This window comes from Gouania willdenowi, chromosome 16 (assembly GCF_900634775.1).
Source record: "Gouania willdenowi chromosome 16, fGouWil2.1, whole genome shotgun sequence".
Taxonomy (NCBI): domain Eukaryota; kingdom Metazoa; phylum Chordata; class Actinopteri; order Blenniiformes; family Gobiesocidae; genus Gouania; species Gouania willdenowi.
In genome coordinates this window covers 23600-92500 of record NC_041059.1, presented here as the reverse complement: position 1 = coordinate 92500, position 68901 = coordinate 23600, and the positions used below count along the sequence as shown (strand labels likewise).

The 68901-nt window shown below is 37.7% G+C and overlaps 4 protein-coding genes across 5 annotated transcripts in view; all 4 read left to right on the top strand.

Annotated features, from left to right (window-relative positions):
* The first annotated feature begins 8634 nt into the window (after nucleotides 1-8634).
* LOC114478310 (B-cell lymphoma 3 protein-like) lies at nucleotides 8635-23688 on the top strand. 2 transcript variants are annotated; one of them, XM_028471299.1, is made up of 9 exons: nucleotides 8635-9002; nucleotides 12280-12391; nucleotides 17309-17417; nucleotides 21042-21237; nucleotides 21593-21681; nucleotides 21752-21829; nucleotides 21926-22093; nucleotides 23042-23105; nucleotides 23169-23688. In XM_028471299.1, the coding sequence occupies exons 1-9, from the start codon at nucleotides 8702-8704 to the stop codon at nucleotides 23291-23293; spliced, it is 1242 nt and encodes a 413-aa protein (XP_028327100.1). In that variant the 5' UTR covers nucleotides 8635-8701; the 3' UTR covers nucleotides 23294-23688. The 2 variants fall into 2 exon arrangements, with proteins under 2 accessions (XP_028327100.1, XP_028327099.1); XM_028471298.1 differs by having other exon boundaries at nucleotides 23042-23688.
* A 774-nt stretch (nucleotides 23689-24462) lies between these two features.
* On the top strand, nucleotides 24463-46467 carry LOC114478525 (probable ATP-dependent RNA helicase ddx6). The gene is made up of 12 exons (XM_028471638.1): nucleotides 24463-24597; nucleotides 33341-33987; nucleotides 35076-35139; nucleotides 35286-35390; nucleotides 41595-41724; nucleotides 41853-41999; nucleotides 44049-44143; nucleotides 44230-44352; nucleotides 44423-44551; nucleotides 45703-45883; nucleotides 46028-46129; nucleotides 46228-46467. Exons 2-12 carry the CDS (start codon nucleotides 33830-33832, stop codon nucleotides 46452-46454), a joined length of 1461 nt encoding a protein of 486 aa, XP_028327439.1. The 5' UTR covers nucleotides 24463-24597; nucleotides 33341-33829; the 3' UTR covers nucleotides 46455-46467.
* Nucleotides 46468-52941: 6474 nt separating this feature from the next.
* Nucleotides 52942-68901, top strand: part of tomm40 (translocase of outer mitochondrial membrane 40 homolog (yeast)) — a 19244-nt gene continuing 3284 nt past the window's right edge. Inside the window, exons 1-7 of the mRNA XM_028470820.1 lie at nucleotides 52942-53052; nucleotides 60308-60512; nucleotides 60582-60742; nucleotides 64919-65020; nucleotides 65404-65509; nucleotides 65598-65720; nucleotides 65783-65859. Of these exons, the coding sequence (XP_028326621.1) occupies nucleotides 60311-60512; nucleotides 60582-60742; nucleotides 64919-65020; nucleotides 65404-65509; nucleotides 65598-65720; nucleotides 65783-65859 (771 nt within the window). The 5' untranslated portion in view covers nucleotides 52942-53052; nucleotides 60308-60310. The remainder of the gene's footprint in view (nucleotides 53053-60307; nucleotides 60513-60581; nucleotides 60743-64918; nucleotides 65021-65403; nucleotides 65510-65597; nucleotides 65721-65782; nucleotides 65860-68901) is intronic.
* Nucleotides 54460-56598, top strand: LOC114478039 (zinc finger BED domain-containing protein 1-like). The gene is made up of 2 exons (XM_028470819.1): nucleotides 54460-55568; nucleotides 55679-56598. Exons 1-2 carry the CDS (start codon nucleotides 54550-54552, stop codon nucleotides 56280-56282), a joined length of 1623 nt encoding a protein of 540 aa, XP_028326620.1. The 5' UTR covers nucleotides 54460-54549; the 3' UTR covers nucleotides 56283-56598.

Below are 68901 nucleotides of genomic sequence, written 5' to 3'. Positions count from 1 at the left end.
AAAGGTGGGGGTCACATTTAACCCTGAGGTTTGTGACAGAGGGGAAGGTGTGTCCAGAAAATAAAACAGAGGTGATGAGAGGTTCCAGTTTGAACTCATCCCCCCCCCACATCTCCTCCAGGGAGGAGCTGGACACTGACAGAGCTTCATATTCAGTTCTGTCAGTGAAACCATTGAAGGGCGGAGCCAGAGAGACCTGTGTAGTGCTGGAGTCGGTGCAGGAGGATATGGTGGTCTACGTGTCAAATGCAGCAGAGAGGTCGAGAAGAATGAGGAGGAATGTGGAACCGGAACCAGAAGCCATGATGAGAGCTGTTTCTGTGCTGTGGGAGGGGCCAAAACCAGATTGGAATTTCTCATAAAGTCTGTTAGATTTTAGATGATTATGGAGCTGGGTGGAAACAACTTTTTCAAGGAGTTTGGAAATGAATGGGAGATTTGAGATTGGTCTGAAGTTTGACAGTGGTTTAGGGTCCGAGGTGGGTTTAATGAGAGCGGTTTTAAGGGAGGTTGGAACATGGCCGGTTTCCAAGGATAGGTTTATTATTTTGTTTAAATTTGTTGTGAGTTTTAAGCAGAGGAGATGGGAGGGGATCAAGGATGGGTTAGATTTACGGATGATGTTCTCGACCTCCTGCTGCTGCGTTGTGATGGAGAATTGTGGTAGGTTTTTGGGCCGGTCCAATGATGTGCTATTGACAAATGGGAATGAGGAACGGATATTGTCAATGTGAAGAAATCAAGAAAGCCATTTGCAATTTGTGTCTGTGTCGGTGTAGAATGAGGAGATCTGTGGTTTGAGAATGTGATTAATTGTGGAAAACAGTTTTTTGGAATTATCTGAGCTGTTGTTTATGAGTGTTGAATAGTGTTCTGACCTAGCCTTGGAGAGTTCTTTGGCATAAGCCCTACGATGTTCCCGGTAGGCCAACTTATGCACCGTCAGGTCAGATGTTTTGCAGGCACGCTCCAGGACACGACCAGACCTCTTCATCCCTCTCAGCTCGTCTGTAAACCAGGGGGCAGAGCGGGTAAATGTGACAGTTTGGGTTTTCAATGGAGCAAGAGAGTTAAGAATGGAGGTGAGGCTGGTGTTATAATAGTCCATTAAGTCGTCAGCTGATGATTGAGGAGAGGGGGAGAGAAGCTGGAGATGTTGACTGAGGGAGGTGGAATCCAAGTTTTTGATATTTCTGTATTTCAGTATATGGCGTTTTGGTTTGGTGAGAGGGACCAATAATGGAACTTTAACTATAACCATAGCCAGGTGATCGGAGACACCAACGTCATGTACTTGAAGGCCTGTGATTGGGAGGGAGTCTGTAATGACAAGGTCCAGTGTGGGGCCGTCCACAATCTGCTGGAGGTTGAGACCAGGATATGTTTGAAATTGGAGGCCAGTTGACAGTTATTGGAATCCATGTGTACGTTAAAATCACCAATAACCAGAATATTTGAGTGTGCTGTGCAGAGTGTGAGAAGGAAATTGTGTATGTCAGAGATGAAGGTTGGTTGTGGTTTGGGAGGTGATAGATGAGGACTATTGTTGATGAAAAAGGTTTTTTGCAGCTAAAAACCAGACTTTCAAAGGAGCCGTTACTGGGCACAGACACGGGTGAAATACTGTATCAATGTTGTTGTGATGTTAAACACCAAGGCACCCACCCAGGCCAGTTGTTGGAGCCTTATTGAGGTAGTGGTATCTGGGTGGGCGGGCCTCATTAGTATGTCCCAGGTTGCTGCCATGTCTCTGTAACACAGAAAAACTTTCTACCTTCCTTCCTTCCTCAGTTCTGTACCATATTTTCATTTCACTCCTCATGTTACTTTATTTTCTCCAATCACAAACCATCCTTCCACACACACTCTTCATTTTCATTGACTTATCTTTCTTTTTTTTTAAATAACTAGCAAACTACCATCCCTTACAAACCTCACCATCTCCATCTCTCCCACTTTACCCATTAACTCTGTCAGTAAAAAAGGACTCTGTCCAAACTCCTGCGCATCTCTCGACTCTAACTTTAATATTATTTTGATTTGGTTCAGTTTTCCTTCTTACCACCACCTCCTCTCTCTCTCTCTATCCTCACCATGTTTGTTCTTTATTCCTGCTGTGTCATCATTTCCTCCATGGTTTCTACTTCTTCCCTTGCCTTTCCTACTGGAGACCAGTCCGTTATTGCTCCCTCGTCCACTGACTTCTCCTCCTGGGATTCAGGCTTCATTCTGTTCAAGCGGCTCTTCCATCGTGCACCTCCCTGTCCATGTCTCCTACCTTTTTCTTGGCTGCAGCGAGTTTAATTATTATAACCAACCAACCTGGTTAAGCCTGGTCCCAAACACGGCTCGTACATAAAAACCAAAGACTCCCCATGGGATCATGGAGGTATAAACCCATCTATAGCCTTACCTAAAAAAAATCTTTTCCATTTTACCATTTTTATGCTGCCTTACTTAAACACGTACCTCAGCGTGGAATTTACATCTTCATTTCACGTGAATGTGAGTTTTCATTGAAGATGTGACATAAAAAAGGATTTTAATACAGAAGTTAGTTGAATTTCTGCTTGATCTGAAAAAAAATAGTTATTATATTTTTGTGGGTTATTGATTATGGTAATGTAACCTACATACACACAAATCCATACTGAACATTTGAAATGTAAAAGATAGAGTAATAACGTCCTTTAATTGATCAGACAACAACAGGTTTTGACTGGTGCTACATTACTCAGTGATAGCATCATGCTAGCAGGAACACAGAGAGTAAAGGATGTATACTCATTCTAACCTGTTATCACCATTTCATCAACTATCAGAACAGTGGCCACTAGAGGGCGATAACCACACAGTCCATTGATTCTTTGTTTAAAACAAACATGCACTATCTACTATATACTATAGTATATACTGTCTACTATATACTATAGTATATACTGTCTACTATAGACTATAGTGTATACTGTCTACCATATTCTATAGTATATACTGTCTACTATAGACTATAGTGTATACTGTCTACTATATACTATAGTATATACTGTCTACTATATACTATAGTATATACTGTCTACTATATACTATAGTATATACTGTCTACTATATACTATAGTATATACTGTCTACTATAGACTATAGTGTATACTGTCTACCATATTCTATAGTATATACTGTCTACTATAGACTATAGTGTATACTGTCTACTATAGACTATAGTATATACTGTCTACTATATACTATAGTATATACTGTCTACTATATACTATAGTATATACTGTCTACTATAGACTATAGTGTATACTGTCTACCATATTCTATAGTATATACTGTCTACTATAGACTATAGTGTATACTGTCTACTATATACTATAGTATATAATGTCTACTATAGACTATAGTATATACTGTCTACTATAGACTATAGTATATACTGTCTACTATAGACTATAGTATATACTGTCTACTATAGACTATAGTATATACTGTCTACTATATACTATAGTATATACTGTCTACTATAGACTATAGTATATACTGTCTACTATAGACTATAGTATATACTGTCTACTATATACTATAGTATATACTGTCTACTATAGACTATAGTGTATACTGTCTACTATATACTATAGTATATACTGTCTACTATAGACTATAGTATATACTGTCTACTATAGACTATAGTATATACTGTCTACTATATACTATAGTATATACTGTCTACTATAGACTATAGTGTATACTGTCTACCATATTCTATAGTATATACTGTCTACTATAGACTATAGTGTATACTGTCTACTATATACTATAGTATATACTGTCTACTATATACTATAGTACATACTGTCTACTATAGACTATAGTATATACTGTCTACTATAGACTATAGTATATACTGTCTACTATATACTATAGTATATACTGTCTACTATATACTATAGTATATACTGTCTACCATATTCTATAGTATATACTGTCTACTATAGACTATAGTGTATACTGTCTACTATATACTATAGTATATACTGTCTACTATAGACTATAGTATATACTGTCTACTATAGACTATAGTGTATACTGTCTACTATATACTATAGTATATACTGTCTACTATAGACTATAGTATATACTGTCTACTATAGACTATAGTATATACTGTCTACTATATACTATAGTATATACTGTCTACTATATACTATAGTATATACTGTCTACTATAGACTATAGTATATACTGTCTACTATAGACTATAGTATATACTGTCTACTATAGACTATAGTATATACTGTCTACTATAGACTATAGTATATACTGTCTACTATATACTATAGTATATACTGTCTACTATAGACTATAGTATATACTGTCTACTATAGACTATAGTATATACTGTCTACTATATACTATAGTATATACTGTCTACTATAGACTATAGTATATACTGTCTACTATATACTATAGTATATACTGTCTACTATAGACTATAGTATATACTGTCTACTATAGACTATAGTATATACTGTCTACTATAGACTATAGTATATACTGTCTACTATATACTATAGTATATACTGTCTACTATAGACTATAGTATATACTGTCTACTATAGACTATAGTGTATACTGTCTACCATATTCTATAGTATATACTGTCTACTATAGACTATAGTATATACTGTCTACTATATACTATAGTATATACTGTCTACTATAGACTATAGTATATACTGTCTACTATAGACTATAGTATATACTGTCTACTATATACTATAGTATATACTGTCTACTATAGACTATAGTGTATACTGTCTACCATATTCTATAGTATATACTGTCTACTATAGACTATAGTGTATACTGTCTACCATATTCTATAGTATATACTGTCTACTATAGACTATAGTGTATACTGTCTACTATATACTATAGTATATACTGTCTACTATATACTATAGTACATACTGTCTACCATATTCTATAGTATATACTGTCTACTATAGACTATAGTGTATACTGTCTACTATATACTATAGTATACTGTCTACTATATACTATAGTATATACTGTCTACTATATACTATAGTATATACTGTCTACTATATACTATAGTATATACTGTCTACTATATACTATAGTATATACTGTCTACTATATACTATAGTATATACTGTCTACTATAGACTATAGTGTATACTGTCTACCATATTCTATAGTATATACTGTCTACTGTCTACTGTATTCTATAGTATATACTGTCTACTATATACTATAGTATATGCTGTCTACTATATTCTATAGTATAAAGTAGATGGTATATATATACTCTGGTATATACTATAGTATATACTGTCTACTATATACTATAGTATATACTGTCTACTATATACTATAGTATATACTGTCTACTATATACTATAGTATATGCTGTCTACTATATACTATAGTATATACTGTCTACTATATACTATAGTATATGCTGTCTACTATAGACTATAGTATAAAGTAGACGGTATATATATACTCTGGTATATACTATAGTATATACTGTCTACTATATACTATAGTATGATTAGGATGATGAGCGTTCCCACTTAAGTATACTTCCAAATTTCCATAAAATAATAATCCATAAAACTCACAGACATATTTCATTTACATTTTCAGAGACTCTCCATTGGTCTACTGACTACACTTCCTGTTCACTTCAAAATAAGAGCCCTATTTGCAAATAAGTTGAAAAAATAAACTCATGGAAGACAAGAACAGATGCTTTTATTTTGAAAAGAGGATGTTTGATTTTTAGCTTGAAGCTGGTCCCAGGACCATTTTACATTCAGCTCCCAATGCATCATTTGACGGTTGAGTATGACTAGTGTGCCCACCGTGCATACTAATGTCCCCATATAGTATACATCCTGATATTTCTCACATAATCTATTCATACTATCTAATGTGAACGCACTATATACTCATTTAGACATCACACTAAGTATCAGTAGTGCGTTACTATTAGTAGTACGTTAGTATTAGTAGTATGTTACTATGAGTAGTACGTTAGTACGAATAGTACGTTAGTATGAGTAGTACGTTAGTATTAGTGGTATGTTAGTATGAGTAGTAGTACAATAGTATGAGTAGTATGTAAGTATTAGTAGTACGTTAGTAAGAGTAGTATGTTAGTATGAGTAGTAGTACATTAGTATGAGTAGTATGTTAGTATGAGTAGTAGTACATTAGTATGAGTAGTATGTTAGTATGAGTAGTAGTACATTAGTATGAGTAGTATGTTAGTATGAGTAGTACCTTAGTTAGAGTAGTACATTAGTATGAGTAGTATGTTAGTATTAGTAGTACCTTAGTTAGAGTAGTACATTAGTATGAGTAGTATGTTAGTATTAGTAGTACGTTAGTAAGAGTAGTATGTTAGTATGAGTAGTACGTTACTATGAGTAGTATTAGTATTACATTAGTATGAGTAGTATGTTAGTATGAGTAGTACCTTAGTTAGAGTAGTACATTAGTATGAGTAGTATGTTAGTATTAGTAGTACGTTAGTATGAGTAGTATGTTAGTATGAGTAGTACGTTACTATGAGTAGTATTAGTATTAGTAGTACATTAGTATGAGTAGTATGTTAGTATGAGTAGTACCTTAGTTAGAGTAGTACATTAGTATGAGTAGTATGTTAGTATGAGTAGTACGTTAGTATGAGTAGTACGTTAGTATGAGTAGTACGTTAGTATGAGTAGTATGTTGGTATGAGTAGTACGTTAGTATGAGTAGTATGTTAGTATGAGTAGTATGTTAGTATGAGTAGTACGTTAGTATGAGTAGTATGTTAGTATGAGTAGTACGTTAGTATGAGTAGTACGTTAGTATGAGTAGTACGTTAGTATGAATAGTACGTTAGTATGAGTAGTACGTTAGTATGAGTAGTACGTTAGTATGAATAGTACGTTAGTATGAGTAGTACGTTAGTATGAGTAGTATGTTAGTATGAATAGTACGTTAGTATGAGTAGTACGTTAGTATGAATAGTACGTTAGTATGAGTAGTACGTTAGTATGAGTAGTACGTTAGTATGAATAGTACGTTAGTATGAGTAGTACGTTAGTATGAGTAGTACGTTAGTATGAATAGTACGTTAGTATGAGTAGTACGTTAGTATGAGTAGTACGTTAGTATGAGTAGTACGTTAGTATGAATAGTACGTTAGTATGAGTAGTATGTTAGTATGAATAGTACGTTAGTATGAGTAGTACGTTAGTATGAGTAGTATGTTAGTATGAGTAGTATGTTAGTATGAGTAGTTGAGTATGTGTAATATGTTAATATGTACATCTATAAAATAATAACCCTGCCATGGCGTTAACTTTGTAGACTTCACTAGTTTTGGGGACTTTCATCACTAAAAGCTTCAGTTTCCGTTGCCATTTCCACACTTGAGTGAAAAGTGGAAAGTCCCAAATATCCCGTAGTTACAGAAATAATGTATCATTTATTAATCACTGCAGTGAAATTATTACAATGATTAGTTTATTCATGTAATGATTAACACACTTTAGACATGGTGTGATGAGGGAGGATGGATGAGCACTGCTCACTCAGTGCTCATCCATCCATCCATCCATCCATTCATCATCCATCCATCCATCCATTCATCATCATGACAGCAAGGAAAACCTTCTGTTAAGCAGCAGGAACCTTGTGTGGATCCCATTCCTATGATGAACAGCCATCCACGTTATGCTGTGTTGGGTGTGTGCAGAGGAAAGGGTGGAGACAGAGTTGTTGAGACTCTGTAACTCCACACTGAGGATCCATCCATCCATCCATCCATCCATCCATCCATCCCTCCATCCCTCCCTCCATTCATTCATTCATTCATTCATTCATTCATTCATTCACGAATCCCTCATCCATTAATTCACCCCTCCCTCTCTCCCTCCCTCGTCCGTCCATCATCCATCAATTCATTCATTCATTCATCCATCCAACCACTCACCCTACCACCCTACCACCCAACCACCCAGTCACTCATTCATTCATCCATCCATTCATTAAACAGAAGTTGTTCTGGTAGCTGGAGAGGTGCCAGTGAACTTCTCAAGCACTGCCAATGTGTCCTTGAGCAAGACGCTGAACCCCAACAGTGCTCTATTCATTCAAACGACTTTAAGTACCCAGAAAAGTGCTTTATAAAATTGATGTATGATAATAATAATATTAATAAATAATCTATTCATTCATTCAGTTATTGACACTATAATATATTATTTTTGTATTAATATGTTAAAGTTTCTGGTAACTTTTAGTTTGAGTATTGTTTTATTGAGCTACTTTTAACTTGTACATCATATCATATCATATCATATCATATCATATCATATCATATCATATCATATACTCTTTACACTTCAAAATGACACCTATTCATAAAGAAGACACAATAATTTGCTGAAATCATTCTTGTGGCCCACTTTTGGGTCCTGGTCCCTGAGTTGAGAAGCACTGGTGTACAATGGTTATTGGTTCCTGTCTCTTTACCATCAGCTGCTTTTAGTTTCACTCTAAAGGGAAAGTACCGTGATTAACACACACACACACACACACACACACACACACAGCTGATCGTGGAACCCTGCTGATGCAGTGATCCTAACCACCCCCAGGGCCCCGGGGCCCCACACACACCATGACCACTAACCCCCACGCACCGCTGGACCTGAGCACCAGGAGCCGGGAGCTCCTCGAGGGTCAGACCCAGAACCAGACCCACAGTGACCCTCCCAGCGCCCCCGGACCTCCGCTGAGCTGTGCGCGAAAACGCTGCGCAGATCCGTCGTTTCTGAAGCTTCCGCTGAGAAAAAGACCCGTAATTTATGAGAGAGAAGAAGAAAAAGAAGAAGAAGAAGAAGAAGAAGAAGAAGAAGAAGAAGTCTGGTTGTCCCCGGTCAACCTCCTCCACAGCCCGGATTCATCCACCATCAACTACGGTGAGACATGATAATAATAATAATAATAATAATAATAATAATAATAATAATAATAATAATAATAATAATAATGTAGGATGAGTAAAGGTGAATTATACAGACTTAATAAGTTTTATATACATTTACTTCATGCAAACTAAAGTTGGATTTACTTTATTGGTTCTTATGAGTTTAGATTACATTATCCTTTATTTTATCCCACATTACAGCAGCTAAGACAAGATAAATATTAATACAGAAAGGAAAAATTATGGAAAAAATAAAATTTACAATGAAAATAAAATAAATAATAGATATTAATACAGAAAAAAATACATATATATATATATATATATATATATATATATATGGTAAGCGGTGAGTAATATTAGGCTGTGGAGGAACATATTTATTTACAGATGAGAAAAAAACAAACCACTTCAGGCTATGCTAGTGTTATACATGTTATGAGAGACGGGGTGGTTAGGGTGTAGGGTGGGTTAGGGGTAGGGTTAGGGTGTAGGGTGTAGGTGTAGGGTGTAGGTGTTAGGTGAGGGTGTAGGGTTAGGGTGTAGGGTGTAGGGTTAGGGTTAGGGTGTAGGGTGTAGGGTTAGGGTGTAGGGTTAGGGTGTAGGGTTAGGGTGTAGGGTGTAGGGTGTAGGGTTAGGGTGTAGGGTTAGGGTGTAGGGTGTAGGGTGTAGGGTTAGGTGTAGGGTTAGGGTGTAGGGTTTAGGTTAGGGTTAGGGTGTAGGGTTGGGTTAGGGTTAGGGTGTAGGGTGTAGGGTTAGGGTGTAGGGTGTAGGGTTAGGGTTAGGGTTAGGGTGTAGGGTTAGGGTTAGGGTTAGGGTGTAGGGTGTAGGGTTAGGGTGTAGGGTGTAGGGTTAGGGTTAGGGTGTAGGGTTAGGGTTAGGGTTAGGGTTAGGGTGTAGGGTTAGGGTTAGGGTTAGGGTGTAGGGTTAGGGTTAGGGTTAGGGTTAGGGTGTAGGGTTAGGGTTAGGGTTAGGGTTAGGGTGTAGGGTTAGGGTGTAGGGTGTAGGGTTAGGGTGTGTAGGGTGTAGGGTTAGGGCAGGGGTCTGCAACCTGCGGCTCTGGAGCCTCATGTGGCTCTCTGACGATTTAAAAAAATAAGAAAATGAATGATTTCCTACAGAGGGTACTGGTGATTAATGACATTAACTTCAAATAAAATGATGATAAAACAATTGGTTAACCTAAAAATGAGTAACTCTGCCACCGTCCTACTTCAACTCCTGTAACATCTACAGACCATTAACTTTCCTTCCACCAGTGGCTAACCTTCAGTTTTAAATCTCTGGTCAGATAACTTAAATAACAAAAAAGACTTTATTTGTGTGAGGAAAGATTTATTTAACTGCTAACATATCGACTTAATATGCAAGCTTGATATGTTGTAAGAAATTAGCATGTGTTGGAGTTGATAATGTGTTTTCAAATTCAAGTTATTTTTGTAGCCCTTCAAATCCATTAACTCATACAATTATTCGATACTATTTTAACGGTATAGAATTTTATACGCTGTATTGTTTTCATGAGAAGGACTTTAATCCAGTCGAGATTAGGCAAAATGGCTCCTTACAGAGTAAAGGTTGCAGACCCCTGCCCTACATAGTGTGATGCAGAGGTTGAGAGGTGTTAACGTCCTCCTCTACAGAGTCCAGTGGATGGTCCAGGGCTAATCAGTTTATTGATCCCTATCCGTGCTGCCTTCTCACCAGCAGACCACAGCGTAGAAGATACAGTACCTGAAGCTACCACTGAGTCATAAAGGTTGTTTACTACCAATCTAGATAGGATGTATCTACATTAGCTGGCTTCAACTAACCAAACATTCATTCTCAGACACAAGCTCTACTATGAAGGTCATGATCACTACACGCTAATTTAAGCTAAGTCATTACAGCCTCGCTACGTGCGCGTGCACATGAAAGGGGTGGAGATTGCAGCGTCTGACCAATCAATGGAGAGAACTGTGAGACTGAGCGTCTTTACAGGAGGAACATCTTATGATCTTAAACAAATATAATAAATTAAAATCCTTGATGACAGTGAAGAGCAACAGTATTAGTGCAGCGCACAGCAGGAGGCGGAGCTTTAATACTCGCTCAGATCTGTTCCACATCATAACTTGGTCCTGACCAGGTTACTGAAGTTTAAAATGATGAATAATTAAAATCTTTAATTCAGACCAAAAACAACATTGTTGTTAGGGTTAGAACTCAGACAGGAAGCTGCTGATACTGTTAATGTGTAAAAGTGTGAGATTATTTATGATATTAATCTATTGGATGATAAATGCACAGCGCTCTGCAGTTAAACTTTACTACAGCACACACGTGTTTCTATTCAGTGGTGGCCTAGTGGTTAAGGACGCTGGGCCGTCACTGTGGGATGTTGAGCAAGTCCCTTAACCCCAAACTGCTCCCCAGGCGCCGCAAAATGGCTGCCCACTGCTCCTCAGGGATGGGTTAAATGCAGAGGACAAATTCCATTAATGTAATAACATTACATGGCCAATTAAAGGCGAAAGCCCCGATTTAATCTTTAATCTTAATCTATTTATCACACACTGAGATGAGAACACATTGTTCACTGTAGTATGTTCCTGATGATTATATCAGTTTCAGCTGATGGTATTCAACTGAAACTGGTTATGTTCCTGATGACCTCCCTGTGTTTATGACCAGTTGTCCTTTCAAATGAAATTATCATTTTTATAAAGGAAATACATTCAAGCAGTCATCATTGAAGTGCTTCACACACAAAAATGACCTTATCCACAGATGTGGTACATTTCTATAAAAAATAAAACTCAACCAGACACTTTGAAAAGGTTCTGATGCTGGGAGACGGTGTAATGAAGCGTGTGGGTTACTACATCCAACAACCCAACATTTTGACTTATCCTCTCGTAACTTCTGCATCCTGGAGCTTGGACTACAAAATAAAAGCCAGAAATAAAAATGGCGGATTGCTCGAAGTGTTGGACCTGGAGTTGATGAACTAATTTGGCAGTTCAGCTGCAAATACTGTGATGTAATAGTTAAAAAAACGTAATAGAGAATAGAAAAATGGAAACAGATTGAAAAATATGATCAAAACAGAATATAAAGATATCTACGGAGCACCTGAAGAGATTAATTAGAACTTTTCTGTACTTCTAAACACTAAATATACAACAAAATGCATTTAAGGGCTAAAAAAGTGGATTTAACATGATATGTCCTCTTTAAGATGATCCTCTGTGATTGGTTAGTGAAACATGTCCATCCCTGCTCAGGTCACCACCAAATACTGTACGTGCCCCCAGAACCAGAACCAGAACCAGAACCAAACCACTGGTATCAGACAAGTCTGTTTCTGGCCACACGTCAGGATGACGACGGAGACACGTATGTTGACTTTTTCATTAGATGTTTGTGTGTGTGTGTGTGTGTGTGTGTGTGTGTGTGTGTGTGTGTGTGTGTGTGTGTGTCCTATAATAACTGACTTGTTGATCCTTCATAATGTGCTGCATTCATTTTTCATTTTAAATTTACAACCCAAATCAGCTTTTTAAAAGGTTTTCATAACTGACAAGAACTGTATATACTGCAGATTTTGAACAAAAATGACACCACAAAAATGATTTAATTCCTTAATACTTTTTATACTATATATTAATATTACAACAAAGGTTCTCAAAGTCTGGGTTGAGTGTAAAATTGGGTCGCACGTCCGTTTTCCGAGGGTCACAGGCAAAAAAACTCTGAAAACATTTTTCTCTTCACATCTCTGACAGTAGAGGTTCAGTTTTATGAAATAATAATAAATATTTGATTTAATAAACTTCTTCATATCATTTATCACTTTAAATTGCTCTTCTATACTATAATTCAAGGGAGGTCTGTGTGTGTGGATGTGTGTGTGTGTGTGTGTGTGTGTGTGTGTGTGTGTGTGTGTGTGTGTGTGTGTGTGTGTGTGTGTGTGTGTGTGTGTGTGTGTGTGTGTGTGTGTGTGTGGAGCAAATATCTCCCTGACGCGGTGCCAGTTCGACCTGAAACTCGCTCGACAGGTTCCAAATACCCTGAGTGTGTGTATCTGTTATTTTGGAGTAATTTGGTCATTTGTAAATGTTTATTTTAATTTGATTTCATTTCTGAACGGCCCCGAAATGAAACCTATTCAACTTTTGACCTCAGGGTGTGAGGGGGCGCTAGCGCACCATCTACATCCATTTCACCTCCTCACGCGAGCAAGAGTCACGTGTGCAGCCAGAGCCAATCGCTGCGCACACAGCCAATCAGACAGACTGTAAACACACGAGTGAGAGAGAAGAAGATAGTTTAGACCAGAGTCATTTAGTAGCAAAACGGTCAAAACGTTAATTTTATAATTACGGCTCTCTCGGTAAGAGCGCGGTATTGAGCGTGCTACTTCCGGTTCCGGGTTCATTCGATTACATCACAAACATTCTGATTCTTCAGACCGAGGAATGTAACGTTTTTGTGAGCGGATGGTCCACTATGATTATTGTTTGTTCTGTGCAACGGTGAGTGTTAATTTATATATTATTTTATGTGCTAACAAAGATGATAGCAGCTACAGTGTAAACACACACACACGGCTGATGCACGTGCACGGAGTAGATGGATGTAGACACACACACACACACGCACAGTATTTATAATCAAAAATATACTAAATGAGTAAAATAAAACCAAAACCTAAAGAAATGCACAAAACTACACTAAAAAAGATTATGCACAAATTACGTAAAACAAAAAACTAAACAATATTTATACAGGAAGTACACAAAACAACAACAGAAATGCACAAAAATATACAAAAGGCTCCAAAAACATATATTACAGAAAAATACACCAAACAACAACAAAAATATGAAAATGACTCAATATACACAAAACTAAATATTTATACAAAAAATACCCTAAAATGACAACAGAAATACACAAAACTACGTCAAAAAAAATACACAAAATGACTCCAGAATAACACTACAATGGCATCAACAAACAATAAATAAAACAAAAAATATAAAAATTAGTATAAAAAAACCCAACACATTCATCATCTGCACGTCTCATAGAATTAAACCAGGGAAATTGCACACGTTATTTTACTTTGCACCTGCAAATATGCCCCTTAATAATGCTACAGAGTATGTTATTATTATGCCCGTAATTGATAACTTCCCTTAAGCGCCCACTATATGAATGCATACTTCCGACGGGCACTGCACTAGTTTTTATTAATGATATTGAAAGTTGGAGATACAAACTGCACTTTAGCATATTGGGTTTTTGTAACGGATTCAAGAAACTGAGTGACTGTAATAATAGTGTTTCTTATTCTGTATTAGGGTTAGACATGCTCCACTAGTTCCAGCCACACACGGAGGGTAATTAGCTGTGACATATTACCCACAGTTCAACAATCCCACAAGTTTCTTCCTCTTATTTTTCTGCCATTTTTAAACTACTTTTTCTATCTATTTACCATGTAAACACTTTTGAAGCCACTTTGAGGTACAACGGCAGATGTCATCGATTTAGGCTCCAAAAAGTGAATAACAAAGCAAAGTAACAAATTAATGCCATAATGCTCGAAATGTTCACATCCCTTTTAAAAACACACCATTTGTTATGGGTAAAACAAATGCAAGTGACCAACCATAGAATGTTGCTTATTTGTGATAAAAACTAATTTTATATAGTAATGTTTTGTCTTTTATATTAGCCAACACATGTATACATGTGTTAAAGCACTGTTTATTGTTGCATAGGTTTGCTATATTTCTTACAAGCGGACTAACTTCCTATCTTTTGTTTACTATTCAGACAAAGTGAGTTCTCAGCTCAAACTCAGCTGATCTAAACCACACAGTGTGTGTTATTTCAGTGTTTAGCACCTTCCATCTAATACATACAGTGTGAGACGTTTTATTTTAATGTGGCGAGTCCAGGATTGTGTGAGTGCGTCAGTGCAGCTGTGGTGATACGGGCTGTGGTCGCCAACATTTCCAGAAACAAGAAACTGCACAGTTTCATCTTAAGAGAAAAAAAGAGAAAGAGATGGATTAAGATTAGAGTGAACGACTACATTCAGATTCAGATTCGGAAAACTTTATTCATCCCCAAGGGGCAATTAAGTTTCAGTTACATCACGACCAAGAAAAATGAAAGACAATAACATATCACATGGGGGACGGGTACAGGAGTACTGGGGAGTAGCCACAGCAGAGCAGCGCTCCGTTTCTTAGATATAGATATAGAAATATGGAACACTGGGTAGAAAGAAGAGCTGACAAAAGGCAAAAACCAAACTAGGCCCTTGTTGAGAGGGGCGGAGTTTGGGAGAATGAAAAAAAACTAGTCCACGAGTCAAAATTTATTCAGAATATCAGCTGCTGTTGAACCACTTTTCCCTGTTTTCCCAGGGCTCAAAACAACCAAACCCTGATTAAGTCTAATGGAAGTACAGATAGATTATAGTTGCACGATACCCACGATACCCACGTTACTCTGAGGTGCCAAAATGTAACGGTTCCTACTATACTAGAAATTCTACATGACAGCACTACCGTAAATTACGATACTACCGGTACCAGTTTCCGCTACATAGCAGCTGCCTCTACTCTCCTCCTGGCTTTTCACTGCACAGTCTAAACTCACTGCACGCTATTCAAAACATACCAACATGGCAACCACTACAACCAAACTCCACAGCTGCTGAATGATTGGCTGTTCCTGGTGACGTACGAGATATGATAGGCTGTTTCCGCACGCTGGGTCCGCCCGTCTGTTAGCTGATTGGCTGTTTGTGTGTTTCTGCCGACAAGAAAGAACTCCATGAAGACAACAAGCTAAAGCTCAACAAACACGAGACAACACATGGCAGAAGCACCGTGCCCGAGCGGCGAGTCTGCCGCAGCAACGTCGTCAGTGACATCACAAATTTGCTCACAAAACCAAACTCCAAAAGACCTATTTTGTCTTTAAACGAGGCAGAGACGGTAAAGCAATAAGAGATCTACTGTGCAGGCGCTGTCATCAGCTATAGGAGCCAATGGAGGAACACTTTTGTTTTTTTCCACACGGACTCAGGGCGATTTTTTTATTTACAGAGATATTTACAAACAATATTTACAAATGATATACATACAAAGGAGGAACACATCTAATCTCATAAAGCACCAGTGACGTCATCCAGAAAATACATAAATGTAGTTTTCTCAGGGAATCACTTCCTGTTTATTGTATTTTATCCTCTATGGTTTATTATGTTGGAGAAGAAACATTATTGTAGGTAGTTTTTTAAAATAAAAGAGAAAGTAGATTTGTTATCCTAAGTTGTTTATTTATGTTAGTTAAACATAAATTCATGTGCAAAGGAAACTGAATGATTTTTTTTTTTAAATTTCAACCATATAAATTCTAACTTCATTTATTAGTTTTTTTATTGCTTATGTGCTTTTGTTCATGTTCTCTTATCAAGCACAAAACAACACTATTAGTAATTAATGAGTATTTTTAACTTGTACAAATACACTGTTGTTCATAAAAATAATAACAAGTATTCAGTATCGTGATATTACCCAGAACCGTGATACTTTATCTGGTACAGTATCGTCGTTGCTCATTTTGGTATCATGACAACTCTACATTAGATATTAGTTATTAGTATTTCATATTGCATTATGCACTCGTTGTTGACAGGATTATTTATCAATGAAGGAAAAAAACACTTAGTGTTCAGACAGGCTGTAACGGTCAAGCTAAATATATATAGTATATATATTTATATGTGCAGTCAATCAACCTTTGGTCAGTAGTATCAACATTAATCAATCAATAGATGATGGATTGGTTTCCATCTAAACACAGATTAATGCAGAACTTGTTGATGACAAACAGGAAGTGACATCAATTTATAATTTTATTTTAACTGAACAAACGTGCATTGATCGTGGTTGTTAACGTAAACCATACAGTAAATGACTTCCTGCACTAGTTTTAGCTCCACTGCTGCTTTAATACATTCACATTATAATTATATATTATATAGTTATTATTAGCGTTCATGATTCTGACTTAGCTCAAGCATTAAGATGTGACTCCTCCCACCATCTAGGTTTATATTAGAGTTAATTAGCCAAATGATGCGTTATTCTACGTTTTATTCATAACCACTTTATCCAAGGCCAGAATGAATCACGATCAAGACTTTTGGGATTGAGACCAAGATGATAAAAATCAATTTTAAAAAGTTTGAAGAGTTTTTGGTGATGTTGATGAACTGTGTTTCAGAGCTCTTCATATAGCTGTGGTACAGGGGGAGTTTTCCATCATCCACAGATTAATTCACCTCTTAATGAAGGCTCGACGAAGCCTTGATATCTACAACAACCTCCGACAGGTATGACCCACACACCCTCTTTTCCCCGAGCTCAGCAGTTCTTAGACGACTCTTTAACGTGATTGGATGAATCGCTGGAATAAAACAATCAGAGTCTGAACAAGTGCAGGATAAATCGTCTGTTAAAGTTTATATTATAGTTGGTTATTAGCAGGATGTATTTTACCATATATTTTACAGTCATGGCATGTAAAGTGCTGCCAGAGGAATTCTCTCTTCCTGGTTCTTTGGCTCGTACGTGACACAAACAAAGCTGAAAATATTCAGGGAAAGATTTAGTGTTTTTTCATCTGCTCAATAAAAAGGGAGTTTTTTAATGATTGCATGTTGGATTTTCTATGTTTTGAAATCCAGAGAAAGGAGGAAAGATGACGATAATGACTCCTAATGATCCTTTGCTGATGTCACACACTGTATGAGTTTCACACACTGTGAGAGGTTGAGGTTTGAACCCATGCAGGATGCCACAGACACACTTACCAGAAACAACGTGTGTTCTACCAGCGCTGGTTGCTGAGGCTTCAGGGTGTTTTCATGTCCTGTTTGTGATAATGCTCTGTACGCAACTCGCTTTTTCATTTTTTTTCATGCTCAAATATTTAGTGAAACGTGCAGTTAAAACCAAACAGGGAGATTTACAGAGACGAGTCATTTGACTACCAGATATAGTGGTTTTAGCTGGAAAACCACCACCAGTCTTTTTTATATATATATATAATTTTTTTATTTTTACATTGCATATATATATAAAAGAAAAATAGATTAAAGATCATATAAAATAATAATAATTCTCATTATTTTTCTCATTATTTGAACAATTTCTGCAAAAATATTTTTTTAGCATGACTGCTTTATTGATCATTTTTCAATGATTTAGGATCAGTGTGTGTGTGAGTGTGTGAGTGTATTGTGTGTGTGTGTGTGTGCTTTAGTTTTCTGAGAAGTCACATGACCCCCCCCCCCCCCCCCCCCTTTGCTCTTTCTCAACACACCTTGTGCTGAGGTTCAGAGGTGGTTTACAGGGACTTTCCCTCTCTCTCTCTCTCTCTCTCTCTCTCTCTCTCTCTCTCTCTCTCTCTCTCTCTCTCTCTCTTCTCTCTCTCTCTCTCCTCTCTCTCTTCTCTCTCTCTCCTCTCTCTCTCTCTCTCTCTCTCTCTCTCTCATGTCAACCCTTATCTGTAATAAGCTATATTCCATTTTCTTTCTCACCATTTTCTGTTCACCTTCACACACTGAAGCTGTTTGTCCATCAACCACCTTTATTTTATATTTTCCCTTTTCATTCCTTCGATCCTCTTCCTCTTCCTCTTCTTCTTCTTCTTCTTCTTCTTCCTCTTCTGTGTGCTCTTCCTCCTCACACGGTGATCCACCCATTTTAAAGGAATGCAGTGATGTGAGGTCAGAGCTAAGGGAAGAGAACGGGAGTTTCCCTCATTCCTGTTTCATCCTCACACCGTTTATTCACCTGTCATTGTGTAATCAGATCAGATCAATCAGATCAGCTCAGAGGTTTATTCCATAAAGCTGGTTATGTTCAAACTCTGAGTATGTTCAGGCTCAAATGATGAAACTCTGAGTATCTCATTAAACATGAGGTATGTTTATCGCTGAGTATGTTACCATGGTAACATTGTCCATGAACTAAACCTGGTCACTGACAGGTTTTATCAAAGAAACCCTGGGTTTCTACCTGGCTCCGCCCACCTTAACACTTTAATGAACCTTAACACTTTTCTCTGAAACACATTAGTGACATCACACACCACAGACGTGTTCACATCATTACTAATGTTGTGTTGATTTATTGTGATAACAGTAGTTTTCTTTCTAACATTGTAGATGTAGATCATTAAGTGAAACACACTGAGAGGTTGATCTACATTAAAACATCTACTGTAGTAAAGTTCACTGAATATAAACCTGTAGATAATATAAAGGAGGAGATGATCATTTAAATTAATACACTTTTAAGGCTTGATTATTGTTTTATATTATTATACAGTTAAATCTGTAGATCATACATCTATGAAGTTATGATGTCACAGTGAACTGTGACGCTGCTCTTGGAAGCAATGGGTCACGGGTTCACGTCCCGCTTCAGTGTTTTTTTTATGACATATTTTTTATGACGTAGAGATGAATCTGGTGATAATATTACATTAAAATCAATATAAATGATTAGATATGAAGCATCAGTCACTGTGTTTATATCCAGTGTAACAGGAGGACTCTCTATGCAGACATCCTATGATGCTGACACGTCTCCTCAGACACATTTTATTATTATTATTATTCACCACTCGTCACGTCACTGAAGAGATAAAGTGATGAAGTGATCATAAAGTGTTATTAATTACAGGTGATTTAATCACTATAATCACTGAAGACTGAACACACCTTTAGAACAGGATCATATTCATCAAACACCAGCTTATTTCACCATCAGAGTGAATAAATCACTCTAATGGGTGGTTACCATGGTAGTTTGTGTAATTGTCGATCCATTGATGATGGCTTTTTATCGTGCGCGTACACGTCATTAACCCAATGTTTACATACTCAGGGTTGATTAACACACTTCATACCAGCTGTAATGGAATCAGATACAGAGTTTACCATGGAGGGTATGTTGACCTACAGTTTATGGATAGACTCAGAGTTTGTTAAACCTCCTTTATGGAACACACCTCTGATCAAATCAAACCAAATCAAATCAAATCAAATCTGGAAGCTGGAAGTTTTGCTGTCAAATCAGACTCCCAGTCGTGTGTGCGTGCGTGTGTGTGTGTTCCAGTAAAGAACGTTAAGAAAAATGGTTGGAGACAATGTGAAATTTCCAAAGTGTTTGTTCCTGTAGTTCTTGTTTTCCTGAAATCTATGACTCACACACTCACACTCAAACACACACACACACACTCACACGCACACACACGCACACACACACACACACGCACACACACACACACACGCACACACGCACACACACGCACACACACACACGCACACGCACACGCACAACACACACACACACACACACAGCCCAAAATGGGATGGATGATAATGAGGGTTAGGTATACTGTACATATGTATATATAAGGTATGTGGGTAACACTTAAATGACACATTGATTACACGTTGGTGTGGCTTCTTTATTATTTGATGACTCAGCACATTTATCACTAATCTGATCTTTATCCTGTTGAACAGGTTTGAGATGAAGTGAGTGCTCATAACTTCCTTTATTGTAAATTGAATGTGTTCTAAATATTTTTAAAAATTGGCTGAACAAATTAAAAGCTATTTTCTCCTCCTCTACTCGCTCTAGACTATAGAACCACTTCTCAAAGTGGGGTACGGGTACCGCCAGGAGTATGCAAGTTGTCACACTGGGTATGTGAATAGAAATTAAAAACAACATAGTAAAGTATAATATAAATAGAGCAGCACATGTCACACTGCCCTCTAGTGGTGACACAGTTTAGCGCTAGCCATTAGCGCTAGCCATTAGCGCTAGCCAAACCAGATGAGATAAAAGCTTATCTCTCTGTTCACATGTCGTTGAGTAAATGTCTTCATAATGCTGTAACTTTTGCTGAATCAGCTGGTTTTTGTCTCCTCCCACAGACCCCCCTCCATCTGGCCGTGATAACCAATCAGAGGGACATGGTGGAAGCCCTGCTGAGGGGCGGGGCTGACCCATCAGCTCTGGATCGTAACGGACACACATGTTTACATCTGTGTAGTGAATACGATCACATAGAATGTCTGAGTGTTCTCCTTCGTTCCTCCTTCACACCTTTAGAAATAACTAACTATGAGGGTGAGAAATCATTGATTAATCATCTCTGTAATGTTAAACAATATGTTTCAACAAATGCTTCAATTTATCCTGAATTTTTACCATTTGTTCTGTGATTATTTAATATTCACACTGTAAATGTTTTGTTTGATCTGATGAATATTTTTAGAGATATACTGAAGGCTCACTAAATTGTCCATATCTCAAAAAGTATTCATAAGATCAAACACATATTTATTTATGTAATTATTTATTCATTTCTTTTTTGTTATTATTGATTTATGTATGTATCATTTATTTATTTATGTATGTACTGTATTTATATATTTATTATTTTCTTCTCCATTTATTGATTATTGTGAGTGATTTTCCTCAGGTCGGACAGCGCTCCACGTGGCTGTGCTACAGCGTCATGTTCATGTTGTTCAGATGCTTCTAAAAGCAGGCGCTAACATCAACGCTACAGTGAGTGTTTGCTTCAAACTTTCACCCTTTTGACGTCATCATGTGACCTCTGCCTCTGTTTTTGTTAAAGGACATTAAAAGTGGTCAAAGCCCTCTGATGCTCGCTGTAGAGACCAACAACACACCAATGGTGCATTTTCTCCTTCAGGTAAAATAAATAAAAATAAAGGAGAGTTTATTAAAATCTTAATCTGCTGTTTCAAAGTAGCGTTTAACTTTATTCTGTTATTTTATTGTGTGTTAGAGTGGATGTGAGGTGAACAGCAGGTCGTACGGGGGGAACACGGCCCTCCACGGGGCCTGTGGGCGGGGTCAGGTGGACACGGTACACCTGCTGCTGAAAAACGGCGCAGACATCAGCCTGAAGAACTCCCACAATGACACGCCACTGATGGTGGCGGCCAACAAGAAGGTACAATATACCCATGTGGGCTTTATCATATATTATAGAAAATATTCCTACTGTACAGGTAAGCTACATCTGTAGCCACAGCTGCCTAGACCTACAGTCGGCCACAGATTTTAGTATGGGAAAAAGAACCCCTTTAACATTTTTGTGTAATTTAGAAGAATTTTGTGGAATTGTGTGTGAGAAAATGGAAGATTTATGGAAAGATGCACATTTCTAAAAGTGTTTATGCTGCCCTCTAGAGGCAAAATGTTAACAGTCAAAATAAATTCAGATACAATCAAACTTATCATAGTTCCACATTTGGACCCAGTTTGTTATCATATGAGCAGGACCAGAATAACCATAGTGCATTATTCATAAATATGTATTACTGCCTATGGATCACAGTGACAAACTGTCAACAATTACACAAATTGTGGCTAATGGAATTTTAAAAAATAGGTACAATTAGTTTAAACTGGGCAAATAATGGGCATTACAAATGGTGAATGTGGTTAAATTGCCAAAAATAAGCATGAAATCTGGTGAAAAGAGGTTAAAAGTGACAATAATGTGTCAACATATGTGACATTAGGTGTGAAAGGGTTTATTAGTGATGAACATGTCTGGAAAGTGGAAAAATGTGCAGAAAAGTCATTGAAATGTGATGTAGAAATGTCAGAAATGGGAGAAATGTAGCAAAAATACATTAAAAGGAGCAAAAATATGGAAAGAAAAAGTGATTAAAATAAGTTAAAATATGGTGAGTTTGGTGGAGTTGTAGAAAAAGGGTAAAAATAAATAAAAACTGTTCAGAAAATATTCTTAGTTGCTTGAAGGCATCTGGTGACCCTCTCCCAGTGTCTTATGACCCCAAATGGGGCCCTGACCCCAAGGTTGAGAACCTTTGGCTTAGAGCAGATGTAAAACAGAATATTTCTGGTAACAAATGAAACATTTGTGCTGCAGGTCGCTGACGTGTTGAGAGGAAAACGTGTGAAACATCACGACGTTGTCACAGAACATAAAGATGGTGAGAATAAGTTCACCTTCAGTTTGGAGTCAAAACCAACACTTTGTGACTTTGTGTGCGTAGGGTCATCATCTCCAGGCCTCCGTCACAGAGCATTCTACTCTCCACAGTCTGTTAGTTATCACACGTGTGGAAACATCGACTACCTCCATCCCACCAAGCATCAAATATGTGAAAGAAGAACATAAAGGAAAGAAGAGCATGAAGTGATTTGGTTTTTAGTTTGTTTTTTATCTAAAGCTTTGATCGACTGCTATTTTAACACTGGAGCCTCAGATACACGTGTAACTTTTCTTATTTACAAAAACTAAATGCATTAGTTTGTGAATAATGGTTTATATTTGGCAAACCACACTGAGTTTGTTTGTAAATAATGTTTTGAATGTATTTTAGTTTTGACATGATTTTAACTTCATACTATATTTTTCTATTTTACTATTCCTAGCATGAAAATATTTACCAGCAGTTTTTATTATTTATTTTGAACAAACAAAACAATAGATGAAAATGAATAGACAAATATCAACAGAAATCTCTACAAAATAAAAAAGTCAATCTCAATAAAATTCACATTTGACTTGTTCGACAGGAAAAGGAAAAAGCCTCGTCTTGTCTACTACATTCTTCTTTTTTTCTCTACTTTTCAAAGATATATCTTTTGTATTTTTTTTCAAAACTGCATTATGTTTATTCTTTGTTTAATCGTTTCATCAACATTGTTCCACAAAACCAGCCACAAAGGAAAATACACAGACATTTTAAATAGTGTTGTTTAGGTTTAATTTCCCTTTTTTATATGTTTACAGGTAACAGTTTATTTTTTACTTTATATATTATCTGTGCACTATTAAATTGTACAACATCCCCAAACTTTAAGGTGTGATTTTAAAAACTGTTAATTGGTGTGTTTCTAATATTCTACATTGGTTTTTATATTAATGTGTGCTTAGTGATTGTAGTGATCTCATACTTTCACACACTCATTTAAATATGGAACACAAGAGAACTATACAGAATATATACAGTTTATATCATTGCTCTCACTATCACTCCACATGATTACTTTTGTTTGTGTATTTATTTATTTATTTAATTATTATTTTCCAAACGGCATGTTTTTGGTTTTATTTAAATATCATGATAATTGATTCAAATTAAACCAGTTTAAATGTTTAAACTGCTTCATTTACCAGAACTTAAATAAATATATATTTTAAAATCCACTTTTTAATGATATTTGTTAAGAAAAACCTTGAAGATATTTAAGAACATTGGCACAACAGTGGTTGGTCAGCTAGGATACATTCTGAAAACAAAGCTGTGATTGGTCAGTTGGAGTTTTCGTATGAGAGCTGGTCTGTGATTGGCCAGTAGAGGGCAGCCCAAATAGGAGCGCGCGGCCATGTTGGATCACACGGAGACAAAAGAATGACAAGTGTCACAAAAACCTCTAAAAACTAACCAAACATCAAACTACAAGACAACCAACAAGGTGAGTTTATCAGGCTTAAAGTGAGGAAATACATCCTGCCTGGGTTTTTGTGCGCTGATATATATATATTTTTATTAATCTAACTGTTCATATCAACATATAAACGCTAAGCTAACGCTAGTTCAACAACTTTTTAAAAGTGTTACATTAGTTCATGAACGAGTTGTTTGAGGTTCACTTTGTGCCGTTGGTTCTGATGATTTTTAAACATCTTTGTGCTGTAATGTTAACTCTGTAGTGGAAGTTAATGGCACGCCGCTAAAGTTTAGTAACTTTTTCATGCTAACGCTAGCTAGCATGCTAAGCACCGTGTTTGTCTCTTTTAAAGAACCAGTCCAGTGCCCGTCTAAAGTATGTATTCATATAGTGGGAGGAGCTTAAGTAGAGTTATCAATTGTCCAAATGAGAATGTGTTTGAAGGTTGTAATACATAGAGGTGTAAATACTCTGTAGTGTTTTAAGGGTTTATTTATGTGTAAAATAAAATGGTGTGTGTGATTTATCTGGTTTAATTCTATGAGACATGAATATGATAAATGAATAAATAAAGTTTGTACCAAAGCGGTGGTTTAGGTAGAATCAGATAAAAGAGAGATTCGTACAAATAAAAGTATTTATTTAGCGTGTGCTTGCGCCAAAGCTAATGTTGAATGGCTCCTTTTCTTGGGGAATATACTTTTTGATCATTTATTTTTCTTTTCACTAATTTCCCATGGCAAGCTCAGTATGGTATTCTGAGAAACAACTGGAGTCAGTAATAGTGTCTGATGTCAATACAAATAGGAATGGGGGTGGTATACAACATAGCCACACATGCTGATGAATAGTTGACTTAACTGGCATATAGTAGTTTAGTATGAAGTAAAGATTGACAATGATTTGAGATATTTGCAAAATGTTTTCTGCAACAAGCAGTGGCTGAAATAACAGGTCATTTATTTTATATAATTTTAAAAGAAGTAAAAAAAATAACATTAAATCTTAACAGGTTACATGTTTTATTATTTTACAGAAATGCTGTACATGAATTAATTTAACAGTAACATAACCAACTTATCTGCATTGTTTCACCTCATGAATTAAATTCAGAGGGTCCAGCTCTGATAGTGGGGTCTCCTAACCCTCTTCCCCTGGTCAGGGGTCTGTAACCTTTACTCTACAAGGAACCATTTAACCTCATCTCATTAAATTATATACAGTTAAAATTATATAGAATAATATTTGATTTATATTGATCATGTAAATGGAAACTTAAAAACAGTTTAAAATAAAATAAATTAACATCAATAAATAAAACATCTTTATCTTCAAATTTTTACACATCTCAGTTTACATGAACACAATGTTTATAAAGAAGATTTTTATAGTTAATGTATATGAAAGTCTACAAAAAGTAACATGAATATAATAATATATGATCATGTGATCAACACATGCTAATTACTCATTTCTTGCCACACATAAAACATACATATTTAACCTGTACATTGGTGGTTAAATGAATCTGTTCCCACACAATTAAAATCTGTATTTTCTTCCAGAAATAGTGTTTTTGTTGGTTTAGTTTCTTACCAGGGATTTAAAACTTAAGGTTAGTCACAGGTGGAGGAAAGTTGATGGTCTGTAGATGTTGTAGGAATGTGCTGAGTCATTGTACAACCTGATTTATTTTAGCTTAATAAATTGTTATATTTTTATTTTATTTGTCATTAATCATTAATAACCTCTGTAAAAAATAACTATTTATTTCAATAGTTTTTTTTTAAAGCTATAGGGAGCCATTGTATAAGAGTCAAAGGGCCACATTAGGCCCCAGAGCTACAGGTTGCAGACCCCTGCTTTGAGAGAACCACAGCTGAACATCTGTCCTGGTATCATAGTCACATGCACCTGCAACACTTACTAAACTGCCAAAAAAAAAAAAAACTATGCAACTCATCACGCACTCCTAAACACAGAGCTGAGCAGTTCACGCTTAACTTTAGTGTCTGTGAAGCTCCACCTGTTTCTGGTGAAGCTAGAAACAGGGAGGGAGGGGCTTAGCAGCCTCCGTCAGCTTCACCTGCTCAGTGTTTAATATGAACATTTTATCAGAGTTAAAGAAGATTTGTGGGAACAAGTTGTGTTTTTGTGGATGACTGATTCTAGATGTTGTAGAGTCTGAAACATCGTACGTTCATGATAACTTGATAGTTTCTAATATTCTGGCCCTAGTGGTGAAATAACTGATGCATCTTGTGTCTATATTTGGTGACATTTAGGGATGCACCGAATATTCGGCCACCGAATATATTTTGTGGAAAGTGTGTGCCCGTTGCTGCAGAACCAGCAGCAGCAGCTCCTCTTCGGCACACAAACACAGCCAGACTCTATACTTTCCGCTTATCGCTCTCCGCTCGTCCGTCACCGCGTAAAAGAAGGAAGTCTGGACGGCTGTTGCTGCGCTGGTTCCACGACAGAGTCCGCTGTGGGTCATGAATCCATAAACATCTCCATCGTTTCCTCCTTACACTACACCGGGTCTCGCTGCATAGGCTGGTGTAGCATTAGCATTATCTAACAGCTGATGTGTGTAAACAATGGGTCCGTGGCTCCAAGCAGTGACTCCCACCACGATCAGCAGCAGAAAAAGTTGTGCAGTTTGTATTTACATATATGGTAATAAATTATAATATATATTCTATATTAAACAGCAGTGTTTGTTTTAGCTGTTAGAGAGGGAGGAGCTAACATTCTAAGAGGCGTGTTAGGTGACGTCATCTGCCAACATGGGTAAAATCCAACTGTCCCGTTTAAAGCTGACTTTTTATAAAATGTGTAATAATAAGAGAGGAAACATAACTTTTTACACTTTGTTCCTCTGAATGAGGCTAAATGATGTTTATCACTGTAGATAAACCATTAGAAAGTCATTTTTTTATCATACCTCACCTTTAATGGACTTTAGATTTTTTGGAATGCATGTTTTGTTTTATTTGAAGGGTTAATATAAATGATAAACTTTGTTGTGCTTTTTATGAAAAGCAAAGGCTACTGGAATATTTAAAAAATGTCAGAATATTCAATAAATATTTTCTTTAAAAAAATTTTTAAAAAAAACATGTCTAAAAATGTATTCTTGGCTATTTATGTACTACTTAAATAGTGAAAAACTTAACTGTATTTTTCATTTTGGTGCATCCCTACCTATTATTGTTTTCTTGTAAAACTATTGGAAAAAAAAAAAAAAATGGTTTATATCACCTATAGCCATTTTGAGTAAAAATATATAGATATGAATATTGGTCCATATCACCCAGGCCTAATGTAACCAAAGCAGTAACGTTTTATCTTGTAAAGGATATGATTGTCTAAACTGTGTGACATGAGGCGTTCAAACACTGATTAAAGTATGATTTTATTAATATGAGTGTATTACCTCAATAACTAATAGAAATCACTAGACTGATATGATGCCTTGTTATGTAGCATGTGATGCTAATGCTACACTACTCTAGTTAAACAAAGTAAAAAGACTGTGTGACTATAAGAACATGTCAGACCTTTTGTTTGATGTTAATTGTACTTAACATCAAGTACAATTAACGATTGATGGAAGTAGGGCTGCACGATTTTGACAAAAAACCTAATTGCCATTTTTTTTTTTTCTGACAAATATTTTGATTTGATTTACGATTTTTTTTAAATATTATACATTTAAATGCATTTGCATTTTATTTCATTTCCAAATTCTGTTTTCCACATCAAATTTTCTAAATTAAATTTTTTTTTTTAAATAATATTTTTTTTCAGAAATTAGTTTTTAGCTCCTGCGAGGAAACAAAACACTAACAAATAGAAAAACCATAATTAAACAAAAATGTATGTCAAAAATAAAGTGAGATACAATTAAAAGATAGATTTAAGTTGTACTGTGAGGAAACAAAATAAATACAAATAAAATCTAGAACTGCAAGCAGTTATGAAAGGGGGCCAAGCCTTCCCGCACGACTCGGCCCCCAGGTTTCGCGGAGCCCGTGGAAGTACGTCACGAAGGATGACGGGCTTAGGGCGAGGGTCATTACACAGGCCAACGTGCCATTTGCTGTGAACAGGTGGATATGAAGTTTTGGAAGATGTGATTTAAAATGTGAAAGTTACAGGCCAAAATGCATTTGCACCCGTTATAGCGCCACCTCGTGGTACACTTTTTGGTATGGGTGATCTGTGTGCTGTTCTATAGTTACCCTGTAAATTTCACAGCCCTCAACATAAAACTTCAGCTGAAATAAAGGTTTGTTTATTTATATGTTATGTAGTAATAAGCCACGCCCACTTTGACCAATCGTGATTAACTTCGAGATACGGTCCCAGGAGCGACCCAAGGTCATACCCACCAAATTTGGTAAAAATCAGTTGTGCCATTTTGGAGCTATACATTTCTCATAATTGCAGTGCCCCCTAGAGGCCTAATTTATTCAAATCTGGCTCATACCCCCACAGTCTCATGGCAACCAAGGATCTCAGAATTGGTGGTGTTAGCAATTATTTTGACCAAGATATGCAACAGTTTGCGTTTTTATAGCTAGCTAGAAAACTTTACTCGTTAATATTTTGTGCATATTTTTCCAGAACAATTTTTTTTGCTAAACTTTAGATCAGGTCCAAATGAAGACTCTACATGCCAAGTTTCACGCCGATTGGACAAAACCCCAAGGAGTAATTTGAAAAAGTAGGTTTTTGATATGTCGTGACTTACAAAGAGCAATGTGCTGTGGGAGTGGGCGTGGCCTATATTAGAAGATGCGACTCTATGTAGGGAACATGTGGATATGAATTTTATGAGGATGTGAATTAAATTGTGAAAGTTAAAGGCCAAAATGTTCTTGCAATTATAGCGCCACCTAGTGGCGCAATTTTGGTATGGGTGGTCTGTGTGGTCTTTTATATCTACCCTGTAAATTTCACTGCCCTCAACAAAATACTTCAGCAGAAATAAATGTTTGTTTATTTATGTGTTATGATGTCATTAGCTACGCCCACTTTGACCAATCGCAAATAACTTTGAGATATCGCCTCAGGAGGGACCCAAGATCATACTCTCCAAATTTGGTAAAAATTGGTCATGCCATTTAAGAGATATAAATATTCGTTATTTGTAGTGCCCTCTAGCAGCCTACATCATTCAAATTTGGCGCTTTTCCACAGTCACATGCCAACTAAAGATCTTTGTTGTTGTTAGCATTTATTTTGACCGAGATATGCGCCAGTTCGCATTTTTATTGTGAGCTAGAAAATTTTACTTGGTAATAATTTGCGCATAATTTACCCGAACAAACTCATTTTGATAACTGTATATCACGTCCAACTGAAGACTCTACGTGCCAAGTTTCACACTGATTGCACAAAATCCCAAGGAGGATTTCAAAAAAGTAGGTTTTCCAGTTTTTGCAATTTTGCTCCGAGAAAAGTTAGGCGGAAATGGGCGTGGCCTAGCCCAGGTAATTCAGTGCTATTCAAGGAATCTGGATATGAAGGTTTTAAATTTGCAACAAACGGTGTGGGAGTTATTGGCCAAAACGCATTGACCTTTGTTATAGCGCCACCTGCTGGCGGATATTTGTGAATTTTTGCATCCAAGGTCCCCTGGGGGTTTTGGACCCAACCACCAAAGGGCACCGCCCTACCTTTTACCCAAGGAAAAATAATAATAAAAACCCTTGCGATAACAATAGGGTTCCTAGCACCGCTGGTCAACAGTTAAAGTTCTAAGTTTTAGGTGTTTAGTCTTGCGTTAGCATTAGCATTGCGTTAGCATTAGCATTGCGTTAGCATTAGCATTGCGTTAGCATTAGCATTGCGTTAGCATTGGCATTGTGTTAGCATTAGCATTGTTATCATTGGCGTAGCATTGCGTTAGCATTAGGATTGTGTTAGCATTAGCATTTCATTATGTTAGCATTGGATTAGCATTAGCATTAACATTGCGTTGGCATTGGTGTAGTATTGACATTAGCATTGCGCTGGCATTAGCCTTGTGCTGGTATTGCGCTAGCGTTAGCATTGCGTTGGCATTAGCCTAGCATTGACATTAGCATAGTGTTAGCATTACCCTAGCGTTAGCAATAGCCTTACATTAGCATTACACAACCATTAACATTAGCCCAGTAAACAGTAAAACCAGTACCACCAGTTAGAAGTCCAGTTCACACAGTAGTGTGTCTAAAAATCCCAGTATGAGCTGAAAGTGAACAAACAGCTGAACATGTCAAAGTTTGAATGGTGGAAATCTATTAAAAAATGACAATTAAAGATCGAAGTTGTAAGTGTTAAAGGAGAACCTGCAAACCCCACATAAGAGGAGGATTGGTGATGAAGAGGAGAGGTGATGAAGATTTGACTGGTGGAAATCAGTTAAAACCACTCAGATAACCTGCAAATTCCCCATTGAAAAGCTCTTTGGGCTGTCGGAGGCCTAGTTACCATGGTTACCCCATTCATTTCAATGGGAGACTGCTGTTTTTTGAAAAATCTCATTCTCAATTCATTTCAATGGGCCTTAAAATCGCACTTTTTTGCAATTTTTTTTTTTTCTGCCAATCTTTAACAAATCGCTTATAAAAATAATAGCACGCGATTCCCGACCATCACGCACGTTTTGATGTAACTTTTGCGTGGGTTTTCTCAAAACTCTGGGACTAGTAACGCGCCGAACTTTTGGCGGAAGATGGAAAATAATAAGAGACGCAGAAGAACTATAGTGGCTCGAGCCACTGACTGCACACCATGTAATGGAGTGTAATGCGAGGCCACGAGCCCCTAACTAAACAACAACGCGGACTGAGTTATTAGTTAGCCAAACACAACAGTTGGAACACTGGACAGGTGAAGATGATTAAAGCTGATCACATTCTCATGGAGCCCCGCTGTGCTACACGAAAAATGGACGGAGCTTCACAGGCACAGCAAAGTTAAACGGGCACTGATGGCTCTGTAGTTAGGAGTCAGTGATGATTTGCGTTGTTATAGACGTTTGTGGTGATTTAAGATGAGTTTAATGCAACCAAGACAGGATGAGAGAAGGCGGCGCGCCTAATAAGCGGTCCCCGGAAACTTTTCCCCATTTTAAAAAAACGTCCTTTGCCCCATGGTGACGGCGTTTCATGCAGATTTTGTCCATTTCCGTATTTAACCGTATTAACTGGTCGATTTCGTCCGCGATTCCCTTAAGGCGGATTTTATAGGGTCCTACTTGTTCAAATGCCAGGTTTTTGTGATGTAAAAAAATGACACCAAGATAAATAATTTCACAACTTTTTCCACCTTTAATGTGACCTAGAACCTGTACAATGATAAAACAAACTGAAACCTTTAAAAGAGGTGAAGTAAAAAATTAAAAACAGAGAATGATGTCACTAAAGTGTATAACTGGGGGTGGGACTGTGTTCAGATTTAACCAATCACATTCAAACTCATGTTAAATGTGAGTCAGCACACACCTGTCACCATTTACAGTGTCTCTGATTAACCACAAATAAAGTTCAGATGTTCTAGAAGCTTTTCCTCACATTTTTGTTGCCACATCTTCCAGAACAATCCATTGTCCTCCGAGAACTTCTAAAGCATCAGAGGATCTCATTATTCAAAGATATCTGTCAGGTGTAGGCTACAAAATACTTTCTAATGAATTAAATATTACAGTGAAGACATCATCAAGTGGGGAAAATATGGCACTACAGTGACTTTACCAAAAACAGGACATCCGTCCAAAATTGATGACAAGACGAGAAGAAAAGTGGTCATGGAGGCTGCCAAGAGGCCGACAGCAACATTGAAGGAGCTGCAGGAGTACTGTCTGTGTAGAACATGTGACAACAATCTCCGTCTTCTTCATATGTCTGGGCTATGGGGTAGGACGGCAAGATGGAAGCTTTATCTTACCAAGAAAAACATCTAAGCCCAGCTTCATTTTGTAAAAACACATTTGAAATCTCCCAAACACGTGTGAAAATGTGTTATGGTCTGATGGAACCAAGGTGGAACTTTTTGGCCATAATTCCAAAAGGTATTTTTTTTTTCCCTTTAAAGGTTTTAGTTTGTTAGGGTTACCTAACCCTAACCTAACCTAACCTAACCCTAACCCTTCAATATCATTGTACAGGTTAAAAGTGGAAAAAGTTGTGAAATTATTTATCTTGGTGTAATTTTTATCACAAAAACCTGGCATTTGAACAGGGGTGTGTAGACTTTATATTCACTGTACATCAATGTATATAAGTCCCGGCTTCATCTGATAGACCCCTATACAAATGGAGACGTGCGTCGTGATCGCCCAGCCAATAGGCTTTGACTTCCTGTAGCGGAGCCTGTCAATCAAAGTCACTGCGTAAACAAGGGCGTGCGTCACAACAGCAAACAGGTAACAATGATTTTGGCTCTTACCTGACCCACAGACATATATCAATACGACCTTGTTATGTTCCGCGTTGCTTGTGTAGATTGGCAGATGCAGTGGGAGGGAGTGAAGCTGTTTAGAGCGGGACATCGAGACATTTCTCAGAAACTCCGGATATCAGCGTTAATGAAATATTTATCAGCAATAATTTGTCTTAATACCATAATTTGTTGTGGTCCAAATGAGGGTTGGTTTCTACACTCATTTCGTGGATGTTTTTAATTCTTGTTAGCCTTGTAAGGCTAATAATTAGATGGGTAACTATGATAACTATGACATATCTAATAATCACTTGTTTTGTTTCTGCAGGACTCTTGGACACATCATAAAGCACTTAGCAGACCTCAATCACATTCCTACAGTTACATTTAAAAACAAACACTTGTGATGTTTGGATTGATTTTTCAAACCTTATTTTGAACTTCTCAGGACTGGTTTAGAACCTATGAGGCTAAAATAAGCTCCATGTGTAATTATTTTTCTGGGTGTTTGAATGTCCAAAGTTAACACACGAGCTAAGAGTCGTATTAAACTCAATTTAAAACCAAAGCTTTTTGTTGTAACAAACACGAGGGTAAACAGAAACATTTTATATAAAACCTTATTTACCATTTTGGTAAAAAAAATATATGAATGTTGTTTTCTCTCGTTTTGGAGAGTTCTCTTGTATTTACTCCTAGTTCTCATACAGATCTCTTCTTTTTAAGAGCTCTTAATATCTGACAAACTAGAACTTAGTTATTCTACATAAGTAACTTAAACTGTGAACAAGGGCCAGTTTTAACTATAGTTGGACCAATGGCTACTACAACAGCAAATCCATCAGCGCTGAATGGAATGAACAAAGCATCAAATGGACAGCTCAGAGGACCCCCATTTGGACCCCACGCCGCCATCCAGCAGGCAAACCCTCCTCTGAGCAAGACGAGCTTTCCTCAGAGCAGCGGTGGAATAAAGTAAGATTATTATTGATGATTGTTCCACTAAAGGAGGCTTTAATGACATTAATTACTGTACAAACTAATTGTTTTTATAATTAGTGGTTTTCTTTTATTAAAACTGGTGTAATCCTGCTTTTACCTTTCCTCAGACAGTAGTAATTAACAATTGTCTTTCGGACGTTTATTAATTGTAATTCTCATTTTTATCTTTAATGTTTATTTTAACTCTTTAAATGTGTTCACAGTTTTATAATTGTTTGTTTAATTTTTTTTGTATAATTTTGCTACACATTGAAAGTAACTTAACTAATCACACACTCAAAAATCCTTGACCTAACTAAACTTTCTCAGTTAATTAACCTCGTCACTGTAACGATTCGTTGTTGGTCATTCGATTCATGATGATTTTAATTTAGAACCATTCAGTAACTTTTTATCATAAATAATAATGTGTATGCACAAATCCCTGATACTGAACAGTACAGGTGAGCTTTACTAGATTACTGATGTTTGTCAGTGAATCATCTATAAATTAATGATGGACATATACAAACAAGTAAACTACATTTAATGTCAAATATATTCACATTTTATTTGAATAAAGTCCAACCAATGCTTCAATTTAAATTAACAGGATGTTAACTTTTCAATAATCAATATGTTTTTAATAAAATCCATAGGTTTACCTGACTCTTCTGATTGTTTTTATACTCCAAAATAAAACAATATTAATATCAACAATGATGTGTTGAGGTTAAATAAGCAGTGGTTGGTGGTCATCATGAGACTTCTGCAGAGCTAATGCTAAAGAGCCATTGATTACCTTTTAAAATGATTTTAGATGGATAATGTGTCATCAGGAAGGACTGCTAGTCAAGCACGGATGGATGTCGTTGATCAGAGGAATATACATCCATTAATCAATCTAATGGATCAATCGTTTTACCTTACCGTCACCACTGATGAAAAGTAGCCTAACTGCATTTTGTTTATTGAAATAAAATACATTAATGTACAATGTTCCATTAGATGAACCAAATACTGATGCTAATGTTGTAAAATAACCAGTGCTCAGACATTAATAATGTTTAATGTGATGTTAGGTTTGGAGCTGACTGGAAGAATAGCCTGGAGCTTCCTCCCAAAGACACCAGAGTCAGAACTACGGTGAGAGCATTATTAATAATAATAATAATAATAATAATAGTAATAATAATAAGTCTATGACTACAGGCTCATTCTAGTCATTAGCTGTGTTTTTATCTTCAAAACTGTTCCATGAATCATTCTTCCATGGTTTTTTTGTTACTCAGGATGTGACCTCGACTAAGGGAAATGAATTTGAGGACTACTGCCTGAAGAGAGAACTTCTGATGGGGATTTTTGAGATGGGTTGGGAGAAACCCTCCCCCATCCAGGTAAAGAGTTAATTCATATCCATTCTTGTCTTTAAATATGTCCTTTCTATTTATAATCGATACTTATCATTCGGGTTGGGCACTGAGAACCGGTTCCTAACATCCGGTTCCAGAACCGTTACGAAGATGTTTGAATTTTGATTTGTTTTTTCGATTTCTAAATGCCTACACAAGTTTGTTTCCGCAGCTTGCTCTGTTTGTTTAAGGGGGGGTTTGTATAAAGTGTGTGTGTGTGTGTGTGTGTGTGTGTTTTCAGTTTGGTCCACGGAGCGTGAAGGGAGATATGAACTAATCGCCGGTAAAAAGTCCAGTAAAACTCTGGAAAACAAACACCAGGAATAAATAGTTCAATTAAATTGAACTCTATTTGTATAGCACAATTTACAACAAAGTAATCCCAATGCTCTTATCAAAATATAAACTTCATAATAAGAAAGAAAAAACCCAACAAGATCCACATGAACAAACATTTAGCGACAGTTGGAAGAAACGACTCCCTTTGAACAGGAATAAATTTCTGTTAGAACCAGGTTCAGAGGTGGCAGCCATCTGCGTGGACTGGTTGTGGTTAGTAGACAGAAGGACCAACAGAACAGGATAGAGAGATAGAACATCAGAGTGTTCCAGACTAGTTGAGCCGTGAACCACAGATCAGGAACTGACATCATCAGCTTCACGACACCTGAAACAGAGCAGAGAGAGAAGGACGAGGAGAAGACACTGACTGCAGAAAAACATGATACATTATTATCAGGTCAGCCTGTCTTGGCCTTGGGCTTCACTCCCAGTGCCTAGTCAGCTAACAGTGACTCTAAGGTCTATAAATGTGACTGTTTATAGAAGAGCCCATGTCTGCTCTAGCAGTTATGTTAACGCTATTATACAGTATACGCTTCAGCATATAAGTAGGTTTTGAGTTTAGCCTTAAAGGTGGAGAGAGTAGTAGCCTCCTGTACTAAGACTGGGAGCTGGTTCCAAAGGGGAGGAGCCTGGTAGCTGAATGCTCCGCCTCCTGTTCTACTTCTAGAGTCTTTAGGAACTTCCAGAAGACCATCAGACTGAGAGCAGAGTGATCTACCTGGACGATAGGGCATTAACAGGTCTCTATAGATATACAGAAGCTAGATCATGTAGAGCTTTGTATCCTAACAGGAGGATTTTAAACTCTATTCTAGATTTTACAGGAAGCCAATGAAGAGAAGCCAATACTGTAGAAATATGTTCTCTCCTGTTAGTACCTGTTAGTATTCTAGCTGCAGCATTCTGAATTAACTGGAGCCTTTTTAGTGAGTTACTAGGACATCCTGACAGTATAGAGTTACAATAATCTAATCTAGATGTAACACATGCATGGATTAGTTTTTCAGCATCACTCTGGGTCAAGATATTCCTGATTTTATAGATATTATGGAGGTAGAAGAAGGCTGTCCTTGTGATTTGTTTAATATGAGAATTAAAGGATAAGTCTGTATCAAAGATAATGTCTATGTTTTTTACTGTGGTGCTGGGTGACAGAGTGATGTCATCCAGAGACACTATTTACTCTGATAATTTATCTCTGAGGTGTTTTGGACCAAATAAAATCACTTTGGTTTTATCCTGGTTAAGAAGGAGAAAGTTACGACTCATCCAGGATGTGATGTCATTAAGACAAGCCTGGAGTTTTAATAACTGATGAGTTTCATCTGATTTCATTGAGAGATAAAGCTGTGTATCATCTGCATAGCAATAGAAATGTATATTATGTTCTCTGATAATGTTACCTAGTGGAAGCATATATAATATATTGGTCCTAAAACTGAACCTTGTGGAACTCCATGATTAACTCTGGCTGAGAACAGATTATTAACATGAACAAAGTGGGTTCTGTCTGATAGGTAGGATTTAAACCAACCCAGCGCTGTTTTTTTAATCCCAAAAACACTTTCCAGTCTCTGCAGCAGTAGATGATGATCCACTGTATCGAAGTGCTAATTAGCGGAAGGACATCTTTAAATAGTGGAGTTGGGTTTGGAACTAAATGACAGGTTGTTGGTTTAGAAGCACTAACTATTGAGGTCAGTTCAGATAGACCAATTGGAGTGAAACTATGTAAATAAAAGCTGCATGTTGGGGTAATTTCATGAGCTGCTTTGTTTAATATGTATTGATCACTCCTGCAGGGGGGACATTAGCTTTGTTTCTAATTGTTAGAATTTTATCAGTAAAGAAGTTGATGAAGTCATCACTGCTCAGGTTGACAGGAATAGAGGGTTTGACAGAGCTGTGGCTTTTGGTGGGCGTGGCTACAGTGTTGAATAGAAACCAAGGATCATTTTTGTTTTCCTCTATTAAAGTTTTGTGAAGTACTTTTTTATAAGTTAAACTCTATCTCCAAGCAATATGAACTTCTACCATGTTTGAGGGGAGACACTTCCTTTCCAATTTTCGCAATGCCTGTTTTAAAAGACGCAATTCAGATTGATACCAGGGAGCAACCTTTTTATGACATATCGTCTTTTTAAGCGGAGCAACAGCATCCAGAGCTGTGTGCAGTGACAACATTGCACTGTTGAGAAGATGATCTATTTTCTCTGTCGTTAGACATTGATAGCTACTCTCTGTTGCGATATCATATGGATCAGAGGTAAGCAATGATGGAACTAAATCTAGCTACTGCTTTTCATATGTTAGAACAACATCCAGGGCATGATTAAGATAATGAGTTGGTTTGTTTACATTTTGTGTAAAGCCGATTGAATCTAATAGTGAGGTAAATAATTTTTTTAGGCTGTTTTCATCATCAACATGAATGTTAAAGTCACCTACTTTATCAGTGCCCAGCACCAGATCAGTGAGAAAGTCAGAGAATTCAGAGAGAAACACTGAATATGGACCAGGGGGACGGTAAACTATAACCAATAAAGTGAGTTTTTCTATTTCGTTTTTTGGGATTACACATTTCAAGTGAGAGGCTTTCGAATAAATTTTGGTTAAGTTTGGTTTTTGGGGTAACTGATAAGCTTGAGTGAAAAACTGCTGCCACTCCTCCTCCCCGACCACCTCTACAGGGAATATGGTGATTACCATAAATGGGAGGGCTGGCTTCATTAAGAGCAAGAAAATCTTCATTTTTTTTAGCCAAGTCTCCATGAGGTATAATAAACCTACTATAATTGATGGTCAGTTTTAAGATCACTCACTAAGAGGGATTTAGACCAAAGCGATCTGATATTTCATAGTCCACATTTAATAGTTTTTTCATTGTTTTGTGTTCTGTTTGTAGTTTTAATTTTTATGAGATTTTTATTAACTCTATTGTGGGCTTTAATTTGTGTTGCATGTTGTTCTGTACTGCTCAGCACAGTGTTTATGGGGTATATGTGCTCAGTTTTGAGTAAGGGGCTTACAGTTGTGTGCGAAAGTCAGGGCACCCCTTTAAAAACAGCATATTTTATATATTTAAAAAGTTATATTCATATTTACTGTCTCTCTGGTATATGGGAAAAAAAGACAATATTGTCAGGAAACATTAATGCATAGTTACATTTTATTTTATAAATTGAACAAAATTACAAAAATGAAAAACATAATTTTGGCATGTGCAAAAGTCGGGGCACCCTACAGCATCAGTACCTTCAGTACTTAGTAACACCCCCTCTGGCAGATATCACAGCTTGTAAACGCTTCTTATAGCCAACAACAAGTCTCTGGATTCTATTATTTGGGATTTTTCCCCATTCTTCCTTGCAAAAGGCTTCCAGTTCTGCAATATTCCTAGGACGTCTTGCATGCACAGCTCTTTTAAGATCTACCCACAGATTTTCGATAATGTTTAAGTCGGGAGACTGTGAAGGCCATTCCAAGACCTTCAGCTTGCGTTTCTTGAAGTAGTCCATGGTGGATTTGGAGGTATGTTTAGGATCATTATCCTGTTGTAGAAGCCATCCTCTTTTCAGCTTTAGCTTTTTTACAGATGCTGTGATATTTGCCTCCAGAATTTGCTGGTATTTAATTGAATCCATTCTTCCTCCACCCGAGCAATGTTTCCTGTCCCACTGGCTGCAACACAACCCCAAAGCATGATGGATCCACCCCATATTTAACAGTTGGCAAGGTGTTCTTTTCATGAAATGCTGCTCCTTTTTTTCTCCAAACATACCTTTGCTTATTGTGGCCAAAGAGTTCTATTTTAACTTCATCAGTCCACAGCACTTGTTTCCAAAAGTCATCAGGCTTCTGTAGATGTTCTGTTGCATATTTTTGACGTATTTTATGATGAGGTCGTAGATAAGGTTTTTTTCTACAGACTCTTCCATGAAGGTCTTGTTTGTGCAAGTATCGGCGCACAGTGGAAGGGTGCACCACCACTCCTGAGTCTGCTAAATCTTCCTGGAGGTCTTTTGAAGTCAAATGTGGGTTTTGGTTTACCTTTCTGACCAGACTACGAGCTGTTCTCTCCGAGAGTTTCCTTGGTCTTCCAGATCTCTTCTTGACCTCCACAGTTCCCCTCACCTGCCATCTCTTAATTATGCCTCGCACTGTGGAAACTGCAAGCTGAAAACGCTTTGCTATCTTCTTGTAGCCCTCCCCGGCATTGTGGGCATCAATTACTTTCATTTTTTCTGTCTTACACAGCTTCTTAGAGGAACCCATGGTTGCTGAGTGTTTGTACAAGGTTTGTGGAGTCGCCGTATTTAAGAAACCCTGAAATTGGCACCAGCTGGCACTCCCTAATGACAATTGTTGACACATGCTTCAGGACCAATGAGCTGGTAGAGGTCTGAGCTTGTAAAAAGAATCTGACACTTTGAAACTCTCAGGGTGCCCCGACTTTTGCACATGCCAAAATTATGTTTTTCATTTTTGTAATTTTGTTCAATTTATAAAATAAAATGTAACTATGCATTAATGTTTCCTGACAATATTGTCTTTTTTTCACATATACCAGAGAGACAGTAAATATGAATATAACTTTTTAAATATATAAAATATGCTGTTTTTAAAGGGGTGCCCTGACTTTCACACACAACTGTATCTATGGAAGTGTTTGTTGTAACTGCTGGTTTATTCTCAGCTAGTCATGCGCGTGTGGAGTTGAGAATCGCAGACTAGATTTAATTTTAGCATTTGTGCTAGGGTGGACACCGTCTTTTTTTAATAAATCAGCACATTTCCAAAAGAGGTCAAAGTTATCAATAAATGTGAAATCATGGAAATTGCAGCAGGATTATAAGAAGTTGTACTGATGTAATAGACTGCGAAATCGTTCTATATTAACTTTTTATTGACACGTGCACTCCATACAACTTTCACAACATAAACAATTCACACATTTACTTGTTTATATACAACATATAAATTATTTACAGTCAAAAACAGTTTACATATGTACATAAAGCAAAAAAATACTTGGGGTACTTTTACTTTAATCAACAGATTGAAGGATTAAAAAATGTCCAAAGTTTCCCATGCTGTTTCCTTGTACTCCATGTTAAGAGGTCTTATATTAGTCTATTTCCTTTTTAAAGTGGTGCTATTTTTGTGGCTTTAGACTCACAATATAAACAATATAATAATAATCTTCCTCAACTAGAACTGTTGATTGATTTGTCACATGACTGCTCCAGAGTTTGAGTTTGTTTTTATTTTGTTTCACATTTACCTGGGCTGCAGCTCTTTGTTTTCTAGACTGCTGACTGGCCTGTGTAAAGCCTTTTTCAAATGAAATAATTATCCTGTGAAAGCTGTGACCTGTTTACCTGCACAACTCAAAGAATCAGTATCGAGAATCGTTAAGAACAGGAATTGAAATTGACAATGGGAATCATAATACCTCTAATATAACTACATAACATGGTACGATGAAATTTACCATTTTTCTCCACAGCTAAAAATAGATCAGACTCTAAATCAGAAATCAGCGAATGGTGGCCCGGGGGCCTCATGCAGCCCATGAACTAACTTGGTGTGGCCCCTAAAGCTAAAATTAGTAGAGAAACACCAAATTTTAATGAATGATTACATGAACTGGCGCTCTGTCCAGGGTGTACCTTGCATAACACCCTAGGAGAGCTGGAAAATTGATGATTGCATTACACAAGAATACACGTAACAACAAAATTGCACAAAATTAACATAACACAAAATATCAACAAAAATGCACTACAAAAACACACACAATTACCCGTCTGTGCTCTAAATGTTGGTGTTTTGTCTTCATAGGAGGAAAGCATTCCGATCGCTCTATCAGGTCGAGATATTTTGGCGCGAGCCAAGAACGGCACGGGTAAAAGTGGAGCCTACCTCATTCCTCTTTTGGAGAAAATTGATCTGAAGAAAGATCACATTCAAGGTGACTTTTAATCATGGGTTAAATAATCTAATAGTTATTTCTACTGCTATAGGTAATTCTACTGTGATGTACTACATTTGGAATAATGATAACTAATATTATGATGTTGATCTGTGTGTTTTATGCAGCCATGGTACTGGTACCAACCAGAGAACTGGCTCTACAGATGAGTCAGATCACCATTCAGCTCAGTAAACACCTGGGGGGGGTGAAGGTCATGGCCACCACTGGAGGAACCAACTTAAGGGATGACATTTTGCGTCTTGATGAGACAGGTAATTATTCATGCGTACTAATCATTAAACCTTTCTTGGCCATTTCTAACTCTGACTGTAACTGTAAGACTTTGGGATCAATACATATTTGTTTTTAATATTATACTTGTTAAATTATAGTGTAATAGCTGTGTGTATGTTTAACTGTAAGAAAAAAAATTAAATATGGCAATTTTCTTTTACTGATTTTAAAGAAATAAAAATACAAGCAACATGCTTACGTACAAAAATTAGGTCTAGAGATCATCCAGTTTGTTATGATGAATGCTGTTAAATACAAATGGAAGAACTTTTTTTGTTGTATTTAAGTGGCATGAACAAGAAAAAAAATCAACTTATGGATATATATATATATATATATTTATTAGTGGTGGGGCTTGATTAAAAAAAATCATCTAATTAATTAGACTTTGTAATTAATAATTTAAATTAAGTGTTTATTATTTCCATCACTGAGTGCTAACGTAATGTACAATATGAATAAAGAATATTATGATTGCATTGCATTTTTCAAAATTGTAAAGGTAGAAAATGTTTTCTACTGGTTGAGAGACAAATTATTGCCGTAGATTGACTTAGGATGGTCTATTTTACTGCATGATGAGTGAATATTGTAAAATAATAAGACTATTATACAAAAATACACATAAATGACACCAAAAACTCAAAATGACAACAGGAATACAGAGAATAATATAAAAAATTACTAACAATGCACACAAAATAATGGAAAACTACAGCAAATATACACAAATTGAGCAAAAAACACACACAAAATGACTCCAAAAACACACTAAACAGCAAAAACAAATATTTACTTAAAAAAACACAAGACGACTAAAAAATGCAAAAAAGGCTAATAACACCAAAAACACATTAACACAACATAACCACACAAAATTAGACAGTTTAAACTCAATGACAAAAGCTCACAAAATGACCAAATAAATAAAATGACTGAAAAAAAGACACAAAACAAAAACACAGAAAACACTATTTACTTATTATTTTATTACAGAATATATTAAGATCAAGTAAATATGGATCGTGATAGTTTGTAATCTCGATCCACCGTTTGCTTTTTCTGTCGTAGGGAGTCCCTCTAGCAAACGCGTCTTGACGTGACATTTGGCTCGACTTTTCTTTTGCTTTCCTTGTGCTACCTGCTGATGTGGATGGCCACCACTTTAACACAATACATTCTTTGTAATCCACCACATGCTTGCGGCTAAGGTGGTGGAGTATATTGCTTGTGTTAGAGTTTACCCTATGTACTGGTATTCGGTGTGAACCGGTATACCTCCCAGCACCAATTGAGCTGCTACACGTTTAGCATTGATGTGCTTGCTGCTACAAGTTTAGCGTTTAGGTGCTAGCTGCTACATTATTAGCGTTGAGGTGCTAGCTGCTACATGTTTAGCGTTGAGGTACTGGCTGCTACATGTTTAGCGTTGAGGTGCTAGCTGCTACATGTTTAGCGTTGAGGTGCTAGCTGAGGCTAGAAACAAACTTTTTCTCTAACAATTTACACACAACTAGGCTTTAGTTTTCTATGTGGTGTTTTTGATCATGAGTGGGGCTCCTGCAGCAGTAAGACACACACACACACACACACACACACACACACACACACACACACACACACACACACACAGCGAGTTTGATGAAAGCTCTGATTAGACCAGAATCAGAGCTGAACAACAGAGCATAGAGTTCCTCATTAAAACTGTCAATCAATGCTCACTGAGGGCCGTGATTGGAGGAAACCCCTCCTCTCAGCTTTCATTGGAGGGGCGGGGCCAACAGTGAAATTTGATCACGGTCACAATAATGTGTCTTAGCCAATAGAAACATTCTATTGCAATAGCAACGTTCAACCCTTAGTTGGATTAGGATCAATCAACAGCATTTTTCATACCCAAATACAATAATAATGATGCATTTTATTTGTATAGCACTTTTACAGCGCTCAATGGCGCAAATACACATGTATTGAACAGAACAAAGTGAGTTTGGGGTTCAGTTACCCTTTCATTTACTTTTGTCCAGTGCACGTGGTGATTGCCACCCCAGGCAGAATCCTGGACCTGATGAGGAAGGGCGTGGCCAAAGTGAATCAGGCTCAGATGATGGTGATGGATGAAGTACGTTTGTTTGGACACTGTTTTTATTACGTTATTGTTTTCTTGCTATTGGCTGATGTATTTCTGTTATTTTAATTTTTATTCAGGCAGATAAGCTGCTGTCTCAGGACTTTGTGGTTCTGGTTGAAGACATTATCAGCTTCTTTCCAAAGGAACGTCAGATTTTGCTGTACTCTGCCACTTTCCCCATGAGTGTGCAGCTGTTTATGGTGAGTGCTTATCGGGTAAATCACATTCACATCTGTGCTGATTTTGTATATATTTATAATTTTGTGTCAGAGCAAACAGCTGCAAAAGCCGTACGAAATTAACCTGATGGAAGAACTGACGCTGAAGGGAATCACCCAGTATTACGCCTACGTCACAGAGAGACAGAAGGTCCACTGTCTCAACACGCTCTTCTCTCGGGTGAGATTAATAGATTAATGCAGATTAATACTAGATTAATAGATCACTATAAATTAATATACTAGAGTTAAGGTTATCTAAATCATGATCATTGTTAATATCGTAGTAATCGTTTATTAATTTAATCATAACCCATACATGAAGGGACTACAGATGAAAGATAGCTTCTGGTTAAATCTGATACATTTTCTGTATGGATATTAATGTCTACTGTCCCTGTTAGATAAACCAAAAATACTTCAACACTATTGACATTTTTGTTTCAGGAAGAGAAAATTGGATCCTGTAATAAATGCATGTGTCATTTTGTTGGTTCATTCCCTGATGGTCAGAAACTTTTATATTATTATTATTAGGGATGTAACGATTCACTCAACTCCCGATACGATTCGATTCACGATACTGGATTCACGATACGATTCTCTCACGATTTATTTTACAAAATGGGAATGTAGACAATTTTTTTTTTTGGGAAAAAACTAGAAAATACTATTATTTTCCTTTTATTTTTCATTGTCAAAAGAATTCCTTGATAAACTATTCAAAACAATGCAATTTAACTAAAAATAAATCTTGAATTAAATAAATAAAGGAATAATACAAATGAAAATGAAGCCTATTAATTTAAATTCTGGTTTTATAATAAACAATGCAAAACTGCATAATAGTTCTTTTTCTTTTAAAAGTGCAACTGAAAATGTATTTTGTGCCTTAACAATTGGTCTTTTAAAAAAAAAAATTACGTCATATTTGTTTGGACCAGCAGAGGGCGCTGGTAACGCAGTGGTCGGTTGGCATGCAGATATCTTTCAGTGAAGAAGAGATGCTATGCTAGCAGACAGAGCTAATAGAAAAACGTGACTTTTACAGATATTCAAGTAATATTACAGATATTCTTTCGGTGCTAAAGGGGTAATGAATGATTTATTAACATATTTAAGAGTAGAAGGCGGCCAGAAAGAAAGTATTAGCAGACTCCGCCCGCCGCCTACACTTGTGGATAGCACCCTCTGCTGGTTAAAAAAAGTACTGCGATTCAATTTTCAGAAAATCGATATCAACCGTGATACCTTTGAATCGATTTTTAACTGCCTTACGATTAATCGTTACATCCCTAATTATTATTGATTATTTTTGTTCTCATGCTACAGCTCCAGATCAATCAGTCCATCATATTTTGTAACTCCACTCAAAGAGTTGAGCTCCTGGCAAAGAAGATCACCCAGCTGGGGTACTCGTGTTTCTACATCCATGCAAAGATGATGCAGGAGTACAGGAACCGTGTGTTCCATGACTTCAGGAACGGTTTGTGCAGAAACCTGGTCTGCACAGGTAACTTATGTAGTTTATTTATTTCTATTTTAAACTATATAAACATGTATGTTTACTATCCCAGAAATAAACTATATAAAGAAAACTGTTTATGTAGTTTATTTATTTCTGGGTTAGTGAACATACGCGTTTATATTCCCACAGATCTGTTCACACGTGGTATTGACATCCAGGCAGTGAACGTGGTCATTAACTTTGATTTCCCCAGATCCGCAGAGACTTATCTTCACCGCATTGGGAGATCAGGTTCATTCATTCATTCACTCATTCATTTAAGGTCCGGTAACATCCATCACTACTAACATGTGCACTTATTCACATGTTGAACATTCATATGTTCACAGGACGTTTTGGTCACCTGGGTCTGGCCATTAATCTGATCTCATCTGAGGATCGATACAATCTGAAGACTATTGAGGACCAGCTGGTCACTGACATCAAACCCATCCCCAGCAGCATCGATAAGAGCCTCTACGTGGCTGAGTTTCACTCACTACACACACACACACACCACCAAGAAGAAGAAGAAGAAGAAGAACGGCCTGAAATACAGGAAGTGGGACTCGTCTGAGTCACAACACTCAGTAAGTTTCACTGAGTCCTGATATACTGTATAGGGATGAGCGAGTACAGCACGACCTGCATCTGTTAACCATATGAATTATCTGTACTCAGCCTAACCTGGAAGTGGGCAGGATTTGTCTTGAAATGGGTGGGGCTTTAACTGGTATGTTATTTTAAGATTGCAATTGATATGGGTTGATCAGAAATTGTTATATTTATTTCTAAACTTTTTACAGGACAGCGTAGTATTGTGTTGAAGACCACACTATCCGAGACCAAGACTTGCCCGAGACCAGAATGCACCAAGACTTCCGGGAGCCGAGACCATAAACATATTTTTTTTATTATTTAAAAATATATAGAAATAAATAAAATTATGACACGGTTTGACAGTTAAATAACATCTCTCTTTAATTTTAGTTTCTTTTAAATACATTTGACGGAGAAAAAAGGTGCCTGGAAAAAATTAACTAAAATATTAAAACTGCTACTGATAAATTCACAATTATTCTACATATTTGAAAACAATATTTTTATGTCAGCTGAATGTACAGCAAGTGTTTAAAATTATTTCTGCCAATAAATAACATAGTGAAACTAAATACAACAAACTCAAACCATGGATCAGTCATGTGACAAATCAATCAATAGTTCTTGTTGAGAATTATTATTATTATTCTGGATACAGTGGAAACAGAAACTATAAAAATAATTATATTGTGAACCTGTTTATATTGTAGGGAACATATTATATACATACATGTAATTGGAGTCTAAAGATACAAAAAAAACACCACTTTAAAAAGATAATAAACTAATATAAAACCTCTTTACAGTTATTTGACTCATTCTGTGATAGTGCAACTTGCGTTGATGACGCGCTGGTGACGACATAATCCAAGATGGCGGCGGCCTGGACTACAGCTGATATTATGTAATAAAGCCTTAAAAAACATGGATATAATGAAAAGAGTGGATGGACAGAGACATAAACATGTAGACTTTCACACGGACACACACACACACGTCACTCAGTCACATTAGAATCAGAATCAGAAATGTTTTATTTGCCATGTACAGTTTTGAGGACAGTACAAGGAATTTGACTTGGTGGTTGGTGCACAAAACAAGCAACAAAAAGAAATAAAAGAAATAAAAACAAAACAACAAAGAACAACCCAGCAACAATAATAATAATAATAATGATAAATATAAAGGATGAGGGATAAATAAAGGATAGAGAATAAAGGATAAATAGGATAAATATAAATATATATATACAGTGCAGTGGTGATCGGGTGGGGGGTGGGGGGGGGGGGGGGGGTTCAGTGGGTGACTGGGGGTGTGTTCATGTGGATGGTGGCAGAGGGAAAGAAGCTGTTTTTGTGTCTGGAGGTTCTGGTCCTGATGGACCGAAACCTCCTACCAGAAGGGAGAGATTGAAACAGTTTATGACCGGGGTGGGAGGAGTCGGCCACAATCTTTCCTGCACGCCTCAAAATCCTGGAGGGGTTCAGGTCCTGGAGGGAGGGCAGATTGCAGCCGATGACCTTCTCTGCAGAGTGGATGATACGCTGCAGTCTGGCCTTGTCCTTGGCCGTAGCTGCAGGTACCAGATGGTGATGGAGGAGCAGAGGATGGACTGGATGATGGAGCTGTAGAAGTTCACCATCATCTTTGTTGGCAGACTGAACTTCTTCAGCTGCCACAGGAAGTACATCCTCTGCTGAGCTTTTTTGATAAGGGAGCTGATGTTCAGCTCCCACTTGAGGTCCTGAGTGATGATGGTCCCCAGGAAGCAGAAGTTCTCCACAGAGCTCACTGTAGAGTCTCCCAGGGTGAGGGGGGTGAGGGGGGTGAGGGGGGCTGGGTTCTTCCTGAAGTCTGCTATCATCTCCACTATCTTTAAAGTGTTGAGCTCCAGGTTGTTCTGGCTGCACCAGGACACCAGCTTAAGGAAGGTTGTGGTCATTATACAGGGTGGATTAAAGAATGAATAAATGATTGTTTTATCCTGTTCTTCTCCTTGTTATTATCACATTATAAAAAAGTTTAAAAATAGCAGGAATTAGTGCTGGTCTCTAACGGTCTTGAGGGAAAATCCGAGTCCGAGACGAGACCAAGACCTTTAAAATTTGGTCTCAAGACCAAGACCGGTCTGGACCACTACAACACTAGGACAGCGTCATCATTTAGCTTCAGATCGATGGTTTTGATCACAATAATAAACTATTTACAGAACTAGTTTTGCAACAATGAATGCAACACATGCGGTTGCTTTTATGAAGTAAAATGTAATGAACAAGTTTTAACTCTTAATTTTTTTATGATCTTTTTTTTTTTTTAATTATTAATATTTTTGGTTCTATTTTATTATTATTTTTATCTCCACACCAGGTGTGTGTGAGTTAAAAAATAAAAATGTAAAAAAACAACCGGCAGTGAGAGTGAGTGTGTGTATCTTAATTATTTGTAATATTTATACCACTACTACCTTCATTTTTTATGAAATACAGCAAGAAATTGTAAGTGAAGTAAAAAAAAAAAAACTTAAACTTTGAGTCGCATGTGTGTTTTTTCCTTCTCTCTGTGACGTCATTTTAACCCAGAGTAGAATTCACTTTTCTGGTTTCTTGGTAGTAGTAGTATTTATTGAAGGGACACTGCACAGAGACATTAAGCTCAAAGACATATGTTCTGCACCAGATTATAGCTGAATAGCTAGTTTCCATCTGCAGTCCCTGGTCACTCAACTGTAATCTGCTCTATGATTGGTTGGTTGGTTTGTGTCTAATCTTTTTCTTCTGTGGTTTCTTTTCTGTTGCAGAAGAACATCCCGCAAAGACTCCCAAGTGAAGACATTTCTGCCTCTTTCACATCAGGAGGATAAAACAGTGATTTTCATAAGTTGGCTTTAATATAACTTTTCATAAATCTGTAAATATTAAAGTAAACCCATCAATCGCTCCTTGTGATTTGTTGAAATGTAAACATAGTAAATCCTGTGAGAATAACCCACTACAGTTTAGAATAAACCTCTCCAGGCCTGATTATTGAATTAAAATGATCTTTAAAGTTTATCCAGTAATGCACCAAATGAATGAATGTTTTTGTTATGAGCTCCTAAACTTGAGTTTCATAAACATTTGGAGATCATGGAGTTTATGTAAATAGTCCAAATTTAATTCAAACTTAAAACCCAATGAGCTAACTTGTTTTTAACTCTAGATATTCTTTCACACTATGGATTCTTTAACCATTCTGTCATCCAAAGTGTCTTTTTAGTTCAAAACTCAGAACAAAACTTTTAAATTCTGAACAATTTGTCTTGGCTGTTTTACCTCAGGTTTAAAATCTTACACTAGTTATTTTTTTAAATGCAGCTTAATTTATTTTCATCCTGTACAGGATTGCAGGTTGGCAAAAAGCAGTTTTTTTGTTGATGGTTGATGACTTTACACTATAAACTGAAGAGTTCTTCTATATTTGGCAGAAATGTCTTCACTTCTTAAAGCAACGTTTAGTTTTGTGTCACTGCTGGTGTCTTTAATAAAGTCTGACTGGATCTGTCAACGTGTGAATCTTTATTTTAAATAAAGATGAATATATAATCGAAATAAAGATGAGAATAAATGACAAATAGTGGCTTTAACCTGACTTTATGTTTGCTTGGTTTGAAAAGTTTAGGATCAATTTAAAAAGATTAAAAATCACTTTAATTTCAGTAAAATTAATTTTGTCTTTTTGAATGATATGTTAAGGTTTAATTTATTGGTACATCTGTTCCTAGTAGTTTGGTTTTAAAATATGTATCTAAATTACTTTTTACCTGATCTAAATGAGAATATATTTTTTAATGTTTTATTTATTTATTTGCTGAGAAATTTGTCCATTTCATTCAGTGTTGTTCATTTAAAATGTATTCTTAGTAAAAATGGGTTAGGGTTATATCTATACAATATATATATATAATAAAGTTTGAACAGTTTCAACCACTGAGGGAGGAGTCAACTACAATGTTAGAGTTTATTACAGTGAACCCAAAAACAATAGAGGAAACTTCAGCAGCTGAATCCATCAACGTGTTGCCTTGACACAAAACCCTCAAACTTCTTTAAAACTGTTGTAAAGTCATTTATCACTGATTAGTGTCAGATAATTAACTGATCATTCCAATCAGACACCGTACCAACATCCCTGAAAGTAGCTGCTGTGAAACCTCTGTTAAAAAGAGAACACTGGATGCCTCTATACTGGCTAACTATAGACCAATCAGAACCTTCCATTCATGGCCAAGATCATTGAGAAGGTGGTCTTCAACCAACTGAGTCAATTCTTAACATTCAACAAAATATTTGATAAATTTCAGTCAGGTTTTGGTTCTCATCACAGCACAGAAACTGATCTGATCAAAGTGATCAATGACATAAGGTTGAACACTGATTCAGGAAAAGTATCTGTTCTCATTCTATTGGATCTAAGTCTACATTTGACACTGTAGATCATACAATGTTGTTGCACAGATTGTAAACATGGGTTGGACTAAATGTTAAAGTAATGGTTTAAGTTCTACTTGGAGGATCAAAGTTATTTTGTAAACATTGTAAACTTTGAATCTGACAGATTACCAATGTCCTGTGGGGTTCCTCAGGGATCTGTTCTTGGACCTCTTCTGTTTAGCTTTTATATGCTTCCTTTAGGACACATTTTACACAACTGTAAGGTTGATTATCAGAGCTACGCAGATGATACACAACTATATCTATCACTGAACCCAGATGACTATGGTCCCATGGAGGTGTTGTGTGACTGTTTAGAAAAAGTAAACTGATGGATGAGTGAAAACTTCCTTCAACTAAACCATGACAAGATGGAGGTGATTGTCTTTGGTAACAATGAAAAGAGGACTGCTGTCAGCAAGTATCTGAGTCTGGATCTTTAGAAGATAAAGACCAAGTAAAAAACCTTGGTGTTCTGATTGACTCAGATCTGACATTCAGCATCAGATCAAATCTATCACAAAAACATCTTCTACCACCTAAAGAACATCTCCAGAGTGAAAGGTTTAATGACTCAGAAAGATCAGGAGAAACTGGTCCATGCTTTTATCTCCAGCAGACTGGACTATTGTAATGGTCTTCATCAAACATCTACAGCTGGTTCAGAACGCTGCAGCTCAGGTCTGAACCAGAACAAAGAGGTCAGAACACATTACACTGGCTCCCAGTCAGCCTCAGAGGAGACTGTAAAGTTCTGCTGCTGGTTATAAATGTGTGAATGGGTTTGGTCCAGAATACATCAGTGAGATGTTAGTCAGGTATGAACCCAGCAGGTCTCTGAGATCTATGGACACAGGTCAGATAGTGGAGCCCAGAGCGCACTTTTTGATTATCTAAAGCACATTGAGTAGCCTTGTGTATGAAATGCGCTATACAAATAAATTTGCCTTGCCTATAATACACATATATTTATAATATTATACATATAATATATCTATATAATATTGTATATCTATAATATATATATGGCAAGCCATTCAGGAAATTATATATATATGAGACTTAATATATATATATATATGAAAGACTTTATATATATATATATATATATATATATATATATATATATATATATATATATATGAAAAACCCAGATGCCATCTTTGTAGTCATTTATATCGTTCTAGACAGAAGAGTAAAGATAGGCAGACACTGTGTGATTTTTTCAATCGTTGTATCAGCTCGAGCTCAAACTCATGTTCTCACATCTCTTCTGTGTCAAATGAGCTAAAGTTATAGACAGAGGCTGTTTGGGGACTTTCTAGAGAAGTGCTGCACCTTGTTTCATCGTCGTCGATGTGGAAAACATGATACAATATCATTTTTATCAAACGCAGCAGAATAAAAGTCTGTCTGTTGGTCGTTCTGTGTGGTGTTTTTCATATATATATATAAATATAAGAAATAAATATATAATATATATATAATATATATATATAAATAGATAATCTATATAATATATATATATATATATATATCTATTTAACCATATATATATATAAAACCATATATATATATATATATATATATATATATATAAAACCATATATATATATATATATATATATTAACCATATATATATAAAACCATATATATATATATAGTTAACCACTATATATATATATATATATATATATATAGAAGAGAGATATATATATAGATCTATATATAAACCATATAGAGATATATATTAACCATATATATATATATATTAACCACATATATAAATAGAATATATATATATATATTAACCATATATATATATATATATATATATATATATATGGTTAATCAGGCCTACCCTTGGAGTGTCATTCAGAAACGGCTTGAATTTAACCAACAAGCAGCCAATGATGACCCAATACGTCACTTAGAGGAGGCGATTCCTGTTGTCATTTTGACGAATGGGGATTGAATTGATACTTCTATTAGCCAATCACAGGATGAGCAGCGGAAAGTGGGTGGGCCCATGTTTGCTCCGGTCACGGACGTTGTGGTGAACTTAGCCGGTGTTAAAGTGCTCGTCCTGGACCAGAACCGCTACCGTGAGTAGATAAACGTGTTGTTTTACTGTAGCTCATAGTTTCACACATGTATTTTTCACAGGTTTAAAGCTTTTCATTTGAAGAGCAATACTTTCCCATCTCGATTCCACATGGCTACCTAGCAAGCTAGCTAACCTTTGTGGCTAGCTTACGTTAGCTCTCCGAGGCTAAACCTTTTCGTATTGACTTCCAGCAGTAATGAGACATGTTTAAGGATTGGGGTTTAGTTGGAAATGGCAGGAAACAGTGTGGTTTCTGTTGTTGGAGCTGGTAAAGATGCGTTCGGTTATTTATGGAGGGAATGTAGTCAGTTTGAGGCCTGAGAGCTAAGCTGCTACATTAGTGCTGCTCGTTCTGTTACACTGTTAGTGTAATCTAACAGCTTTTTAAATTTTATTCTAGAGATCTTTAGTATTTTATTAGTGTTTATATTATTAATTTTACACATATTTAGACTCAAGGAGTTGTCTAGGGTTTTCCTCTGGTGCTGATCTGAGCACTTTTAAAAAGCAGCTGCAGCAGTATATAAGTAAGGGCCGTCCCCTCGCTTCCACACAGGTGACACCTTAGGGGTATTCCATAAAGGAGGATTAACAAACTCTGAGTCTATCCATAAACTCTAGGTCAACATACCCCGTGATGGGAAACTCTGTGTATCTGATTCCATTACAGCTGGTATGAAGTGGATCAATAAACCCTGAGTATGTAAACCTTGGGTTACTGACGTGCACGTGCGCCATAAAAAGCCATCATCAATGGATCGAAGATGAGTCGAGCTGCCATGGCAACCACCCGGAAAACAGTGATTCATTCACCGTAATGGGTGAAATAAGCCAGTGTTTGCGGAGCCTGTTCGAAAGTTCAGCAAGTCAAATTCCTCGTGTGTATTACATACATTACTTGGTCAATAAAGTTGTTTCTGATTCTCAAAGATGTGTTCAGTCTTCAGTGATTATAGTGGCTTAAATCATCCGTAATTAGTCACACTTTATGATCACTTTATCTCTTCAGTGACGTGACGAGTGGTGAATAATAATAATAAAATGTGTCTGAGGAGACGTGTCAGCATTAGGGATGGGACTTTTTGTCGACAAAACGACCGACATTCGACACATGCTCCCCTCGACAAAAAAAATAGAGTGTCGACATGTCGAGGGGGCGGGGCTTGTGGGATTTCCAGATTGCATTTTTATTTTTTGGCTTTTAATTTATTACATTTTCTATTCAAATACACATCATAAAGTGCCACTTTTCCCATAATGAAATTAAATATTTTAAGTAAAACAAATCAACTTTTTCTAAATGGGATCGCCACTTGACCCTCATTCAAATACACACACGTGTGTGGTAACCATGGTTACAGGAGACACAGTCAACATGGCGGCAGCAGCGCGTAACAAGAGCAAGGTGTGGGGGAGTTTTAGCAAAATTGATGATAAGGTAGTGAGGTGCAAATTGTGCGGCAAGGACTACGCTTTCCACACATCCACGTCAGGGATGCTGGCTCACCTCGAGAAAAAACACCCGATGCCGTCTTCATTAAAACAGAGCAGCATGGACGCCTTCAGGGTGCGAAAGCTGGACATTAGCCGCGCAGAGAAGATCACTGGTCTAATGACTAGCATGGTAGCTAAAGATGTCCTGCCTGTCAGCTTTGTCGAGGGGGTAGGTTTTCGTGAATTAATGGCTTTTCTTGAGCCCGATTATCAAGTGCCATGTCGCAAAACGACGACTGTGCGTTTGGAAAAAATGTATGAAGATAAGGCTGCATCTCTCCGTGAATCGCTCTGTGCAGCAGAACACCTGGCCATCACCACAGACGCATGGACGGCTCTGACTACAGAGTCGTACGTGACTGTTACGGCTCACTATTTTGAGGACTGGAAAATGAAAACTGCTCTCCTGCAGACACGCGCCATGCCAGAGAGGCATACCGCCGAAAATCTTGCGAATGTTCTGGGAGCAGCAGCTGAGGACTGGGGGATAGCCGACAAAATTGTAGCATGCGTTCACGACAATGCTACTAATGTAACTGGGGCAACCTCTCGCCACCTGGAATGGGAGTCACACCGATGCTTTGCACACACGTTGCAGCTAGCCGTCAATGATGGCTTCAAATTGAACTCGATAGCTAATGTTGTCGGCGGGGCAAGTCGTCTTGTCTCGCACTTTCATCACAGCACCGTTGCGTCTGAGGCGCTCAAGAAGAAGCAGGCGATACAACTTAAGGAGCCTCACCGTCTCATCCAGTATGTAAAAACAAGATGGAACTCTATCCATGATATGTTTGAACGCCTGCTCGAGCAACGTTGGACCATAGCAGCAGTTCTGTCCGACCGAGAGGTGACCAAATTGTCGGATGCCAGGACCCTGGATCTCACCGATGCCAACTGGCACACCATGGAAGAACTGCTTCCAGTTTTACGTGCGCTGAAGTCAGCCACAACCGCACTGTGCAGTGAAAAAGAAGTGTCGGTGTCAGTCGTTTACCCGATTACAGCTGCTCTGCTTTCCAGGTGAGCGCGCGTGTGTGTGTTTTTTTTTTTTTAATTGATTATATGATTTTGTGTCTATATGCGGGAAAATGGAGAATTATTCTATTAAAATATAATGGCTTCCTTGTCAGGCACCTGCAGCGGGACGAGGGGGAGTCTCCAAGAGTCTCAGAATTCAAGAGAAGAGTGTCAGACTCTCTCACCTCTCGAATGGAACCTGAAAACACCGGCACCGCGAAGAAGGCAGCTTTCATCGCATCCTTTTTGGATCCACGTCACAAACACCTAAAGTTCACGACCAAGGAGGTTAAGGAAGCTGTGCAAGAAAAGGTTAGAGATCTGTTGTCCGGCCTCCGTGCGGTCTCAGGTGATAGTGCGCGCGTTGATGATGACGAGTCCGGGCCCGCTAAAAGGGCTAAACAGGTGGATGCAATGGTTTCATTCTTCGGAGAGGACTATTTCAAGGGGGACACGGTCACATCTGACCATTCTGAAATAGAACGTTACACAAACGAAGAAGGAATATCACCCAGTCAGGATCCTGCGCTCTGGTGGTCTCTCAATGAGTCCAGATTTAAAAACCTGAGCCGTCTGGCAAAAGCCTACCTCTGCATCCCCGCCACATCTGTGCCGGCGGAAAGAGTGTTTTCAGCCGCAGGACTGGTCGTGAATAGACTCCGCAGTCGCCTTCTACCCAAACATGTAGACATGCTTCTGTTCTTAAACAAAAATTAGGCCGAAATGGTAAGATACCTATATATATTTTATTTTCACTGAGATCTGAGTTGTTGGTGTTAGGCTCCGTCCTTTTCTGTGGTAAAAAAAAAATGGGCACGCTGTTTTTCGATTTTAATTGTTGCTTATTTTCACGAGTGATAAACATGTTCATTTAGTTTGTTTTTTTTTATTTGTAAAAATAACTTGTTTAGGCTACATGTAGCCTACAAAACTAAATAATAAATGAACTGGCTGTTTTATTTCTGTAAATTCCAAACGGCAAAAAGTACGTCTTATGTGTTTGTAAGGCTGTTGAATAAACATCTTAAATTTCTCTCTCTCGTTTTTATTATTACTGCTTTAATGGTCAATATTGGACACTAGAGCCATGTTTTTTAGACTAAAATTAACTAGTACAACAGTATAGATTATTTTCCACCCTCCGCATTGCTGCTGCTCTTTAAAAAAAAGAAAAAAAAAAAAGGCCGACAATTCGACAAAAAGTCGACACATGGGCCTCGACAATCGATTTCCCAAATCCCGTGTCGTTCCCATCCCTAGTCAGCATCATAGGATGTCTGCATAGAGAGTCCTCCTGTTACACTGGATATAAACACAGTGACTGATGCTTCATATCTAATCATTTATGCTGATTTTTAATGTAATATTGTCATCAGATTCATCTCAACGTCCTAAAAAATGTCATAAAAAAACACTGAAGCGGGACGCGAACCCGCAACCCACCGCTTCCACGAGAAGCATCACAACTCACTGCGCCACAACCAAAACAACCATTAAGCCTTAAAAATGTATTAATTTAAATGATCATCTCCTTTATATTATCTACAGGTTTGTATTCAGTAGATGTTTTAATGTAGATCAACCTCAACCTACATTCACAATGTTATAAAGAAAACTACCGTTTGCACACAAAAAAAAAAAAAAAGTAAATCAACACAACATTAGTAATGATGTGAACACGTCTGTGGTGTGTGATGTCACTAATGTGTTTCAGAGAAAAGTGTTAAGGTTCATTAAAGTGTTCAGGTGGGCGGAGCCAGATAGAAACCCATGGTTTCTTTGATAAAACCTGTCAGTGACCAGGTTTAGTTCACGGACAGTGTTGCCATGGTAACATACTCAGAGATAAACATACCTCACGTTTAGGAATGAGATACTCAGAGTTTCCCTCATTTGAGCCTGAACATACTCAGAGTTTGAACATAACCTGTTTTATGGAATAAACCTCAGGTGAATGATGGGGGAATGATGCACGTTTATAAAACCGATGAGAGAAGCAGTATCAAAGTGACAGACCTCTGCTTCCACACTCCTTCTCCCAAGCGTTTAACGTGTGATTATGTATTTTTTATTATTGTTGGTTTCTTTTTGTGATTTGTGTAATTGTTTTAACAACTGTAAAGTATTTTTGAAAAGCAAAAGCCTTCATTTTGCAGTGTGTGCTTATTGTTTGAGCCGAAACCTGAGTACCTCCCTCTGACAAGTCCTGTCACAGTTCCTCAGCTGTCACCTGGGGATTTTTCTCCACCTTTCGCTTCAGGTATTGGGCAGCATTTGCCAACAGTGCTTAAGATGCTCACTAAACAGGTCGATAAGTGAAATGGCACTGATCAGCTGATTGGTCACTCTTTAAAAAGCAGGAAAAACCTGAATTTTCAGCTTGTGTGCAGCATTAGCTTTAGCAGCTAATTCGGCATTTCTGCTTTGGACCCCAATACCACGTTTCCGCAAAAAGTCTTTCAAGGAATCGATGCTATAACAGTAAATATAATCGAAATCTCTCAGACTCATTGTCAGCCAAGGCGAGTTTATCCCTTTTGACCTTTGAACTCGCGTGAGAATTGAACGAGAGCGAGATTTCCGAGAGTGTGAAAAAGCTTTTAGTGTTCAGTGATGTTGATAGTTTTCAATGTAGTGAGTCCCGGGACCCACAGGTGGTGATATGAGTGGGTTTCTCTTTTTTATATTCTTCTATTTCTTAAATTGTAGTGTTAATGGTGGTATGATTAACACTTATATCTGCTATAATTAGCAGATATATTCATGTATGTTCAAAATGTATCTGAAATTAAACAAATACAATTCAAATGAAAACAAAATGGTGTCTGTTCATAAATGATCAATAAAAGTGCTGATTTTAACACAAACAAAACATTCTCATCATCATGACAGAGTCAAAAAATAAATTGTCACCAAAATATTTTTGTCTGAACATCAACTAAATCAAATGAACTGAGTCAATCACTGACACTTGTAGCACAAAAATGTAGTTTAACTAACAGTGCAGAGTCTGTTGAGAAAAATAAAATGATCAGATATGTTTGTGGCGTATTATAATCAGCTAGTTAACTGGCTGATTGTTGTTGTAGCAGCTAAACTAGCATGTACTCAAGGTGATCATGTCTGTGCTGAGTTAATGCGTAAAGGGGTCCGCTGATGGTTTGTTTTGCTAGTTACTGTGATTTTAAACATAAGTTGTTTTTCACAAGGTGGTGTTTTTCATGGGAAAATGAGGTGGATAGTGGATTTACTGCATCCTTTCAGATTTTTATGCATCAGGGACGCAGGACGCGTACCTAGCAACATCACTGAGTGTTGATGTTGCTGTTGCTAATGTTGCTAGTGCTAATGTTGCTTGTGCTGCTTACATCAAGCTAAGAAAAGAGGCACTATCCATGGACCATGTGATCAAGAACAAAAATTTTAAAATCTGAATAAAGTTGCTTTGAATAAGTGATTTACTAATTGATCAAGCTTGATTGGTATTAATACAAAACCTTTTAAAGGTCATTTAATGTAATTTTCCTGTTTGTTGGGTAAACTGTACAAACATTGCTGAACTGTAAATAAGTTAAATTATAAGACCTAGAGTTATGATGATGGGATTCTGTGTGAATTATTTGTACATAATGTGTATATAAATGAACATTTAGTGAGTTGCGAATCGTGCAGAGCAGACAAATTACACGCTCGGAGCACTCAGGCAGATTGCTGCAACAGTATGGTTGTCACAAAATCCCACGGCACACCCGGAGTTGCCTCACAGCCCACCGTTTGGGAACCACTGGTGTAGAGAATGGGTGGTGAAAATGTGCAGTGTTGGTGTGTGTGTGTATATTTAATGTATGTAGAGAATGGGCAGTGTGTTAACGTGTGTGTTAGGGATGTAACGATTAATCGTAAGGCAGTTAAAAATCGATTCATAGGTATCAAGGTTGATATCGATTTTCTGAAAACTTAATCGCAGTACTTTTTTTAAACAGCAGAGCGCTATATATTTATCTTCTCCAAATGCTGAGGCGGCGGGCGGAATCTGCTACTACTTTCTGTCTGGCCGCCTTCTACTCTTAAATATGTTCATAAATGATTCCTTAACCCTTTAGCACCGAAAGAATATCTGTAAAAGTCAGGTTTCTCTGTTAGCTCTGTCTGCTAGCATAGCATCTCTTCTTCACTGCACAGAATATCTGCATGGCAACCGACCACTGGGTTACCAGCGCCCTCTGCTGGTCCAAACAAATATCTGACGTAAATACAGGGCAATGACTTTTTTTTTTTTAAAGTCCAAATGTTAAGGCACAAAATACATTTTCAGTTGCACTTTTAAAAAGAAAAATAACTATTATGCAGTTTTGCATTGTTTACTATAGAACCAGAATTTAAATTAATAGGCTTCTTCTTCATTTGTATTATTTCTTTATTTATTTCATTCAAGATTTATTTTTAGTTAAATTGCATTGTTTTGAATAGTTTATCAAGGGATTCTTTTGAAAATGAAAAATAAAAGGAAAATAATACAGATTTTTCCAGTTTTTTTCCCAAAAAAAATAAAGGAATATTTTTCAATTATCATTTGTCTACAGTCCCATTTTGTAAAATAAATCGTGAGAGAATCGTATCATGAACTCAGTATCGTGAATCGAATCGTATCGGGAGTTGAGTGAATCGTTAAATCCCGTGTGTGTGCGTGCAAGTGGAAAATGTGCAGTCTTAATGTGTGTGTGTATTTTTAATGTGTGTAGAGAATGGGCAGTGTGTTGGCTGCTGCCTCCCCCAGTCCGGACCCCCAGTCTGCTGCTGCTGGGGGGGGGATGGCTGTCTCAGGCCTGATGTCCGTCCCTCCAGGGTTCACCATGCCCCCCGTGTCCTCCGTCCCTCCATCAGCTGACGCAGGCTCCGCCCTCCCCAACCCCGGCACATATGAAGAATGTCACCGTAAATGTAAAGGTGAGAAAGTGGCTGTAGCACCGCATCGTCAGTTTAAATCCTCTGACCTTTGACCTTTTTTTGTTTCAGAGGTGTTTCCATTGCAAATGGAAGGCGTTCGGTTGGTGGTCAACAAAGGGTTGAGTAACCACTTCCAGGTTAGCCACACGGTGACCCTCAGTACCGTGGGAGACTCTGGGTACCGCTTTGGAGCCACGTACGTAGGAACCAAACAGACTGGACCTGCAGAGGTAACTCTAACACCTGCTCTCATGGACTTAGTCCTACTAAGAACAAAATGTGCACATTTGTTTTAATAATAATAATAATAATACATTTTATTTAAAAGCACTTTTCCAGACACTCAGACACTTTACAGCATTAAAAACAACAAGAGCATTGATAGAAGAGAATATGACATAGAGAAAAGTGAGTGGGTGGGTGGTTTAAACATTAAAAGCTGAGTGAAACAGGTGAGTTTTGAGTCGTGATTTGAAGGATTGGAGGACAGTGCAGCTGCAGATGTGGCTTGGTCGGGAATTCCATAGGGTGGGGGTAGCTACAGAGAAAGCTCTGTCCCCCCAGGTTCTGTGCTGGGTCTGGGGACAGTGAGGTTTGCATCAGAGCAGCGGAGGCTGCGGGAGAGAGTGTAGGGGTGGAGCAGATCTGTGAGGTAGGAGGGGACCTGATTATTAAGGGCTTTATGGGTGAGAAGGAGGAGTTTGAATTCAATGCGCTGAGGAACGGGGAGCCAGTGGAGGTTTTGGAGGACAGTGGTGTTTTTTGTTTGTTTGGTTGAAGAAAACAGTTTTTTTTTTTCAACAATATCTTTATTGTTATTTTAGATAACAACCCTAGAGCTCAATGAGAGGGCAATGTACAAAAACATAGGAGATGCATACCAGATCAGCCCATCTCTCCCTCCCTTCCTCCCTCACCACCCACCCCTACAGGTCGACATACATTCATACAGTGTGTACAATTCAGATAAAAATAAGAGTTTATTATTGGAGGAGATTTTAATTTGATACTTGATCCACAGCTCGATAGGTCTTCACGGAAAAACAACAACTCTATCAAAATCTGCTAAAATCATCCAAACTTTCACGAACACCTACAAAGTAATAGACCTTTGGAGGACACTAAACAAGAGGGGTAGCACGCCATCTGCTGAGTCGGGTCATGTAGGTTTTTTGTAGGCAATTAAAAACTTGACCTAAAGAAGGTCAAGACAGAAAGGTTAGGGTCCAAAGATTATACTCCTAAAAACCGAATGGACCGATACACTCACCGTTGAATCTGAATCGGTGGATGGATGCTGAATAAGCGATCTATGAGTCAATTTGTTGCTTTTGTGCCGGTTCACCATAGGATTTTAACATGTGTGCTGCTGGGTTGCCGATCACCCCGAGGTTAAAACAACTATGACCCCATTTTTGAGGCGGAAAAACAGTGGTGCGGCCGGAACGTTTTCAAAATAAGACTAGGTCAAGTAACATGGGTTACAGGGTCCCCCCCAATTCCCATGTACGGTGAACAAAAAAGTTTTGTGACTGTTTTTGCTTTTTGATTTGGAGTCAGTATAGCAACAGCGTATTTTGTGAAATTATCAGTCATTACTAAAATATCTTTTATTAACCCATGTCTTGGTGAGGACGGACAGTACCATGATGGTGATGTATATCAACGGCCAAGGCGGTTTGGCTCCCATCGTCTCCTCTCACTGAGGATCACGCATGTGTCGGTGGTCCTGAAAGTAGGCGAGGGCCTGCTGTCCAGGGGCGTGCCAGTGTATGGGGAATGGAGGTTACACCCACTGGGTGCCGAGGTAGATCTGTAAGCCGCGAGGGAAAACACGTGGTGCATGATGTTTTTCTCCGTGTGGCGCGGATGCTCCCCTCGGTGTAGACGCACTAGCTCACGTTTGGCTGCGCACACTGCTTTACGTGTTACCCCCGATGGCCTTGAAACCCCCCACTCTGTCAAGGGTGAGGGATCATGGTCATGCACTGATCCTGGTGGCTCAACATTGGCCGGCCATGCACTGGCTGGGGGAGATTTACCAACTGCTGTGCGCTCGTCCGTGGCGGCTCCAGCTGTGCAGGGATCTGCTGTCACAGAATCAGAATCAGAAGAGCTTTATTGACCAGGTACAGTTTAGAACAATACGAGGAATTTGACTTGGTAGTTGCAGTGAAAGAAGACACATCAACACACCGGAGCAGCCATTTGTGGCGCCCACATATTTAGCTGAAAAAGGGATCAACAACAGGAGGAGAGGAGGGGTGAGGAGAAAAAAACTGCCAGTTTATAACTGATTTCCCTAAACAGAGAAAACAGTGTGAAACCAGGAAAAAAACCGCCTCCGCAAACATAAATGTAAGCATGACACAGTCAAACAACTCAAGACAAGGCATGTGGGAAGGGTTGGGTGGGAGGTTGGCTGGGGGAGGGGGTCAGGTGGGAAGAACAGCAGGATTCCAGCCGTTTTGGGGACATGGGCGTGCTGCCAATGGGCGCTGCAACCACGCCTCCATTCAGCTGCGGATGGGAGGTGGGGAAAGATGGCCAACGAGGCATTTGAAGTTGAAGACCTGTAGCTGCGTTACTGACAACCAGATGACGTGTGGAAAAGTTCAGCATCAACAGTTCCAGGTGGGAATGTAGGGAAGGAGCGGGGGGAGGGAGTGGGGGTAAGAGCCGCCGTCTGCAGAAACTTCCTGGTGATAAGAGTTGAGACAACCTTGGCTTTAGCCTTGGCTGGCTGGTTCCCAGATGGAGGGGATGATCTTCCACCCACACCCAGCGACTGAGGCTGTGGGCTTGGCCCCTGAATGGCTTCGTCTGTTAGCGGTAGGGTTGGGTACCGAAACGCGGTACCAATATGGCACCGGCTTCGACGTAAATGGTAGTAACCAGACCGAATAAGAACGAACATTTTGAAGCCCCATTTTGGTTCCCCCTCCACCCCCCGGTTGTTGATCGTGACGTCAGTGCCGTTACTCAGCAGATTCAGCACACCCGTTGTTCATAATAACTGTTAGCAAGAGGATAAAAGACCACACGGAGTTTACTTAAAAGCCGAACAATGAAATGTTAGTGTCATCACAGATGATGTCAGCAGCCTTTCCTCTTGGCAAAAACCGTTGCCATTCAACATGTGACAACATATGAGCTTTGTCTATACTTCAACTCACTGTTCGCTGACTTTCTGCTTAATGTAAAGCTCATAACAAGTCATGTTTGTAAACAAAAGGTTAAACTTGAACACCAGATCTAAAAGGCACAGTTTTGCATTTACACAGGAATGCAACAGATAGGTTAGCTCAGGGGTTTACTGCAACCTGTGGCTCATTTACGGTGGCTGGGAAGTGTCAGGTGAATGCAGAAAGGTCACAACACAAATGAAAAATGGCCACAACGGAAGTGTTTCCACAAAGGAAGTGTTTGCGACGGACGGGTATTATGATATGATAGCCTAATATGAAAAATATAAGAGTATCCTAATCAACTTTCATACGTGTTTCGATGTCTTGTTCTCTGTTCTGGCGGGTTAAAAACATCCACCAGAAACGTGTCCGTCTGTAATACCGGTCTGTCGGAAACACTTCCGTTGCGGAAACACTTCCGTTGTGGCCATTTTGCATTCATGTTTTTCTGTAAATGCATTCACCTGACACTTCCCAGCCACCGTACTCATTGACTCTTTGCAATGGCTCTTTATAGCTTTTAAAAAACATATTGAAATAGTTACTTTTTTTTTTCAAAGGCTATTAATGATTATTGACAAATAAAATCATGATAACAATATTAATCTCCAGTATTACATAGTTAAATATAATATTGTTTTATTTAATACTACTTAAATGTTTTAGTTGATTTATTATTTCCATATGTTACTTGTGTGTGTGTATATATATGTGTGTATATATATATATATATATATATATATATGTATGTATATATATATCTACACCAGTCAATGTGTTGAAGTGTCCTTGGGCAAGACACTGAACCCCAAGTTGCTCCCAGTGGCCGACCAGCTCCCTGCATTGCAGCTCTGTCCTACTGGTGTGTGAATGTGAATGAGTTGATATGTGAAGCACCTTGTGACCTCTGTCTGTGAATGATGCTATAAAAATAAACTATATATTATTTAAGGTAACATTGTATTCAATTTGGCCCTGAAAATAAAATGGTATTGTATTTTGACAAAGTGTATGCGGTTAATTTTTTTTAAAAGTACCGGCTTAAGCATCAGAACCGTTTAAAAAATACCGAATATGCACCGGTGTCGGATAAAACCCAACTGATACCCAACCCTAGTCAGTGGTGGGACTCCACAGGGGAGCAAAATTACAACGTTGGAGGCCCCTACGCTCAAAAGCTCTAATGTGATAACGTTCTCTAACATGATTTCATTCCAGTCCTTTCCTGTGATGGTCGGAGACATGGACAACACAGGAAGTCTGAACGCACAAGTCATCCACCAGCTCTCAACTGCTGTTCGCTCCAAAGTAGCCATCCAGGTATAGCTCCTCCCCCTATTACTACCAAGGCCATCTAGGAATGGCTCCTCCCCCTCTTATACCACAGCCATCTAGGTATGGCTCCTCCCCCTCTTATACCACAGCCATCCAGGTAGAGCTCCGCCCCTTCTTACTACCACAGCCATCCAGGTAGAGCTCCGCCCCTTCTTACTACCACAGCCATCTAGGTGTAGTTCCGCCCCCTATCACTACCACAGCCATCCAGGTATGGCTCCTCCCCCTCTTACTACCACAGCCATCCAGGTATGGCTCCTCCCCCTCCTACTACCACAGCCATCCAGGTAGAGCTCCGCCCCCTCTTATACCACAGCCATCCAGGTAGAGCTCCGCCCACTCTCACTTGTGTGCGCGTGTGTGTGTAGACGCAGCAACAGAAGTTCGTGAACTGGCAGTGTGACGTGGAGTTTCGAGGTCAAAACTTCACCTCTGCGGTGACCTTTGGAAATCCAGATGTTGTGGTTGGTTCTGGTAGGATTCAGTGTTATTTAAAGTGACAGTAACATACAGTAATATAAACACTGAACACATGCTAACAGTGATTGTTGGTGTGATTGAGGTATTGTGGTGAGCCATTACCTCCAGTCCATCACACCAGCTCTGGCTCTGGGTGGAGAACTGGTTTACCATCGTAGACCAGGAGAGGAAGGAACTGTCACCTCCCTGTTGGGCAGATACACAGGTAAATACACACACACACACACACATTATTTATTAATGCAGTTGTGGTTAACGTGTTTACAGGTGAAAACTACGTAGCTACACTAACTGTGGGAGGAGCAGGAGCTCATGCTACATACTACCACAAAGCTAACGACCAGGTACACACCCATCATTGTTTATTATTATTATATTATTAGGGATGGATCAATACTAGAGCTTTCCCAAACCATTATATTTTAAACAATGTAATGATTAATTAACATCAATTGATAACAATAAAGATCTCAAACCATCCATTTTAACAATCATTCATTGTGTCTGTTTATGCTCCAATCACAGCTGAGGTCAGTTTAATACTTTAAAATTATTAGTCCACTGCCCATCTGAAGTATGTATTCATATAGTGGGAGGAGCTTAAGTAGAGTTATCAATTATGTCCAAATAGTGTATGTGTTTGAAGGTTGTATATACATAGAGGTGTACATACTGTACTCTGTAGTGTTATAAAGGCTTATTTATGAGTGTAAAATAAAATAATTTGTGTGATTTATCTGGTTTAATTCTATGAGACATAGACATTAGATTAGATTAGATTAGATTGGTTTATTTGAAAGGGGACAGTGCAATTTCATATAACACATTTACAAACATGGTTAAAAAAAGCCAGAATTAGCCAGAAGGTTATTTTTCATCTGTCGTCCCCTGGCCAAGATGTAAAAAGGCATTAAAATACAAGCATGACAATACATTTACAAGTCAATAACAACAATAACAGGGTTAGGGTTGTAACCTGTTACAATATTAAAACACACAAAAAACACGTGTTCAAAACGCTATGTTATTTAATACAATACAATGCAGCGCAACATGCTCGACTTTTAATGTTGGCAGACGTACATGTTAATGAGACAAATTTTAAATTAATTTGTAAAGGCCTTGTAAGTGTTTAGCTGTTTAACCTCCTCAGGTATTGAGTTCCACTCAGCAGCGCCCCTAACTGACCAGGCCGAGCGACTGAAAGCGTGACACAATGGCCTCTTACAGAGCCTGGAGTGATGCGCTCAGAGCTGTTTCTTTGGCTGATGAACTCTGCCAGAGGAGCTGGGGTCACATCATGTGTTACTTTAAATATGAGACTCAGATCTGCAAATCTATGGAGACTGTCCCAATTTAAAAGGTGGTACTTATTTAGGATTGAACAGTGATGATAGTGCCTTGGTTTTCAATCCAAGACTTTAAAGGCTTGTTTGTATAAAGTTTCCAAAGGTCTTATTGCACTCTGACTAGCCTCAGACCAACTTGTTAGGCAGTAGTTAAAGTGGCTGAAAATCATGGAATGTAGAAAAATTATTGCACCTTCAGTTGACATTTCATTTCGGATTGAGCGGAAATTTGCTAGATTAACTTTGATATTTTTACATAATTTGTCAATTTGGGCTTTAAAAGAGAAGTGAGAATTTATTACTAACCCAAGGTATTTGTATTGATTTATAATTTTTCTCCAGCTACTAGTATGTCAGGATTAGATGAGGCTCTATTGGTTTTACTGAAAAACATAGCTACAGTTTTCGAAGTGTTTAGCTGCAGGCAGTTCTCCTGCAGCCAGGAAGTGTCATTGCTTTGGTAAGTTTATCTACAACAATGTCCTTGGAGCGACCGTGAACAAATACAACGGTGTCATCTGCATACATCAAACATTAAACTTCAGAGCAGACAATTATTAATATAAAGGCTAAATAAGAGGGGCCCTAATATTGAGCCCTGAGGAACCCCAGTGGTTAGCCTCAGACGTGCTGTTGTTAATTAATACAGATTGAGTACGGTCACACAGGTATGATTCAAACCAGTTACAGTGTCATGAGAGAAATTAAATTATGAGAGCTTAGAAAGTAGAACACAGTGGTTTACTGTGTTGAAAGCTTTCCTGAGATCTAAGAATATTGCCCCTACTACTCCACCTTTGTCAAGAGAAGATTTTATTTTCTCAATAAAAAGGCATGTAGCCAGATGAGTTTCATTGAAACTCTGGATCTGCCGCTAAAATTCTTAGAAGTTTATCAGCAGATGTTGACAAAGCCATAAATACCACAAATGATTCTGACTTTTTTATTTTGCTCACTATCTTATAATATGGAGCCATTAAACCTTTAAATATTAATTAATTTGCATAGAATTTGGACCCAAATAATGTGTCCAGATGTGGAACCAAATGATGATAATGTAGAGAATCTAAAAAAGGATTTGTTTTCAAGTGAAACAAATTGACACAATTTGGTAACAAAGTTTGAATTGTTCAGCTTTAAAACTAAGGGTGTACTCACACTGGTAACCAGGGCCGTTCCTAACCAGCTCTGTGCATGTGTGGAACCATGGGGACCATTGTCTGGTGTGAACTGCACCACAGGGGGGGTAACAGCCCGATGGTTCTGCTGGAAGAGGTGGTCCAAACAGCGTGACAGACTGACACGGTGACAACATGACCATCAGGACTTCTCTTTGTTCAGCCGACATCGGGATAGTAACGGAGTGTAGCAGCTCATCATCAGGTCTATCCGGGTATTTCCGAGGGTATAAATATACATATAAACACATATTACTGGTATATTAACCCATATAAACCAGAAAATATGGAAATGGGACATTTTACTGCTGCAAATGTGTAACATATTACTGGTATTTTGTGGACAGGACACATGTGGTTGGTTATTATATAACCCAGAAAAAAAATGGAAATGGGACATTGTACTGCTGCTAATGTATAAATAATATAAATATATATATATATATGGTGTTTCAGTGTTCTGGGACACATACTCACTAACTCTGTAGAATGAAAACAAACACAGTGTCTTGAGGAGCAAAGTGTAGTGTATTAATTTATTCATCTAAATGTAACCATAAACAGAACATCACAAATACAAGCCCAAATAAATGAAATGTCTGAAAGAAAGGTCATAATTTTCCAAACAAAAATCAATAAGCCAGAAATAAAGTTCAACCTTTTGCAAAATGTAACATGAACCTTAAAAACAAAACATTTAAACATTGGAAGTACAAGGATGGGAATATTATGACAGCAGAACCTGGAACAAGACTGTAAACTATTTATTTATTTTAATCTTATTTTATTTCTCTTCTTAGGTCGTGTCGTGTTAGTGAACATGTGATAATACCAATTATCAGTATGTGGAGTTCCTGTT

Bases quoted from the DNA above. Each gene is read 5' to 3' on its own strand.
- LOC114478310 (XM_028471298.1), top strand. From the start codon at position 8,702: ATGACCACTAACCCCCACGCACCGCTGGACCTGAGCACCAGGAGCCGG. The intron at 12,392-17,308 runs GTATGTTGACTT...ACTGTGTTTCAG, and splicing joins CAGGATGACGACGGAGACAC to AGCTCTTCATATAGCTGTGG. The intron at 17,418-21,041 runs GTATGACCCACA...CTCCTCCCACAG, and splicing joins TCTACAACAACCTCCGACAG to ACCCCCCTCCATCTGGCCGT.
- LOC114478525 (XM_028471638.1), top strand. From the start codon at position 33,830: ATGGCTACTACAACAGCAAATCCATCAGCGCTGAATGGAATGAACAAA. The intron at 42,000-44,048 runs GTAATTATTCAT...ACTTTTGTCCAG, and splicing joins TTTGCGTCTTGATGAGACAG to TGCACGTGGTGATTGCCACC. The intron at 44,353-44,422 runs GTGAGTGCTTAT...ATTTTGTGTCAG, and splicing joins TGAGTGTGCAGCTGTTTATG to AGCAAACAGCTGCAAAAGCC.
- LOC114478039 (XM_028470819.1), top strand. From the start codon at position 54,550: ATGCTGGCTCACCTCGAGAAAAAACACCCGATGCCGTCTTCATTAAAA. The intron at 55,569-55,678 runs GTGAGCGCGCGT...CTTCCTTGTCAG, and splicing joins ACAGCTGCTCTGCTTTCCAG to GCACCTGCAGCGGGACGAGG.